The sequence below is a fragment of the Lampetra planeri genome, chromosome 58, assembly GCF_965212315.1.
Source record: "Lampetra planeri chromosome 58, kcLamPlan1.2.h2, whole genome shotgun sequence".
Classification (NCBI taxonomy): Eukaryota; Metazoa; Chordata; class Hyperoartia; order Petromyzontiformes; family Petromyzontidae; genus Lampetra; species Lampetra planeri.
In genome coordinates, this window is record NC_136164.1 from 2,910,788 (window position 1) to 2,981,409 (window position 70,622).

The 70,622-nt window shown below is 48.2% G+C and overlaps 1 protein-coding gene and 18 non-coding genes across 20 annotated transcripts; all 19 read left to right on the top strand.

The window, feature by feature from the left end:
• Positions 1-12,341: 12,341 nt before the first annotated feature.
• On the top strand, positions 12,342-33,589 carry FADS6 (fatty acid desaturase 6). Of its 2 annotated transcripts, XM_078618667.1 has the most exons (7): positions 12,342-12,583; positions 18,388-18,554; positions 22,244-22,424; positions 23,506-23,702; positions 23,929-24,108; positions 24,635-24,780; positions 26,273-33,589. In XM_078618667.1, the coding sequence occupies exons 1-7, from the start codon at positions 12,427-12,429 to the stop codon at positions 26,280-26,282; spliced, it is 1,038 nt and encodes a 345-aa protein (XP_078474793.1). In that variant the 5' UTR covers positions 12,342-12,426; the 3' UTR covers positions 26,283-33,589. The 2 variants fall into 2 exon arrangements, with proteins under 2 accessions (XP_078474793.1, XP_078474795.1); XM_078618669.1 differs by lacking the exon at positions 26,273-33,589 and having other exon boundaries at positions 24,635-24,784.
• A 2,074-nt stretch (positions 33,590-35,663) lies between these two features.
• TRNAL-UAA (transfer RNA leucine (anticodon UAA)) lies at positions 35,664-35,761 on the top strand. The gene is made up of 2 exons: positions 35,664-35,700; positions 35,726-35,761. It is a non-coding gene; the product is annotated as a tRNA-Leu (tRNA).
• A 1,080-nt stretch (positions 35,762-36,841) lies between these two features.
• Positions 36,842-36,942, top strand: TRNAK-UUU (transfer RNA lysine (anticodon UUU)). The gene is made up of 2 exons: positions 36,842-36,878; positions 36,907-36,942. It is a non-coding gene; the product is annotated as a tRNA-Lys (tRNA).
• A 1,123-nt stretch (positions 36,943-38,065) lies between these two features.
• Positions 38,066-38,167, top strand: TRNAR-UCU (transfer RNA arginine (anticodon UCU)). Its single transcript has 2 exons — positions 38,066-38,102; positions 38,132-38,167. It is a non-coding gene; the product is annotated as a tRNA-Arg (tRNA).
• Positions 38,168-38,688: 521 nt separating this feature from the next.
• TRNAK-UUU (transfer RNA lysine (anticodon UUU)) lies at positions 38,689-38,788 on the top strand. The gene is made up of 2 exons: positions 38,689-38,725; positions 38,753-38,788. It is a non-coding gene; the product is annotated as a tRNA-Lys (tRNA).
• A 408-nt stretch (positions 38,789-39,196) lies between these two features.
• On the top strand, positions 39,197-39,302 carry TRNAK-UUU (transfer RNA lysine (anticodon UUU)). The gene is made up of 2 exons: positions 39,197-39,233; positions 39,267-39,302. It is a non-coding gene; the product is annotated as a tRNA-Lys (tRNA).
• A 1,074-nt stretch (positions 39,303-40,376) lies between these two features.
• TRNAK-UUU (transfer RNA lysine (anticodon UUU)) lies at positions 40,377-40,482 on the top strand. Its single transcript has 2 exons — positions 40,377-40,413; positions 40,447-40,482. It is a non-coding gene; the product is annotated as a tRNA-Lys (tRNA).
• A 1,074-nt stretch (positions 40,483-41,556) lies between these two features.
• TRNAK-UUU (transfer RNA lysine (anticodon UUU)) lies at positions 41,557-41,662 on the top strand. The gene is made up of 2 exons: positions 41,557-41,593; positions 41,627-41,662. It is a non-coding gene; the product is annotated as a tRNA-Lys (tRNA).
• A 1,072-nt stretch (positions 41,663-42,734) lies between these two features.
• TRNAK-UUU (transfer RNA lysine (anticodon UUU)) lies at positions 42,735-42,834 on the top strand. Its single transcript has 2 exons — positions 42,735-42,771; positions 42,799-42,834. It is a non-coding gene; the product is annotated as a tRNA-Lys (tRNA).
• A 522-nt stretch (positions 42,835-43,356) lies between these two features.
• Positions 43,357-43,463, top strand: TRNAK-UUU (transfer RNA lysine (anticodon UUU)). Its single transcript has 2 exons — positions 43,357-43,393; positions 43,428-43,463. It is a non-coding gene; the product is annotated as a tRNA-Lys (tRNA).
• A 1,089-nt stretch (positions 43,464-44,552) lies between these two features.
• On the top strand, positions 44,553-44,652 carry TRNAK-UUU (transfer RNA lysine (anticodon UUU)). Its single transcript has 2 exons — positions 44,553-44,589; positions 44,617-44,652. It is a non-coding gene; the product is annotated as a tRNA-Lys (tRNA).
• A 407-nt stretch (positions 44,653-45,059) lies between these two features.
• TRNAK-UUU (transfer RNA lysine (anticodon UUU)) lies at positions 45,060-45,159 on the top strand. The gene is made up of 2 exons: positions 45,060-45,096; positions 45,124-45,159. It is a non-coding gene; the product is annotated as a tRNA-Lys (tRNA).
• A 525-nt stretch (positions 45,160-45,684) lies between these two features.
• On the top strand, positions 45,685-45,786 carry TRNAK-UUU (transfer RNA lysine (anticodon UUU)). Its single transcript has 2 exons — positions 45,685-45,721; positions 45,751-45,786. It is a non-coding gene; the product is annotated as a tRNA-Lys (tRNA).
• A 1,121-nt stretch (positions 45,787-46,907) lies between these two features.
• On the top strand, positions 46,908-47,009 carry TRNAR-UCU (transfer RNA arginine (anticodon UCU)). Its single transcript has 2 exons — positions 46,908-46,944; positions 46,974-47,009. It is a non-coding gene; the product is annotated as a tRNA-Arg (tRNA).
• Positions 47,010-47,416: 407 nt separating this feature from the next.
• Positions 47,417-47,516, top strand: TRNAK-UUU (transfer RNA lysine (anticodon UUU)). The gene is made up of 2 exons: positions 47,417-47,453; positions 47,481-47,516. It is a non-coding gene; the product is annotated as a tRNA-Lys (tRNA).
• A 522-nt stretch (positions 47,517-48,038) lies between these two features.
• Positions 48,039-48,144, top strand: TRNAK-UUU (transfer RNA lysine (anticodon UUU)). The gene is made up of 2 exons: positions 48,039-48,075; positions 48,109-48,144. It is a non-coding gene; the product is annotated as a tRNA-Lys (tRNA).
• Positions 48,145-49,267: 1,123 nt separating this feature from the next.
• On the top strand, positions 49,268-49,367 carry TRNAK-UUU (transfer RNA lysine (anticodon UUU)). The gene is made up of 2 exons: positions 49,268-49,304; positions 49,332-49,367. It is a non-coding gene; the product is annotated as a tRNA-Lys (tRNA).
• Positions 49,368-50,455: 1,088 nt separating this feature from the next.
• TRNAK-UUU (transfer RNA lysine (anticodon UUU)) lies at positions 50,456-50,562 on the top strand. Its single transcript has 2 exons — positions 50,456-50,492; positions 50,527-50,562. It is a non-coding gene; the product is annotated as a tRNA-Lys (tRNA).
• Positions 50,563-51,676: 1,114 nt separating this feature from the next.
• Positions 51,677-51,778, top strand: TRNAR-UCU (transfer RNA arginine (anticodon UCU)). The gene is made up of 2 exons: positions 51,677-51,713; positions 51,743-51,778. It is a non-coding gene; the product is annotated as a tRNA-Arg (tRNA).
• The last annotated feature ends 18,844 nt before the right edge of the window (positions 51,779-70,622 follow it).

Here is a 70,622-nt window from a genome sequence, read left to right on the forward strand (position 1 = left end):
TCGATGGTCACACTCTGTAATGTATTACATTGATTATGTTTTACTCAAGCTTATATTGATATGCAGGGTTTTTTTGGTCGATGTTCACAGTTCGCCGATAATAAAACATCATGCGCAATGCGCCCGACCTCGTCAGACCTCGGAAGCTAAGCGGGCTTGAGCGTGGCTGTTGCTTGGATGGGCGGCCACCGCGCCCGCCCACGTGGCTATCGGGATGCTTGGGGCTGAGTGGTGGACAGCAGAGGACAGTGCAGCACAATACATCGTTGTACTGGCACATTTCAGGGTCGCATCTCGTGCGATAAACGAGGATATGCTCTACACGCTAGAGCGTGTACATTGTAGCTGCCACGTGAGACGCTGAGAACCCGCGACTTGGGGTTCAAATTTCCTTGCAGACCGCATGACCACGCAGTGTGCAGGATGATGGCTCATGGTTAACATAAGGCCGCACATTTATAAAAAGATTACACACAAAAAATTCGGTGGTGCGTTGGTTAGCGCCGTGGTGTTGCCAATCCCTTGACCAAAGCTTGAATAAAAAATTGTTTAGTTTTCTTACCTCTCCCCATCACCACTCTCTGACTTCAAGCCTCCCCCCTTCGTCGCTGACCTATGGGTACCCCTCCAATGCGACGGCGAGACACGCTTTGGCTCCCGTCAGGAACGCTCTGCAGTTGATTTGTGGACAGGCTCAGCGTTTGCAGGTTCGTGAGCTTATCAAACGCGCCTGCTGGAATACTCTGCAGCTGATTGGTGTCCAGATTAGATTGCGAGGCTATCGTGTTTTTTATCGTAAATATTATTTTACTTACAATTATTTTGCAATACTCTCTATTTAATAAGTGACGTTTCCATTGATGGCAGTATCGGAACAAATTACCCGCAATGCGCACGACCTCACACAACCTCGGACCTCGGGAGCTAAGCTCGGGGTTGACAAAGCAGCTCTACGCAGTTCATTTTGTTTACGAAATTCAAGCCACCATTCCTCTCCACGTGTTTGCGTTATATGTTTTACGTGTACAGTTTCACTTTACTCCATTGTATGCATGTAGGTTGAACTTATGTCGCACTGTACATAGCCAAACGTGCTAATCGGAGGTGCGGGATGATGGACGTTCCACATTCCCATGGCGAGAACCAGTCCCTTCCATAACCCGACCACTTGACTTTTCGACTGGGTGACAGGTTGACACTGCTAACCGATACTTCACACTGGTTGGCTATCCACAGGCACATTGCGACATAAACTCTCTGAGCCTCTGATTCCCTTTCTCCATTGTGAGTCTGATCAGAAGAGTGTGGCCTGTTAACTATGTCATCAATACCCATGTGCGCTTACTTCTTAACATATACCATGAAAATAGTAATAATTCCCTGTATCAAGGAAGCCTCGCTGATCTATGGACTTATTTTGGTAGTGTCCTACATTAAAACGTTTGGTTAATTCAAATAATAAGGGGATTTATACTTGGGAGGAAAACCCAGGGTGCAGTCGGTAGAGATAGCCCACAAACGCGAAGATGCTGCTCAACATTCCACGCAGTTAGGTTAAATATATCTGTGCTGCCACCATCTGGCCACCTTGCAACACGTGTCTACACGTCCTGGAATTCCAATGCAGTGTCTCGCATCCAACTTTAAACCAGGCTCAAACTGTTTAGCTTCTGTGGAATTCGCGGTGATTTAGTAATAATATTATCTAACACACATATGTATGATTACACATTGGTAAGTTGATCAACCTCGGATAGCTGCGGTGGTTATTTCAGCTGCAGAGTATTCCTAAAGGTGTGTTTGATAAGCTCGTAAATCTGGAGACGCTTTGGCTGCGTGAGAATAAGCTACAGAGCGTTCCTCAGGACCAGCCAGCCACCGCAGCAGCAGCGCCATCAGCGTGGACTGATCGCTGGCTTTGAGCCGTGCAAACACGGGTACAACTTTATATGAATCATTGTCTTGATCTACGAACCTATGAGACGTATTCGTGGTTAGAAATGGATTCTACTTATTCACTGTTACTATTTTAATTTGACCAGGTGAGGCCCACTGAGCTATTTGGCTCTTTTTGAGAAGCGACCTGGCCTTAAATGATAGCTCAACGAAATTCCTCATCACGTACAAATGTATAACAGACAAATACTCTGAACGTATCTTTATAAATCTGGAGGGAAAAACCGGACGACCCGGAGAAAAAATTCATGCGACCACGGGGAGAACACACAAACTCCAAATATACAGGTGTCAGGGTTGAGATCGAACCCACGACCTCCTGTATACGAAGCGAGGGAGTTAACATCTCCTAGCCACTGTGGCGCCCTTATCCACGGCCAGGTCTCGTGGAGCCGATTACCAAAGATCCTGGACCTATAAGGAGGCCTCCTGGGATTGAGTCTCAAGACCCTTTAGCCAAGAGCTGGTCTCCTGCATCCACATCTCTGGACACTGATTGTGAAAAACGCTGTCTCCTGGAGCTGAGTCTCAAAACATCTTAAAATCTCGTCTTCTCGAGTCACGTCTCGCGATGATCAGGCTACAGGTCATGCACCCTGCTGCTGCCTCATGATACTGATGCTGGAATGCAGTTTATTGGGGCCAAGTATCAATATCTCATTCAGTCACGTCTCAATATCTCTGATGACAATCAATTGTGTTGTGATAGAAACGTCGTAGTTTTTATTTTGTATTTACTTTTATTTTTTCATATTTACGTGACTTTACCGAAAGATCCAAAGAATATGAATTCCTGCAGTCACGAAAGTTAGGTCAAAATTTATCTCGTGGAATTTACGTCTCAAGATGTTGATCCTGATCATTTGCCGCCTGGAGTGCATTCCAAGACACCGATCTTCAATATATCTCTTCTGCAGTCAAGTTTTAAGATTTACGATCTTCAACCCTGATCTACTGAGACTGAATCTTACTATCTGCAATCAAGGCCTCATCAAGATGACTCTAAAGAAACGTATTCTGAAAGGCATGGAAGGAATTATCTTGAAACAAGGCCTCGTTGAGCTGAGTTTTCAAATCCTGATCCTGAAACCTGGGCCTCCTAGTGCCTGCTCAGAAGATGTTGCTGCTCTCCTGAGGCCGAGTTTCATGGCTTGTATCTTCAAACCACATCCTGAAACCTCATCTGCACAAGTTTCCTGGAGACAAATCTCAAGTTCCTGGTCTAAAAATGCACGGAGCCATACCCCAAGTCGCTGATCTTCAACCCTAATATTTTGCAAGCGAGTCCAAATGAACGAAAAATACGGAACATTGTTATACAGAATGACCCCGTCCTAGCAGAGTTCTGATTCGCAAACCTCCCAATGGGAAGAGACTGCAGTGGGTTGTTCTGCAGGACGAGGATCGTGAGCTGAGTGAGACCTTGAAACGCCTTGGCTGGGACACTTGTCAGCTGGTTGTCAGTCGGGGTATAGATGTCACGTGCAAAACACTCTCACATATACCGAATATGTGGGCCTATGTGTATATATATATTAAAACTCAATAAATACATCAATAACAGTGGCTGAAAATTTAAAAGTATATAATAGGCGCTCGTTCAGGCAATGGCCCTTTTAAACAGCACATAGAGAATCCAGAGGTAGACGTGGATAAGAGTTGGAGAATGCGCTATTTATGTCATGGGGCCTAACCAGAATTCAATTATATACGTTTTAACATCACCACTAATGATTTACATAATCCACTTAGTGATGCATTCCTGGGTTCAGTTCTCATTTCAATCGGATGAGAGAAGCTCTCGAGGAATGTAAAGATGTCTGCGGTTTGCGTTTCTACGGAACGCACATCGAAGGTGTTCCTTTAAAAATGTTGGCAGTATTTGCATCACTCCTTTTCGTTTTGATTCACGAACGCAGCCATCGATGCGTCTTCCAAGGAAGTCACGTCTGGTGTCCGTGTTCCGTTGAAAGATTTGTTGATCCAAGTGTGCAACAGACAGATTGGCATAGCTATAGAGGCCACGCGTGTTCCCGTGGCCATACCACTGGTCGCGATGCAGTGGCGACTTCTGAAGGGGAGGTTATTGGGGGTTAGCACGAGTCGTTTTCTTCGTGTTTGTGCACTATCTGTCGGATATTGATGGTTGGTGTCCGAGGGGCTTGGATTGTGAGGTTGTTGGAAGTCTCAAATTGGGCACCTTGACGAAGTAATTCCAAAGTTAATTTGGCGACTCCTTGGTGGCTTACTATCCTCGATACAAACCGCAGTCTTCAATGTGTCACTCAAATGTCACGATTGTAATAAAACACCTATTGTCATCATTATTATTATTTGCTGTGAAGCATCTAACAAAGTGGTACACTGCCTACTGCAAGGGCTCCTAATGGCAGTCTTCATCTCCTGATAACATGAGGCTAATGCCACGATTGGAATACGGTTAGGATTTACGGCTTTGCACTGCAGGCAAGAGAGGTTCTGCAGCTAAATCCATTGTTGTGCCTGCACCACCCCGCACTGACCAGCGCGGTGAAGTATGGTCAAACAACCCCCGAGACCTGCACGTATGGTTGCCACCTTTTTGCGATTAGAAACCGGGACAAGACTTTGCCAGTGAACCTCGTTCTGTAGAATTGTGCAGCGAACTGCGATAACGTTCGACACGATGTCATTGCAGAACATCTCGGGACGAATCGATCCCTGCCTCCGGTGCACAGACGCCAATTCCTGGAGAGTCCGGGACACATCTGGACGGCACGGCGAGCTCCTGGCCCAGCAGTAGATTGACACAACAGGGGCTGCGCATGCCCGTTCCGGTGTAGCGAAACGCTTGGACTGGACTCCCACGGGCAGAGACTGCAGATTGTTATTTTGCAGGCTGAGGTAAGTGAGCTGAGTGAGAGCCTTGAACGCGTTGGCGGGGACGGCTGTCAGCTGGTTGTAGGTTAGCTGGGGCACGTCTCCACCTCCATACGGTACCTTTATCAAGTCATAATCATGCATTGACGGTTTACAGGGCGATCCATCTACACATACGATTATATTTATATCAAAATAAAGCGGCACCTCCGTCACATCTGTGTCCATCCATGGCCTGGTGGTGGCTCGGCTGTGGAGTGAGCGACTGACAAGTGGGAGGTTGCGAGTTCAAACACCGGTTGGAGATCGAGGCCGCCCATCATCCTTGAGCAAGATTCGGTGGGGAAGTCACGGGGTTGTCCTATGGATGGACTCGCCTCCGCCATATGAATATGGAATTGCCAACACTCTTTCAGGGCTGTAAACGGGAGAAGAGCACCCCGCGTCGGTGCTCATTTGAACACGACATTATTTTGACGAAACAAAGTGCAACTTTTTTTTACACATCCCATCAGCCACACAGCACCTCCTGACTGTGCACGATTTCAGCAGCAATGGTGCAACGCAAGCACAACGCGGGGCCGGTTTCGCCATTCGGTGACTCATCAGCAGAGTCAAGCTCGCGTGAACCAATGCTCGTGAACTGACCGGCGTTTCGAGGCCCTCTCAGTAGATAGGACTCTCGGTCCGACATTCTCGTCTTCTTTACTCGCATTCTGTGCGAAGGCGATGGAGCCGAGTGAGATGTGTCCACCTCACTTTGCTTCCCATCTTCACACGGGTCACCGCCTCAGCTCCATCTCCCACACCATCCTCCTCGCGCGTGGAGAAAAGGGTGGGTATGCCCACCCCTTCCCGGGCGTCTGGTGAGCGAGGAAGAGTAGACCAAATACACTTTCGAGCTCCCTCTAGTGGAGGCCCTTCCACCAGCAGTAACGTGGGCGAGCAATTTGCAGGGCTGCACTTTTACCTATTCACTGAAATCCGAGGGCAAATGTACGTCTAACACGCTGTGACTTGGGCTTGCCGTTCCGTTTACACGTTTTCGCGTGTGCCAATCAGCGCATCCATGCATCGCTAAGATTCTACTGGAAACGATGACCGATTCCTGACTTTAGGAACCGGGTATCGGATTCTCAAAACGGTTACCGGTTTTACGGGTGGTCGTTTAAAGAACGTGACTCTGAACCCGAAGCTCTAAGTTATTCTCTGCAGTGCAGCGAAGTATGGCCACGCAACCCCGTGACCGGCACAGCGTGGGGTAGGCTCTCATCCGAAGGGCTGCACACATTTCGTTGAAACTATAAACACTTCTTTTTATTTTACCGGGGAAGGCCCACTGAGCTTCATAGCTCTTTTTCAGAAGCGACCTGGACACAAATGATAGCTCAACGAAGTGGCTTGGCGCGTGGAAATGTATAGCAAGTCAAATACTCTAAACGCCTGTTTATAAATGTAGAGGGGCAAACCGGAGGATCCTGAGAAAAATACACACGACCACGGGGAGAGAGACACACAAACTTCAAATGTACAGCAGGCGTCGGGGTCGGGATCGAACCCACGGCCTCCTGTATACCAGGTGAGGTAGTTAACATTTCACGACCGTGGCATAATCGTGAATACAAACATCGATGTTAATTGATGAATAAATGTACCCTTCCATCCACACATTTACACACACTGTAGATCTCAATTATATTGCAATTGCATCGCATTTGTCCCTTTTGGTCGCAATTGAGACATTGCCAGTTTTGTCACCAAGAATCTAACCAATGTGTGAGCCACTCTTCAAGATGACAAATCCCTCTTTTTGTTTTGACTGCAAGAGGGAGTAGCGCTGAGCGCGTCCTGGCAGCGTTGGCTGTGTTCGCCGACTCTTGCGTGCAGTCACGGACCAAACACTCCCGTTGCTAGTGCCGACAACTGGTTCGATTCCAGGTAGAGGGAAGTCAGTTTAGTAAGCCGCTCAAACGCCTTGGGGGTAGGGGGGGGTGATAGAGATACATCTCCATGGCCTCGAGACGTACATATAGATATCCATATGATCTATCACTGTAAGTGTGGCGTGTGCAGTGGTTTAAAGACCCTAACGGTTCAGCTACAAGAGCACTGATCTGAGGGGGAAGAGTTAAAAAGCGGACCACGCCAAAGTATGTTGCAAGCAGTAGCATGTTGGTTGGTCACCATTATTCATCTTTATCATTCATCATAATTTGTCATAATTATCGTTCGTCATCATCTTTGTTGACCACCTTAACTTATGTTATATTTATAGAGTGCCTTCGCTCAAGACGCTTTGCATCATTGAAAGTCGGTAACACAGATGGAGCGACTTAGACGGCACGGGTGGATAAGGGTCGAGGAGTGGTGAGTGGCCGTGACAGAGGACGCGTGAGGGTCACGGAAGGGCAGCAGGGGATGGACGAGACGGAGTGGAGGGACAAGGGGAGGGATGGGAATGGGCATCATCATTTGTCATTATCGTTTCTCGTCATCCTGGTGGTCATCATCGTAATTGGTCGGTGTGTTCATTAATTGTGATTATCATTATATTATTAACCATTATAATTGGTCATCATTGTCAATATTTATCCACGATGATGATTATGATGACCTAATGACTTGTAGTCCTGGTCGAATTCTACATCTGCCCACACTGACCAGGGTGGAGCAGTATGGTCAAATAATCCCCTTAGCCGTGGGGAGACCTACTGTAAATCTAGCAGTGCATGGACTGGTAGATGCGTTCCACAAACAGAAATTGCGTAGCATGGAGCGCACAGTTACCCAACCCACAATGCACCGCACGAGACAGCTGCCTGCCGAGTAGCATACACAGTACACACACAATGCTGTCCCACGTCCGACCGCATAGCCGCAGATGAGTGAATTCAAACCGCACAGAACGAATTGTGATAGCAATAGATAAGGCCGCATGTACGAGATTCCGCACAAACTGAATTCCACCGAAGTAGGAATTCGCACAGAGCCCTTTGGCCCTCAACAGTCATCAGTCCAAACGTTCTCCCCGTGGTGCTGACTGCCGTTAGGAACACTCTGCAACTGATTGGCTTGCAGGTCCAGCGTTTGTAGGTTGGTGAGCTTGTCAAAGAGGCCTGCTTCGATGCTCTGCAGCTGATTGGTGTTCAGATTGGAAGCTGAATGCGGTAACTTCATCATCGTCTGTGAAGTTCAGCGTATAGATCAAGAGGTCGTAGCGACCGATCTCGTTGATGCCACGCCTCTACCTCGGCCCCCAGCGAACCGCTACATACCTGTTGATGATTATAATCGAGTATCTTCAGTTGTTTACTGTTGCCAGGTCGGGTTGTTTACTGATGCCAATGCCCAGGATGGGTGTCATTATGGTTGGAGAACTTATGTGAGTTCAACTCCTGTTTGGGGAACGGCTCAAAACAGCATTGCTCACGGAGTCGATGAGTCAATTGTTTGTTAGTGCTATACAAAAAAAATCTCCCGCTATTGTAATGTTAAAATTTCCATCTCTTTTCCTCGCCCATAATTGAACAATGAGTCTGCATCAATGAAAATATTGCGGAAGCATATTTGTGTAATTCTTTATTCCTTTTCGCTTCATAGAGGCTTAATTTAAATAATTCCACTGATTCTAAAATTCCGTATGCGTACACTTTGTATGATGAATTACACTATCCACGTTATATATATTATATTTTCATAATCATCAGCGTGCTGGGTTGTGTTTCTCATTTATATTTGTCAAATATAATTTTGTATTCAAGAGCTTAACAGAGTACTTTTGTCTCCTTGTTCATCGAAAGGCTTCAATGGCCCTTTGTTCACCGTTGTTATGAATGCGCGAGCTTTCGTCTCCTACAGCTGAACTATAACCAGCTCAAGTCTCTCCCGCCCAGGGTGTTTGACAGTCTGACGAAACTCACCGAGCTGCAGCTGCACACCATTCAGCTGCAGGACGCGCGGCGTTTCAACCTCCCCATGGGTTTTCCCCACGCCCGGAGCCGCTGCGGTTGAAGCTGTCGGGTGAAGAATCAACAACCTCCCCACGAACTCCCTTGCCCCGTTCTACACAGCTCACCACGGCCCACGCCATCCCATTTCCACATTCACCACCTTCCTTCCCGTTCACGCTGTACACGCCTGATGATTGCTAAAGGCGTCCCAAGTGACGTAGTGAGGCGCCCATTTGAATTGGAATAGTAATGTGTGTGTGTCCCACGTGAAAGTAGAGAGCGGTGATTCACATGGAGAGACCTTCTGAGTGTGCGTGTGTCTGTGTGTGTGTGTGCGGTAGTGTAGTGGTTAGCGCCCTGTGCTACGAACCCGGCGACCCGAGTTCGATTTCCGCTCACGGTCGACGCAAGTGACGATTATCTGAATCGGTCCTGGGCTTCCCCTCGTTCGACTCAGTCTCAAATGAGTACCTGGTGCGGTGTGTAAACATCACCACTGGAGAGACAAAGGCGGCCGGGCGTGGTGCTGGCCACCCACCCCCTCGTGTGCCGTGCCGGGCTTCATAGGTGCTTACTAACAGCACTTGCTCCTGCAGTCGTTTCAAGGCTATACGGGGGATCTTTGTCTTTGTAGCGGTGAGTGCGCTGCTCTAGGAGACCCGAGTTCGATTCCCGCTCACGGCTAACACCAGGGACGATTCTCTGAAGCGGCCCTGGAATTGTCTGGGATGACCTCTTGAACAATGTCCTCGGCCCTTTGTTCCTTTACCAAAAGCACGGCTGGAGAACCGCTGCCCAAGGCGCCGCCAGGGACGGCTCTTGCGAGCCCAGCCTCAATCCCAGGGGTTGTCGTGAAGCTGCATATTTTGCATGTCGAAGAGGTTGTCGAAAGCCCCTTCAGGAACGCTCTGGAGCTTATTCGTAAACAGGTACGACGAGGTCGCTGTGTTTAGCACTTCAAAACAATTATCGCTGATCATCGCCACTAGCAGTTGCATCATTTACGCGTGAATTCCGACACGCACTGACCCACTGCTTTGATCTTGGTGACCGTTGTCAATCCGCTGCTGCTGAATGAAGCACTGCCGGTAAGTGATGGGGGTTGTTTTACCATTCTTCACCACGCCGGTCAGTGCAGCCTGGTGAAGGTGGGAGGAGGAGGAGGCGGAGGGGGTATAGGACCGGTACAGATACCACTCGCGACTGAATGGGAATCGAACTCAGGGTGCCAGGTTCATGGCACGATGGTCCAACCACTGCACCACTGCTCCATCCCAAACCGAGACTTACTAAAACCATTTGTAGTAACCTCTAATATTCTCTTTGATTTGCGATCTAAATTGACGATGAATCACGAGTTGATGCAATGCATATCAGCGTAGGTGTAGATGAGTTATGGCTCGAGTGAGAATCTCCACGCCGCACACACGCGGGGTGCAGTGTGGCAGTGTCACCCCACACGCTGCGCTCTGCCTGTGGCAGCCCCTGGGAGGCCTCGTCCAGCCGTTTTCTTCAAGTGGCCAAACGCCCCAACAGGGACCCCGTGCAACTGATTGATTGACAGATCCAGCGTCCAGGAAGAATTCCCCACTGTTAATCGGCATCAACAACAACAACGGTACTAGTACGATTATTCTCATCATTAACAGCAGTAGGAGAGTCATTATTACAAATAATTATATTCATCAACAGCAGCATTGGACGCGAGAGATGAGTTTTGGTTAATACCTGATGTTGCTGGATGTAATCTCCAGCGAAACGTCGTACACAAATTGCTCGCTTCATTTGCTGACACAGCAAATCAAGTTGGCAGATTTGCCCGCATAACAACTTGAGTTGATTGGCTCTGTCGAGTGGTGGAGGGTCGTGAACAAATATCATGATGCCTCCACGATCTAATGCAGAATAAACTCATCGTGAATCAGCATTAGATTACTGCCGTTATTACGATCGATATGGGTCGCTACCATTACACTAACAATGTGTAAATTGTCACGCCACACAGTTTTTGTTCACTCTTACAAAGACTGAGAGAGAATTATTCAGAGGCACGGAAAACCGCACAGCAGCCAGGGTTGACTCTGCCCATCATCATCCCGGTCGATAAAATAGACACCACTTTGTGAGGAAGTCAACAGTGGTTAATCCTATGAATATACTTACAGCCCGCCGCCACAGGAACGTGGAACTTCCAACTGAGTCAGGGCTGTAAACAGAAGATGAGCACCCATGCCTCAATGTTCACCACCAATGGGATGATTTGGTGGTGATGCTGGAGGGGCGCGGGGTTGTGATCAGGGAGTGGGGGGGGGGGGGCTTCTTGCTCTATTTTTTAGACGGGAGGCCGATGGGTTGCTTCACTATTCTAATTGATTATGCATCAAAAGTACAGAAAGTGGCTATTATTCCCCACAAACTTTGATTTTGTGACCAGAACACAAAAGCAAAATAAATAATCCACTCCATTAATAACAGTGTAGCAATTTTTCGTATTTTATTTTTCATGGGTATAGTAAGTTTATTTCCCAATTGCTCATGCTTCAAAAGTACACACATGGATATTATTCCCCACAAACTTTTGCTTTTGTGACCAGGCCAGTGATATTTTGAATTGTACCTATTTACAATTAGAAAACGTGCGCATTTGTGTCATTCCTTCACACAAAGTCCTGGTTACAAAAGCAAAGTTTGTGGGGAATAATAGGCATTTTATATACTTTTGAGGCATAAGCAATTCTAAAATAACACTTATTACCCAGGAACATAAATCGTGTAACAGTGTTACCAGCGAAACCTCACGGCACTCAAATTGTAAATGTCGTGGACTTAGTCTCCAACACAAGGGTGGGCTTGAAGTCGTCACTCATTGGCGCGTTGTTTACGTGACACATCCCCCTTACGGATTGGCTGTGTCGGGTGGTGGAGGGTTACGACGCAACATTTATACCTACGCGGTCTCACCAAAACCCTTTATTATGAATAATATTGGTCGCGAAAGCCTACGTGCTAAAATTATCGGAGGGGTTAAAATACGGAGAGGAGTAGAGATTAGGATTGGGGGCGCTGCCCGCATGTGGAGGGGTTTGGATTTGGAGGGAAGAGGGCGAGCAGCGGTTTGGTGTAGCAAGCAGTTTAATTGTAGATTTTTTAAAAGGACAACTGCCGAGATTAATCGTTGTTTTTAAAAGGACATCTTGGGTTAAGCGTTCACACACACACCTACTCTCACTTAAGGTAGTCAGCCGGTTCTTTTATTGCTTTGTGAGCGGTGGCTAACACTCGTAAAGAAGTCTCACGAATTAGGAAGTAATGTTTCCGTGGTCATTACCCTTACGAAACATTCATAATTTAAAAAGTCTGCGGAAGTCTTCCCTACACAAGATGGCCCAGCCCCCCCTGCCAGTCCTCCCTCCCCACCCAACATGGCCGCGCACGCTTCCCACCGTCTCGTCACGCCGCGAAACCTCGCGCGACCGACATCGCCGCCGGGGGGGTGATGCTGATCTCGCGAGATCTCGCGAGATCTCGCCTGGCGCGCCAGCCGCGAGGGCGATGGTCATTGGCGAGAGGCGGGCGAAGGAGCCGGGAGCCGCGCAGCTGCACGCACCGAGCCGGGACTCCTGACCCAGACTCCACCACCACCCCCCCCCCCCGGGACACAATGCGGGCAGGAGAGGCGGGCAGCGAGGGCAGCGGCCAGGGCAGCCTGAGGGAGCTGGAGACGCTGGTGAGCGCGCGGATTAAGGGCAGCCCGTGGCTGGAGCGGCACGGCTGGGACTGGCTGCATCTGTCGCTGGGGTTCGCCTGTCTCCCCGCAGGTGAGGGGGGCGGGGGGAGGCTGCGAGCACCCAGTCCCGCGGGTTCGATTCCCAGCTCCGACGAAAATAAATTAATATTTTTATACAAATTATTGTTCTTTTGATTCATGCTAGTACGATTGTAACAGTTGACTAGAACACTCAGTTCTACAGTAATGTGCTGTATTGATGTGTGTCCAGTCGTCGAACACGAGACGAGGCTGCCGCAGTGCGCGTAACGGTCCCGTAGCAGCGCAGCCCGACACACAAAGCCGCGCAAGTCGGCAGGGGAAGACGACGTCTCGCGGGACGTTTCGTGCCGTGCGCCCTGTTCGTCCACTGCTGGACGAGGGGTCGTGGGGAAGGGTTGCCGTCGTTTGACCATACTTCACCACGCTGGTCAGCGCAGGTTGATGGACGCGGCAGCGTTGTTTGGATTCGCGGCCTTGAGTGGCCCGCGATGGGCGGTGTGGTGAAGTATGGCGCAGTGAAACAACCCTGCTGACTTACACGGCGAGGGAGGCGTTGGGGCTTCACCCAGCAGTGGATTGATAGAAGGCTGTCAGTGGCAGCAGTCGCTGCATCCTGTTGACAAAGCACTGCTCTTCGTGTTCGCGTCGCGACGAAGAAGTCCCAGGCGCGTGGGTGTCTGTTGGGCAGACGCCGCGCAGAGACGTCCGGCCAAAGCCCCGATCCCGTGCCGGGATTTCCTTCCAGCCCCTTCCAGCCCCTCCCCTCTTCACCTGCCCCCCCTCCCCTCTTCACCTGCCCCCCTTCCCCTCTTGACCTGCCCCCCCTCCCCTCTTCACCTGCCCCCCCTCCCCTCTTCACCTGCCCCCCCTCCCCTCTTGACCTGCCCCCCCTCCCCCCTCCCCTCTTGACCTGCCCCCCCTCCCCTCTTCACCTGCCGCCCCTCCCTCCTCCCCTCTTGACCTGCCCCCCCTCCCCTCTTGACCTGCCCCCCCTCCCCTCTTCACCTGCCCCCTCCCCTCTTCACCTGCCCCCCCTCCCCTCTTCACCTGCCCCCTCCCCTCTTCACCTGCCCCCCCTCCCCTCTTGACCTGCCCCCCCTCCCCTCTTGACCTGTCCCCCCTCCCCTCTTCACCTGCCCCCCCTCCCCTCTTGACCTGCCCCCCCTCCCCCCTCCCCTCTTCACCTGCCCCCCCTCCCCTCTTCACCTGCCCCCCCTCCCCTCTTGACCTGCCCCCCCTCCCCCCTCCCCTCTTGACCTGCCCCCCCTCCCCTCTTCACCTGCCGCCCCTCCCCCCTCCCCTCTTGACCTGCCCCCCCTCCCCTCTTGACCTGCCCCCCCTCCCCTCTTCACCTGCCCCCTCCCCTCTTCACCTGCCCCCCCTCCCCTCTTCACCTGCCCCCTCCCCTCTTCACCTGCCCCCCCTCCCCTCTTGACCTGCCCCCCCTCCCCTCTTGACCTGTCCCCCCTCCCCTCTTCACCTGCCCCCCCTCCCCTCTTGACCTGCCCCCCCTCCCCTCTTGACCTGCCCCCCCTCCCCTCTTCACCTGCCCCCTCCCCTCTTCACCTGCCCCCCCTCCCCTCTTCACCTGCCCCCTCCCCTCTTCACCTGCCCCCCCTCCCCTCTTGACCTGCCCCCCCTCCCCTCTTCACCTGCCCCCCCTCCCCTCTTGACCTGCCCCCCCTCCCCTCTTCACCTGCCCCCTCCCCTCTTCACCTGCCCCCCCTCCCCTCTTCACCTGCTCCCCCCTCCCCTCTTCACCTGCCCCCCTCCCCTCTTGACCTGCCCCCGCTCCCCCCAATCCTGCCACCGTTCCCCCCACTCCCCCCACTCGGGCCCATTGGCCCCCCACCCACGTGGTCTTCTTCCGTGGTGCCGACGGCCAGAGCGGTGTCCCAGCAGCGAGCCTCCGTGAGTGACGGGCGGGGTGAATGGAGCGGTCAGCCACTATCCCGTCTCTTCGTATGCTTGCGTGGCGAGATGAGCGGTGCGTGATATCATTTAATTCCGGGGGAGCGTTTTAAACCAAACTTAAACTAAGCTTTTTATTTTACCAGGTAAGGTCCACTGAGCTGTATATTTCGTTTTCAGAAGCGACCTGGCCATAAATGATAGCTCAACGAAGTGGCTTATCACGTGTAAATGTATAGCAGCCAGATACTCTAAAACGCACGTTGATTTTAAATGTGGAGTGAAAAACTGGAGGGCCCGGAGAAAAATCCACGTGACCACGGGGAGAGAGACACACAATCTACAAATATACAGCAGGCATCAGGGTCTGGATATAACCCACGACCTCCTGTATACCAGGCGAGGTAGTTAACATCTAGCCACTGCAATACATCAGCTGCCGTAGCAATAGGTCATTCCGTAGTCATCCAAGTATACAACACTTGGTAAAGTAAGCCACGTGGTCGGAGAACGAAGAAATGACGACGGGCAGCGACGCAGCCAGGACCCAGGACTCCTAACAGCACCGAACCTCTGGTTCGGTCCTCCTTATATCTGCCCCGGCGCGGCCAAGCTCCACCTCTGGTCATGGTCATGCCCCCTTCCAGAACCCTCGAGCCGGTTCCTGGAGTTTCTCGACTGACTCCGCCTTTCACCTTTACCCCAGATACGCCCCCCTTATAATAAGGCGTTACGTAGTGCACCCATAACTGCAATTACCACTCCAGGCAGACAGGTGTCACCCTGTCATTACACACGTACGGTGAACCCTATGAATATAATAATAAACAACACCCCCCGAGCCTCATGTCCTGGTCGGGTTAAAGTAAGGCGCTGACTTCCCATTGTCAAGCTGTCACATGGAGCGGTGGACGTGTCTAGCACGCAATATGATTGGGGGGAGGGTTGTAAACCACTCGAATTGTATTGGTGCAAATATTTATTTAGAAAAGCCCTCGAAACAGTGAGACGTAATTGAGAGGATCTGATGGGGGAGAGCCTTTATGGGAAACGAAAGCAATTGGTGTAGGAGAGGAGAAGGGTTGAGAGAGAAGGCCCAGAAAGAGGATAGGAAGGGCTCGCGAGGAGAGCGAGGAGCCCTTGGTTGGAGTAGCTCCCTGAACACTGCGTGTGCTCCTCACTGCACGAGTTTACGGCAAATAAAACAGCCCTTACGAGACTTAGCTCGCCTGCGTCTTCTTTCAGGGATACATATGGGGTGGATATATACGTGTCTCTTATTATCCGCAGAATGCAGGAAATAGAAAAGAGTCAGAATGGTGATGCTTGCAGGCGTTACGGTGAGCTTTGCTGTGTAATCTGCCGTTGGCTAATCCCATGCATCTTCACGTATTTTAATTTCTTGAAAGTCGAAGGTTGACCATGCAATGTGGTTGGTTAAACCTGTTGCTCTCAACACCTGACCTTATTGCTGCATCGGTCTGTGTCTTAGTGTCGGTTTACATATTTGGGAGCGGTAGTGTAATGGTTAGCGCGCTACGCTACGAACCCGGCGACCAACATCCCCGAGGTCGATTCAGCCTCAAATGAGTACCTGGTACAGTGTGTGAACATCGCCACTGGGGTGACAAAGGCGGCCTATGCCTGATGCCAGCCAACTACCCCCATGTGTGTCGTTCCGTCCTTCATAGGTGCTACTCGCTAACAACACTTGCTCCTTACAATCTGTTTAGGCTTTACGGGGGTCTTTGTGTTTGTATGTACGTATATACAGCACCTGTCCGGACATTCATAACTTCATTATTGGGGGTAATTGTGTCTCGTGTCAGATTACCCACTGCATGAGTCACCTTTCATCCGTGCCGTTCGTATTTCGTAACGGATGCGAGAGTGGCACCACTTTGGCCTCGCTGGCTTGGCTCGTCAGCATCGTCTCCCTCTTCTTCTACCACCACGTCAGAGCCACAGTTAAAGTCCCCGCATAACCAGCGACACCGTCAACGATTGAGAACTGACTCGGCGATTTCAGCGATGCCACAGCGAATTGTCAGGATCCTGGCTGTGGCTATCATCTCACCATGGTGGCAAGATGTTAACTACCTCGCCTCGTATACAGGAGGTCATGAGTTCGATCCCGATCCCGACCCTGACGCGTGCTCTATATTTGGAGTCTGCAGTGTCTCCCCCTGGTCGCATGGATTTTTCTCCAGACCCTTCGGTTTTTACCTCCACATTTAGAATCAACATCATGCGTTTAGAGTATTTGGCTGCTATAAATTTACCAAAGATAAGCCACTTTTTGGAGCTATCGTTTGTGATAGCCAGGTCACTTATGAATAAATAGCTACATTGCTCAGTGGGCCTTACCTGGTCAAATAAAAAGTTTATAGTTTAGTTTTAGTGCCGGCTCAGCGGTCTGCACCTGGCATCAGCCCAAACCACCTGGTCTAATTATTTTCTTTGTTCAGATGGATAATTCATTTACTCCACACAATTTGCAGGTGTGGTCCCAATTCATTTAGATTCATGGAACATGTTCTCTACATTTTGAGTTTTCTTCATCGTCCACTCATTACACGCACAGCTTCAGTATCGGCACATTGCTTTTATAACCGCTCGCCCATTTGTCACCATATCCGACATTTCGCCTCACATTCTGGGAGCTTCCCCGGGAACTCAGACTTATATACTTATTTATTTTGTTCATATTTTTTGTGACTTGCTTAGCTCTTTCTCTATTTTGCACTCCTGTCGTGTGTTTTGTATTGTTTGTAACTTGCTGACCCGTGCCCCCAACTGGACATCTGTGAAAAGGAGCTTTATGGCTCATTGGACTCTTCCAGTACAAATCATGATGATGATTCAGAGCTCAGTTCGTGATGAATCTCCCAGTGATGTGACCCCCAAGGCTCTGCCTAACCTCGTTCCCCTCCTCTACGCCAGCCATGTTCTCAAGCTATGTTATACAGCAGCAGCAGGCGTCAGGGTCGGCATCGAACCCACGACCTCCTGCATACCAGGCGAGGTAGTTAACTTTTCGCCACCGTGGCGCCCACTGGCTGGTATATGGGCCCTCACCATTCAAGACTACCTCCCCACTCGGTTACTAAAGCCACAGTGCAAAGAGGGAGAGAGATCACATGTCCACGCGGTAGTCAGGCATCTGTCAAACGTTGTGTGCCAATGTGTTTTGTATTAGTGAGGCATCTGTTACATGGTGATAATAATACTTTTTATATAGCGTCATTCATGCCAATAGCATCCCACAATGCTGTACATGAATTATATATGTCAGGGCCAAATCGCATATAGAGCCACTACTACCAAGCAAATGCAAACCCTACTACTACTGCCAAGCAAAATAAAAAACGAATAAACAAATTAAGAAATGGCACCAAAGCAAAAAGCACATACAACAACAAAGTTGTCACAACACGTTGGGTATTCGTACGCTTTGTGCTCGTAAGGCATCTGTTTGTGCGATGCAGAAATGCCAACTAGACCATCGACCACACAGTAGTGAACCACTGTCCAGCTCTCTGTGAGTCAACGTTTTCTCTAAGTTTTTGAATCTCCCTGCGAGTCTACGTGACTCTATTTGAGACTACACAGCAGTGAACCATTGTGAATTTTTCAAATTTCAACAGATGTATTGAAGCAATCCACCGCACAATTAACTGAAGACATTAATTGGCTAACTCACCTGGACACGGACATATTAGTTGCTATTCATCGAGCCATACATAAGGGCACGGCTAATACCTGTGTTCATTTTCTTTCTGAATATTGTTTGGGTCGCTGCTTGACTGGAGTAGATATCACATGCCTAGTAGCCACAGTTATAGTGAGAAGAGGGATACCGATAGGAGCAGTGAGACAGATATACTCATGGCCACAGTGAGAGAGTGCTGTGTGCGAGTGACGGGGCGGCCTCTCCCGCAGGCCTCGTGCTGGTGTCGCTGGACAGCTCGGCGGCGCTGTTGCTGGGCTGCGGGTGCCTGGCGGTGACGCACGCGCTCTTCACGGTGAAGGCCACGCACCTCGCCAGCCACAACTCCCTCGCCGACTCGCGCCTCTGGAGCCGAGTGTGGTGCCTCTTCTTCATCGAGGTGAGCGCACGCAACGTGTGTGTGTGTGGTGGCAGCAGCCGAGCAGCTTCTGTTTGGCTGGATAGAGGGGGCTAAACGGACGTGGCACAGGCTGAAAAAGAGACGATTTTGATGCGGTACAGGAGGATGTGGAGCGAAGTGGACTTGCCGATGACTGGTACCAGTAGTGTAAAACTCGGCCTCTGTGGAGGAAGCTCGTGAAGGACGCTACTGGGCAGTTGGAGGCAGCGGCCCTCCAGCAACAACGGAGGGTGGAGGAGCGACACTCACAACAACGAGCGGAGCGCCGGGCTGTTAAAATGCAGCGAGTTGGCACAGTGGGCTGCACAGGTGGTGCATCGGGCAGTCATCTCGATCAATAAACCCATAAGACCTGAGCCGGTCCCCGTGTCCTCTTTCCAGCGAGCCTTCCACACTTGACTTGACAGCCTCAAAGTGAATCTGGCCTGGCACAGGTGCTGTGGTGAGGTGACTGCCACTAAGTGGTGAATGGCGGGGGCTGTTGTTGTTGGAAGTGGGCAGGCGTGTCATGTGGTCCAGATGAGCAATCGATATTTACCTTGCAGCAGCAGGAGCTGTTCACTGCTGATGTGGTAGCTGATTGCGCTTCAGTCGATCGTTTGTATGATTGACTACAGATGACGATCAACCACACACAGGGACAAGCACATAGACAACCACATGGCCGATCAACCACTGACTCTGCCTTGCAATCGACCACACACAATCACCCACGTGTGACGAACTTAACTTTGCACACAACTCCACGCACATGCAATCAATTCAGCCACACACCCGGTAAATCAACTGGACACTATCAACCATGCACTCGACCACACTATTATCCTCACACACGGTCTGTCAGGCGTGTCACCAACTCAAACCTCAACTGCTCATGTTATCAACTGCAATCACACCCGTGGTCAACCGCACACACACAATCAATTAATTCGCACACGCAATCGCACACGTCATCTACCGCATACACAATCATCGCATACACGATCTACCGCACGCACAATCAACCACACAACGATTGGCCACATGGCAGCAGCAGAGTGGGTTAAACCCCAACTCAACACGCGTTTCTCTCGTTTTCGGTTTTAACAATTAGCTCCGATGCTTGATCGTGAATCCTCCCCTTGGCCAACCATTTAGCTATTTACGTGATGCACGGCACGTTTAAATGTGCTTCTCAATGTAAATGTGTTGTTATTATTATGAGATACAAATACTAACACGCCAAGGTGATTTATGGACGGCAAAAGGTTTGTCTGTGATCAAAAGATCAGTGCACCCATAATGTCTTGCATGTCGCGTCACGCACGTTGCACACAGCCTTGCTTCAGGACACCGACTCAAAGAATTCACACTTTGGCCGTAATTATTTTAGACGACAGCAGCAGTAGCAGGATAACCAAGACAGCTGTATAATACCGGGTTCACCAGTGTTAGAAATCATCAGTACAGTATAGGCATCGCTGCCTCCTGCTGCTGCCTTGCACCTCAAGGGCTCCGTGAGTTGTTTTACGTTGTTGCTGTCGTCCTTACGACACTCAATCGTGTGAACGCCACTCACCCCGGTCTCTCCCTGGTCAAAACTATATCCGCGTACAGTCCGTTCCCCGATAACGCTGCTTGGTGTTTTCATAACGCGAATTGTATATAACGCGATAAATGTATGAGGGAATACATTTTTTACATAACGCGGATACCAATTGGAGATAACACGATTGAGTGGACGGAACCACGTCGCGTGGGTATGAATAAGCGGTTGTATGGCTGCGATGCATCGCATCACGATTCAGCCAAACCCGGTGAACTCTACTGCATACGATCAACCACGCACTCGGACTCAACCGCACAATCAGCCTCATACACACGCCTTAGTCATTGTTCAGCCTGCGTACGCCTCTCACGTGTTATCACGGACTGTGCTTTACCCCCTATATTTATTATAACGCGATTTTTCCGCAATGCGGTGTTCTTCAAGAACGCAACTACCGCATTATAGCAGAACAGACTGTAATTTCTGGCCCGCACGCACGTTTCCGTCCAACGGGCTGTTACCCGACCTCTTACGCAAACCGTCGGGATCGGAGCCCCACAATCTGGTGGAGGTGTGGCAAGGGTGGCGCGTGGCACCACCCCACCGGCACACGGGAATCTGGCAGCGAGTCCGCTTGCGCGCAAGCGCTCTGCAGCGTCATCGTGAATGAACACCGCTCCTTTATGGCTTTGGCAGGAGTCCGAGCGCTATCACTTTGTGGCCGCGCGTGGGTGTACCGTTGTGGCTAACTGAGGCCCCGTGTTGTTTGCAAATTGCACCCACGTGGCGGCTGGCACCGCTTCTTGTACGCGGTGCAGCGCTGTCCAGGCTCAACTTCACTTAGCTTAAAGACCTGCTACGATTGGGCACATTCCGCGTGACTTGGTCTGGAGTGTGATACCTCAGATTTATTTTTTTACCAATAACACTCATATATTTTATAGATTCTCTAAACTATTTGCAGGAGTGTCCTACATCAGCATGTGTGGCCAATTATTTTTTTGAAGGTGGGATAGGTGGTAAGACAGAGCACCTGAAGAAACTCCGCCATGCACCAGAGGAGACAGCAATCAAGATTTGTCCCGACAGGTTCACTCACCCACTTGCTGTACCGCCATGCCCTGGCCATCTCACAGCCCCAGTGGGATTGTGAGTTTACTAGAAGTTCTTTGTGATCCACCAAATCTCAGATCCCGAAGCACCGTGTTACCTTGGCCACCACGGTTAGCCAACCATCCCAATGCAGCACCCTCCTGAGACAGTCTTGAGGCCGGGTGAATGAACGATGTGAATGGTATTATTTTTGGAAGCCATGGAATGCCACCAGCTGCCTCGGCTGTACTGGGATATATTTAGGATTGTTAGCATACACTTGGAGAAACCCAGGCGGAAAGGACGACTGATGAGATGGAGTGACCGGTAGACTTTCGAGCACACAGACAGATGGATGGACAGGTGGACAGTCAGGCACACACACAGATATATATGGACAGATAGGCACACTGGCAAACAGATGGACATATGGTGGCACAGAGACGTACAGATTAAAAGACAACCAGACACGCAGATAGATGAATGGCAGACACATTCATCAGATAGACAGACAGACAGATGGACAGCCAGATAGGTACCCAGATAGATAGATGGACAATCAAATAAGAGAACAAATAGACATAAGGACAATCAGGCATATACTTGTTGACGCACATGCAATGTAATACCAATACGTACGGCAGAGACAAAGATCCCCCTTATAGCCTTAATGGACTTTTGGGGCAAGTGCTGTTAGCGAACACAACGCGTGGGGTTGTATGGCCAGCACCACACCCGGCTGTCTTAGTCTCCCTAGTGGGAATATTTACACACTGCACCAGGTACATTTAGGGCTGAGTCGACATAGGGGAGCCTCAGGACCGGTTCAGATTATCGCCACTGGTGTTGGCCTTGAGCAGGAATCGAACTGGGGTCGCTGCATTAGTAGCGCAATACGGCTACCCACTGCGCCACCACTCCCCTTATATACACACACACACCCGTCACAATGCCACAATGACACAGACGTCCCGGGGTCTCCAACAAGGTCACTTACAGATGTGAGTGAGTACCCTGTGGTGTGCGTGCGTGTGTGCGTGCGTGCGAGGTGTGCGGCTGCTTCCCGGCGGACGTGGCGGTGGAGGAGCACGTGAAGGTGCACCACGCCTACACCAACGTGCTGGGCCTGGGCGACTCCTCCACGTGGCGTGCCCCCTTCCTGCCGCGCTTTGTCTACCTGTTCCTCGCGCCGCTCGCTCTGCCTTTCATCACCCCGGCCGTGACGCTGGGTACGGCACGGCACGCTGGAGGGGTGGCGTGAACTGTTATCGTTATTACCGTTGGCCTGATTTGGCTGGGCCAGTCCTGGTTTGGCTGGAACAGTCCTGGTTTCACAAAGGCTTTATCTTGGCTGGGTTTTCCCCTTGTTGTCAGAGGCCCCAATAAACCTTTCAGATGTTTCGGGTAAGCGTTCTTTGCACCTGCCGTGCATTTGCCTTTGGGGTTATGTACACTTCAGTTATTTCAACAACAAGTCGTAAATTTAAACAAAGTCCTGCCCAACCACACACGTATATCTCGTATTCAATATAAAAATGTTATCTCAAATAATTTGACGGAGTAAATTCTAGGCACGTTTTATCACATCGGTGTTTGTGTCCCATTTGAAAAATATTTGAATTCATGGGGAAGTTGTTAACCACCTCAGATTTGCTGATGATTTACCATATTTTAAAAACCCTGAAACACAAATTGTTGGAAATGTTTGTGAGTTTTTGAGTCGGGCCTGGCAAGGATTTGGCAAGGACAAAGCTCCACTACTTCTCACCCAGGAAACAGGAGAGCACGCATTGTTATACACGTCTTGACTCGTCACTCTTAACAACAAACAGTTTTATATATATTTCAGAATGCACAACTTTAAATTTTTTATAAATATGTACATGTTTTAAAAAGAATAGAAATAACAATTTTACTCGGCCGACTAGTACTTGGCTTTAGTCTGCCAGGAGGGGGCGATGATCGCTGAGTTTTTTGCGGTGTACATTGTAGAATTTTTCACCAACACGCAGTGGCCTACCACTCGTTCCAAATGACATCCCTAGATCTTCACGTCCGCTGTGAAGCACAGTTCCACTGGTGATGGTGTTGATGCACCGGCAGTAATAACCGGGGCCTCCTTACGGATGCCGACCGTCGTGAACCTCTGCAACGAGTGGCAAACGACTTGCAGCTGGGCCACGCCACCGCGTCTCCCCCTCCATCCCTGTCACCCCCCCCTTCTGTCCCCCTCCCCCCCCCCACCTCCGTCTACCCCCCCCTACTCCGTCTCCCCCCACTCCGTCCCCCTCTGGCTCCCCCCCCCCCCAGGGCTGCTGCTGAAGCGGCCGGCGTCGTCGTGGTGCTCGTCGGTGCAAACGCTGGCGCTGTGCGCGCTGGGGCTGGGCGCTCACTTCTGCTGGCTGCGCTTTGCGTGCGGCTTCAGCTCGGCGGCTACGGCGGCAGCGTGCATGTACACGAGCCGGGCGGCCTTCGCCATCCCCTACATCCACGTCAACGTCTTCCAGGTGAGACTCACGCGGCCACCTCCTGCTCCTCCCGCTCTGCGTAATGTCCATAAATCCCCATAAATCCCCATGATCTTCCCGTAACTCCCCGTGACCTTCCCGTAACTCTCCGTGATGTCCCTGCAGTTCCCTGCAACTCCCCGTATTTTCCCCATAACTGTCATTTCTGTCCCCGTGACGTCCCCGTGACGTCCCCGTGACGTCCCCCCTGCGTGCCGTCACGCAGCACCTGGGGCTGGCGATGTTCGCTCGCGACAGCTGCCCGCGCCGGCTGGTGCAGATGGCGCACGGCGTTCTGAACCTGCACCGTGTGCCCGTGCTGGACGTGTGCTTCGGGCACTCGCTCATCAGCTGCCACGTGGAGCATCACCTCTTCCCCGCGCTCTCCGACCACATGTGCCTACAGGTGCCGCCCATGAAGGCCGCGAGCCCTCGGCAGTCCTCATTGAGCCCTGGTCGCACTGACGAGGGCTGGCCGGGGGTGCCTTTGGATACCTGAACCTAACAATGAACCGTAACGTAGCAATGTGCCCCAAACAAAATAGTGTACGTGTCTCCTTCACGTATCTGTCTCTCCATATAAAAAAGTATATTTTACATAACCCATCGTTAACCCTGCAGACTTCTGGAAGTGTATAATTTCAGCAGCGTTCATTCATTCTCAGCAAACTCGAGACCAGTTTCGACGCACTTCAGACTTGCTTGAATCAATAGTGGTGAACTGCCAGATGTTATCAGCAAGGACGCAAATGTGGGTCCCACAAAGACGCTAATGATTATTGGTTATTTTGAGTTGTGTATTGTATTGCATAATACGTAACCCGTTGTGGTGTCTTTCCGACTTTAATAGGCGCTCGCTAACAGCGCTTGTGCGGCTTACAACACGGGTGGTGGGCGGGGGGGGTGTCTCTGCCTTGGTTCCGTGCATGCAGATTAAACCGCTCGTGTCCTCGTACCTCAAGAGCTGTGGGCAGCCTTACCAGGAGGCCTCCTACTCCAACCGCCTGCGCCTCTTTGTGGAGAAGTACGACGAGTTCCTGGTTCACCTGCCGCCCGTCACCCACCTGGCCGGCCTGCAGTGAGTGCCGGCGGGGGGATCGGGGGTGGGGAGGGCGGAGGCAGGGGGACCCGGCCCGCCGCCTCCGCTCTGTGCGGCCTCGAGCCGTGGTGCTGACCCCACACGAGAGATGCAGGCGGCCCAGCCGGGTGGGGCAGCTGGTACCGGCTCGGAGACACGTCGCGTCCGCACCGCCAACATCCTGGATTTGGAGTCTGGGTTTCAGCCACCCGCGATTTAATCTGGGTTCTTTAAAACAAAAACTAAACAAAAAATATTTTTTTTTAATTCCCAAACGTATTCTCTTGCAGTGTCATGTCATGTGACAAATAATCCATTTGGCATCGCTCGCAGGGCACGGCGGCCCTTTGTGTTAGAGAACAGCCCGCAGAAGTGCAGCTACCTCTGAGGTCCCTGCTTCAAGTGACCTCTGATCCCCACAGTAAAGGGCATCGCTTTCCCAGCCGCCCCTGCCACACAAAGCAATTTTTGTAGTGTCACAAACCGACATTTTCCATTCTCCAAGTTGGACTTTAGTCAAATTGAGTGCACGGCCGAATTTAATGTGATGGGGTTTTTGTTTTCTGCTGTAACTTGTGACCATCAGCTCACTCCCCTTGAGAACCCAGTGTCATGAAGCCTGGATTCGAATCCAAGATTCTCAGTGGTGCCAACTCAGCTCTCTGACCTCTGAGCCAGATACATGGAATCTGAAGTGGCGTGAGGATATGGTCTAGGTCCAATCCCCAATTATAGCACAAAAACCTATAACATTAGATTTTGTTTGCCATGTAATGTGGCTTACTCTAGCTCTGAGAATCACAAACCGTGGTTTTAGTAAGACGCAACAAATGCTTTTTTGCACAGGTTGTAAGACATGTGGCCCTATTGTCGATAAGAGGATACTGCAGTCGGCTCAGAAGTTGTTCTTTGACATCATCTTCTGTGGCCATTCTTTGACGTGAGGTGTAGTTGCACTCTACGGATGTAAAGATTCACCCGCAGGGTATAGTGAGTTGATGAGTTCCCACTATTCAGAAGAATTAAAAGCCTCTAATATCTGTCCCTCTACATAAATATATATATCCCCCAACAGGCACACAGCATTCTGGAACTAATATTTTTCACCAGCATTGCTTTCATGCAAGCAAACTCTGCGTTCAACAGTCAATGTCTGGAATTAGCAGTCAGGCTTGCTCTGAGATCAACGCTGGTGAATTATCAGATCTTTATAGGCAAGAGCCCTCTCTCTCTCAGCATTGCCAGTGGTCGTTGCCCTTGGAGGGTTCATGTGGAAACCATCACGTGCCACGTGCAGGGATCAAAACGCCTTGATTATTACGTGGATAGACGCATCCATCGTCAATTTGAGGATCGGTATTAATAATCGAGTCGTCATGCTCCTTTTATATCGCCCTCCGTTCGAGTTACTACACCTCATGACATGGCCTGTAAAGGATATCCAAATTAAGTGACAAACCAATTGTCAAGTTTCCGATTTTTTTGCGTGCAGTCATTGGTGACCAGGCCAAGACCACCAACGCGCTGGCGCTTGATGTGACGCTTTAATCGCGGGCCGCTTAAACCCAAGATCGAACCCAGGTTCCCAGCGGTGAGATCGATGTCTCCATGTTTTGACGGAGCCATTGAGACCCCCCCCCCCCCCTGACTCACCCAGACACCTCCCTAACACGCACATCTAATGCACACGCTCTGTGACCTTCGTCGGGATAATTTATCTTGTAAGCGGAAACTAAGTCTAATGATGGACTGGCTTTAAGCATTGTCTACGGTATTTTGCAGTAGGTACGGACCGAACTGTCAATCCACTGCTGGATGAAGGCAGGCCCACACTGTGCGAATCGTGGGGGATATGTGACCACAACCTCACCATGCTGGTCAGGTCGGGTCGATGAGTTTGGGGAGAATAGACATGGAAGGATAGAAGTACAGCACAACAATTATTATTTTCCCTGCACTCCCTTCTGCTGCCCAAGTGCGTGGCCCCGCAGGCGATATCGGCCGTTGTTGCTGCATGGCGGTCGCCCATCCAAGCGCCGACACGATCTGGCGCGTTCTGGGCGGCTTTGTCACATGCATTGCGTGTTGAGATGTACGTCCGCATCTTTCCCCAAAATAATTTCTCAAAATAACTCCCACGACAGACACGGGCGTGGAGAGGCCAACATCCAGCAGTGGATTGACTGGGCTGTGAATCGCTCTCCGACCAATCTCCAGTATTTCTCTCATCTCTTGCGAGATGCACCCCATGTGTGTGCCCCCAATGCGACCTCGCAAAGCAGAGCAATCATTTGCGGAGCCTAGATGTGCAATGAGGATGAGGGATTTGCATGCACAGGGCACTTGCTTCAATGCCTTAACATCTCAAAGCGCCTTACATAACATCTCAGTGTCGGCCATCCCTGCCCTCGAGGCCCTCGACGTTGGTGGGGTCTGCCACTTAGAGGGCAGTGGTACCATGTTGCTTTTCCCAATGAAGTAATTTGCAGGTAATTTTTTTATTTTATTTTAACACTCCAAATTCTGACTGACGACAGCCCACACATGGCCTTCTCATTTTCGAAGAATTATTGCGGGAACCTTGAACATCCACTGTGAAGCCAATGGAACCGCAGTCCTTTTGGTTAATGAGCCCGCAGTGTTAACCAGGGTGACCGCTGGGTTCAAGCCATGAACCTTGGCCATGTCACAGCAGACACAACCCACAACACCCCCCTCAATCTGCTGGTTGGCTGCCCACCTAGTCCCTGTGGCCTAGTCCGACACCAGGTAGAAGCTTCGTTAATTGGAGGAAATATTTCAAATTGACTTTCTCTGTGCTATAGTTTTCCATCTGCTGCTGCGTAGTATGAACAAGTACGAGAGTGGCACCACGGTGACATCACCGTAGGCCTTGGTAGTCACTCGACAGCACATTTATCTCAAAAGCGAAGCTTCAAACCGACGTGGGACAGCCACTCAGTGTGTCGCTGCACGATAGCGGTTGTACGTTCTGTTGGGGTTTGTTAAACAATTGGCTTTCCTCGTGCTGCTGTCATCTACCATCGTTGCAACTCGTGGCCTTGTTCTGCTGGTACATCTGAGCCAAGCCAGCGCGGGGTACCGGTGGTTTATCCACTGGGGCTATTGGCCATGCCAGGCCAGAACCAAACCGTACTGCACTTGCTGTCCTCGCAAGAAGACGTCTGAATCTGGCTCAAGGCCAAGCAGCGCCCAGGGGTGATGCTGACGTTGCATTCGTTTTGCGTGACGTGGGCGAGTACTCCATGAGGAAGCGGCATCACCACGTCACCTAGGAGCGCCTCGACTCTCCGCACGTGATGTCAGTGGCACCGCTCGGCTTCTCCCGAGCTCCCACGCCGCTCTGGCTCGGCACGGCTTAAATGTGCAGTGGAAAAGAGTGATCGGCTCGTAGAGCAAGTGCTCTCCAGCCGCACTCTTCGCTTGGGCTCAGAATGTATTTGTTGTTATTGTCACAGCTTGTGTTGAAATGAAAGTCCCGCCTGCATTTGCTTTGCTCTGAAGTACATCTTGCATTGCACACTGGGTGTACGTTAGATTGCATGTGGACACGGGACGCAGTGTGCCACATGGGGGCGTTTGGATGAGTGTAAGCTAGCTAGGGCACTTTACTGTGATTGTAACGGTGTTTTTTATTTTAAATGTGAAATTGTTCCCCTAACCCTGATGCCACTCCGCAGCCCTTAAACCTGGAGGTGCAACGAGTCGCGATTCAAGGTCATGATTCAATTCAATAATTAATTATTCATATTTGATTAGATTTGGTCAGATCAAATTAGCAAAATGTGTGTTGTTACACCCTCCTCCACCCGACACAGACAATTCATAGAGTTGTGACGTGATAAACAGACGTGCCAATTGATGATTACTTAGCCGAGGTGTATCCGGAAATTAATTCTGCACCCTGGCACACCACATCCATTACAGCTATGGATGTGGCTGTGGTTGCTACCACGCGAGCACCGTATTCCAGCAGAACGGTGTGCCCCTGCTGCTGGAGAGTAATACACACACGTTCATCACGTAGGTACGTGGGTTTACAACGTGCGTTTCACTCACGCGATCTGACACAAAATTATATTGTGAATCTTAGTATCAGTAGCAAAAGCTCAAATGTTATATTAAATTGTCCATTTTTATTTTTGTAGTGGTGAATTTAGCGGCCCCCAGTGGCTGCCAGGATCACGTGAATCCCATCACATTATTTGGACCGAAAAAAACAACAAAGTTTACGAGCGCGATCCGATGGATCTGAATCGATGGCTGGATGCCTCCGTTACACCTCCACTAAGGAAGGGCCCTAACCCCTAAGCCCAACCCTGACACTAACACTGATACAAACCTTGACACTTTAGATATCCCTAACACTACCGGAAGAAGCGCCCATTACCAATCTATAGGCACTACCGCAGGGATGGGCTCGCTAAGCACGGCCAGTTTGAGCTGCTAACGGAAGCACTCCGCACTAAACAATGCTGACCACCAACCTAACACTAACCATAAACTCAAATCATAACTAACCGTTAAGGATGATGTAACCATCCCTCACAAGTTGTAACTTTTGCATTCCTGTAATACTTGGAATGTATAGCCCATAAAACACTGCTGGCTAAGATGAGTTTCGAGAAATCAACCCTCAATGACCAGCGTGGTAAAGTCAGTGGTCGAACAACCACCATGACCGGCATGGTGTGCGTAGGTCTTCATCCAGCAGTGCATTAAAGCATTGTTATAACAAGTAAAACAATAATCAAGACGTGAAACCAATTGCCTAACGCGAACGTGGACGTTGGGAGATAACGATATTGCCACTCGCAATGTCAGCAACTTTCTACGGTTCATTGCATTGCTGCCATGCAGGGCCACGCATGCAATTCAAGAATCGATGCTTTATTTTTACACTGTGGTGAACATAGCGCTCTCTGGTGGCCGGAAAGGGTCACGTAAACCGATCACATACACCACATACGAATAGAATAACATTGCTTTTTATACATGTGTAGTGTCAATGATTCAGAGACAGAGTTTATAGGAGGCACTTTATTAACAACTTTCACGGTCTCATCCGCACTCTCTCCACAGTAGCTCAGCCTAGCCTGTACATTACACTAACCGTCTAACACTGACGGCGCTGACAGAGCTAGCCAACTACTATCCTTCGTAGCGTAATATCTAGCGGAGGCGTTTAGCGACGACGTCGACGAGACGACAGCAACGACTAGACGAGCCCATTCCCAGAACCGGCAGCCTCAAGCTCCCGCTCTCGGCTCCTTTTATGCTCCCAGCGCAGCCTGGCTCCGCCCTGACCGCACCTCCTTTCTCGAACCCGCTAGCAGGTTCCAGGGGCCTCCAGACCCTTTCCCTAGTTCCAACCCTGTCCACACACCGTGCACACCCTCACCGGCGTATGCGCTGTTTGTCCACCACAGTTGCCGCTGCTGTCCACCAGCCGGTGCTATTACACTACACATGTGATTCAATGCATGTATCGTCGTAAGATTTAGAATGTTTTACTAACTGATGTGTTGATGCATCGTTACGGCACTGGTTAACATGTGAATGCTAATCCCAACCTCGCACACGATTCTTTATGATGATGTGTAACTCTGACTTTAATCTATAACACTAATACAAATATAAGAAGATATTAACTAAATCACTCGTGGGAGTTGGTAATTGGCCTTTATAAACAAAGATTAACTTGTCAAACTTGTCAATCTGCATTTCAATACCTCCTAGCCAACATGGAAAAAAGGCAATTACAGAAAAATCCTTCCCATCATGCAATGTGCCAGTAACATCTTATAATTTTACTTGAATATACATTTGTTTATTTCGTTATAAGTTTTGATTATTGAAGGGTGTGGCTGATACTCAACAGCTACTAGTAGTCACCTATCCCAATGAAAAACTGTTCATCTGGAAACATTTTAAAATATATAGTCCTTATCAAGCCCCACGGTGTAAAGTGCAGACTCCACTTTGTCTCCCAGGCCTCTATATAAGTGCTATGAAGCCTCTATATAAGTGCTATGAAGCCTCTATATAAGTGCTATGAAGAAGGGTCATTGCCCAAAACGTCTAAATATTGTATTTTAAGGCCAGTGTTATTGATGTTACTTGAGTTTTTTTTTTTAAAGGCACCCACGTTGGTGGACGTTGCCATGACGATTATGTGAGCCAATCCAGCCAATCGCAGCGAGTGCACGACAAAAGTGATGATTTCAATGTTGCAGACTCCGTCCAACTTCATTTCCACAATGTTGCTGGAAATTGTCTTGCAGGAAAATGGCCCTGTATGTATTTGGCTTCACACTTACCCATAATACTAACAAAACACATCTAACACCAACTAAAACCCTGAATCAAGGTCCTAACTACGAATTAACAAGTTTATCAAAATTAACGAAATGGTATTATCTGGATGTGCTGTTTTTGCACATTTTCAAGAAAAAAACATCCATCTGGGGTGAGTTCAATGGCGCTACTGCTCGGGAGGCGGTCGTGAACTCCTATTGGACGGTGCCTGAGGACGCCTCGAGCCTCGCGACGGCTTGTGACGTCATGCGCCCGCTCAGCCAATGAGCGCGCCCGTTGCACGTGCGAACCAAGAGCTGACAGAAAGGGACGCCGCCTCTGATTGGCTGTCTTTGTGCGCCCACCGAACACTTAGCCAGGCAGATCATCACCAGACTGTTGTTGTTCAGTCTAACATGTATGCTTTCGCGACCATTATCCGCCTGAAGATGCTCATAATTACTGGCGGCACGTCGTTCTCAGATTGTAAATGTTGTGAATTCGCTCTCCAGCAGACCCGGTGTGCTGTACTAAACGAATTGGCATGTTCTGTTTATGTGACAAACCTTATGGATTGGCTATGTCAGGTGGTGGAGGGTTACGACACATTTATACTTATGCGATCTAACCCAAAGACCTTTATTATGAATAATATTTGTCACGAATAGCTATGTTTAACACGTAGGCTTTTGCGACCAATATCCATAATAGAGGTATTTTTGGTTAGATCACGTAAATATTTAAATGTTTCGTTAAACCCGACAGCCAGTCAGGTTTGTCACGTAAACAAAACAGCAATTAGTTACGAGTTCAGCACTAACCGGTATTTTGGAGAGTAAACCCACAACAGTTACAATTCGAGTATGACGTTTCACCAGTAATTACAAATAGCATCATCAGGCGGACAACCAGAGTTGTGAAGAAATCCTCTTGTGTTGTTATTACAATGTGCTCTGACCTTAACGGGTTGTTTAAATGTAAAATCGCTCTGCAGCGCTCTGCCCATTGGACACACCCTAGATATTAGTTTGAGTGTTTGATTAATGTCAATTTTGTTTTGTTTTTACGAGTGAATGCAATAATATGAATAACGTGTTTTATACTTTTTTGTGATACTAATAAGTTTTAATATTTTATAATTTATAAAAGGGGAAATCACTAGTGATAACGAATCATTGTACTGTCACATCGCATTGTCACTGAGATATCCGTCCTTTATCCTTAGTTTGCCTGAATAATAGCTCAGGGTCAGCTCAGTGTTAGATCAGAATAGTGACCACCTTTGTATACAAATTGAGCCCAGTGTTGTTACCAGATATTTATGAAATAGAACCTCTACATGTGTGTAAGAAAACTTACATTTGTGATCATATATCTAGATGAAAAACAACATTAAATTATGGAGGCTTCAAATAAATGTCCAAAACACCATCATGGTATGGTTGTGGAAGCATCAGAAACTTTTTTTTTAATCAAAAATGAAGTGGAATTGTATATTTAATAGAATGTGAAATGAACCCTACATGTTTAAATATTGTGGTCTTCTATCAATGCATTAAAGTAATAAATGGCCTAAATCTAGATTTTAAGTTTTCGTGACTGCAGGGATCCATACTCTTTGATTCTTTCGGTAAAGTCACGTAGGTATAAAATTAAAATACATTAAATCACGACGTTTCGGGCGCAACCACAAGCAATCATCATCAGGTGGGACAGCCACAGCCCACTTCAGGAATTGTTTCTTGCTGTGGTTGTCCCACCTGATGACGGACACTTGTGTTGCGCCCGAAACGTCGTGATTTAATTTATTTGATTTTATACCTACGTGACTTTACCGAAAGAACCAACGAGTAATAAATGGCCTATCAACAGAGAGCCATTATTTTTACATTTTTGGTGTTAAACCTTATAACTGCATTTTTAAAAATTCTGTAAAACTGAGTTCGCCACTAAATTTTATCCTGAATTATGAGGTAAACCATCCTGTTTGGCAACGCTTGGTACACCACCATTTATAAACCGGCCTTTGTCACTGGAAAGTTGGGTGTGAGGGTGATGATAATAAATTAAAATCAAGTCGCGCTTTCGATACACATCAAATCGTGTGTGTAATAATTAATTATTTATGTTATAAGCAATGGTAAAGTAAAATGTAGGAGATTGAAAGACAATACTTTACAAAAAAGAAAGAAAAAAAACAATAGGAACGAGACGATAATAAATCGAGTTACGAACCTGAATCCCGACAATTGGCCAAACTTGACCTCTCCCCCCTTAGCCTCAACCAATCCCGTCTCACTGCATTCATCTGACTGTCCCAAAATGGCGTGCGGCACGTGGCTCAGGTTCCATATGTTTGACTTCACGCCAAAAATACCACTGCTTCAACACCCACCAGTGCCGAAATTGGGTTTAAGAAATTGCCTGACACATTCGTGTTCACTCTTGCTTGTATGACTAATATATTCGTAGCAATAAAGTCTATGCTGCATCTAGTTGTCGGTTGTGTTTTCCACGTATATATTAATGTAAACAAAAGCAAATGGAGCAAAAGTTATAAAGTTCTTCAAAAAAAGCATGGAGAGATACATGCTTGGATACATGCAGAGGAAATGTAGACAAGTTAAAGGCATTGTTGACAAAAGTAGGATTAGGCAGGACACGGTGCGAGAAGGGAAGATGTCATGTGATCAAGACGATATTTAAACATGCGGTAGAGTAATGATACAAATGTAATCACATTTATACAAATGTAACTACGTTAATCAATGTTACAAATATATCACCAATACCCTGTTTTATCTTGCTTCATATTTAAATTATTTATTCGTCTTCATTTCACGAAGTTGGTTTTTGGTTATTTAATTCAATTTCAACATTCTTAGACAACTGCATTTAACACTTCTCCCGATATTTGTACTGAATCTTTCGCCACGCTTTGAGTCGAGCTCATGACGAAGATTGCGTTTGTGAGCAACGCACAATGAGCACATCACCACCCGTCCAGTCAGAGTCATGAAGGGTGACAGAACGAGGCGCTACCAGAGCCCGGTCAGCTCAGTCCGTAGAGCATCAGACGTCTACAACGGTCACGGGGTCACACGAGAGATATCTGAGTCCTTGACTGGGCGTGATGTTTTATTTTGATCGTAAATATGAACATGACTCTATGTATGATCTATATATGAATCACATTCATACACAACACACACACTACTCAGTTAAAGTACTGTGAGCATTATAATCAATATTAATCGATTAATCAATAATCAGTCGCTAAGTCTCTACTGTCCAGCGCCGTGGTAAGCGGTGAACAAGTCGGAGACACGTGGCCATCCGACACAACCAGCTGACAGGCATCCCCGTCAAGGCGTTTCATGGTCTCACTCGGCTCACTTACCTCGAGCTGAGCAATAACAAGTTGCCGTCTCTTCCCGTGCGGGAGTCCTTGTTTGAGCAGCAATGCGCACCAAGGGGAGCTGTGGTGGGGCAAAGCCATCAGAAATGAGCTGCCATCCTGGGTTTCATCCTTGCGGCTGCATCGCCAATTTAGAGGCTCATGATGACCATGTTGCAGTGATTATACAAACAAACCACGTGATGTGCAAGGTGCACAATATTTCACGGATATCATCAATGACCGTGACTCTGAGATGCGGAGCCAAGATGAGTGACGCACTTCCCTTGAGGTCCCACCACCCACAAAGCAGGACCCCAGCCAGGTGTTCAACTCATCTCACTGAGCCACCTTCTGCTGTGGTGCAACGTTGCTAACAAGGCAAGGGACCAAATTCTCGCCCCTTGTATAATAATCCTTCTCGGCATGGCCTAGCTCCTGAGTCCCTCACACCCATAGGCCTCGGTGCAGTTGCACCGCCTGCCCACTCGACAGCTCGGCCACTGCAGCACCTCTCCTGTTCAGCTTCTCAACACTCCCATGGGAAGGGAAGTCAACTTGTTGTCGTATAAACTCAGGTAAGTGAGCCGAGTGAGGCTGTGAAACGCCTTGCCGGGGATGCTTGTCAGCTGGTTTAACCACATGCCCTCTCTGTCTTGTCTGTGACTGATGCACTCACCGGCAGACGTAAAGTAGCTCATTGATTCATAAATACAAAATATATTCTAATTCTCACTGTGTTTGCATTTAGTGCTGCATGATTTTATCTGGCTATTATATATGTTATATATTCAAAAGAATGCAGATTCGTTAGATGCACAAGCGATAGGATATACACATTCATACCACTACAGAGTATGTATAATTCCAATAAACATACATTGTGCAGATCCTAAAGAAGCTGTCAAAGATCCTACAGTCACTATCAGGTCTTTGTCAAAAAATTAGTTGAGGGACCAATGTTAAAATGAGGCATATTGTAGCCTTAGCAATTTTGTTATACTTATAGTCTACAAAATTATGCTTGTCTACAAGTTTTTATTTATATGACTCATTAATAGATATCGTCGCCAAATATGAATCGGATTTATAGCTGAATACGTTTCACTAAAAGCACGTGCTGGGAGCAGTGTAGTCATGAAGACTAATTGAATGGTACTCACACAGAGCCTGGTTAGCTCAGTTGGTAGAGCATCAGACTTAAGAGGGATTTGGAATCATGTCACAGACATCTGAGGGTCCAGGGTTCAAGTCCCTGACTGGGCGCGATGTTTTGTCACTTGTTGGAATGACATGATTCTCTTAAATGTGTCGTCACTTGATTCGATCGACTCTAACTACAGGTTATAAGAAAATAGTGAAAGGCATATTTTTCGAGAATATATATCACGACATTACTAAACTTACAATATTCCTAATTTCCGTATTTATCCCTTCACGTAATATATATTTACACAGACCTGATCTAATACAGACTAAATAGGATCTATATAATGTATGTTTACAAGTATAATGGGTTCAACTGAGTTGCAGACGAAGACGTGGAGGCAACACATTTATTCAGTTCCAACACACGAGGTAACTTTCCCCTTAACAGAATAACAACCTAAGGTGGTGACCACCAGGCTAACTACACTAGTCACTACGTAACTGCTACTACGGACCGGACCAACGACTTCGACCCGGGTTCACGTGTTCGAGACTCATTGAACGGAGATCGTAGATGATGGGGTTCTTCCAGGATGAACAACAATCCCGGCACCTCTCGGGACCCGGCTTATATTCTCTGTGACGTGGCCGGCTCCGCCTTTGGCCACGCCCACCTTCCAGAATCCTGGTGAAGAATCTGGGTTCAAATCACGTGACCAGCCCCCTCCTGGGGCCCCTTTGCAGACTTAACTGGTCACGTGTCCATGGCCTCGAGTAACCTCATACTTCGGCCGGCACCCACACACCCTGTCTTGTAGGGTCGGCACTGCACACAAGGCGTAGTGCTATCTGGCGCTATCATTCAGCGTTCACCGGGCCCCTCTAGGGCCGGTACTACACCCACACCACGGTGGTATGTCACTACACGTGCATCATATATCATCTGCAGTGCTGTGAAGGTGTATAGTCTGAACATCCAAAGAATGTGCACTTGTGTAAATCTATTAAATATATCGTGGCTATGTATGAATCTAATTCATGAACATGTACATGCAAGCACTGTAAACAATATGGAAACATGTATATGGACATATGAATATGGTAGGTGATATCTCTCACTTTCAACTGTTATTTGATTTCCCATTTTTGGAATGACATTCACTTTCATGAAGGATAATTTAATGATAGTCACTCAGAGCCTGGTTAGCTCAGTTGGTAGAGCATCAGACTTTTAAGAGGAAAGTGACTTCATGTCAATAGACATCTGAGGGTCCAGGGTTCAAGTCCCTGACTGGGCGCGATTTTTTATCAGTTGTTGGAATGATAATATCCTTTTAAATGTGTCGTCACTTGATTCGATCGACTCTAAATACAAGATATAAGAAAATAGTGAAAGCCATGTTTTTCGAGAATATAAATCACGACATTACTAAACTTACAATATTCCTCATTTCCGTATATGTCCCTTCACGTAATATATATTTACACAGACCTGATCTAATACAGACTGAATAGGATCTATATAATGTATGTTTACAAGTATAATGGGTTCAACTGAGTCGCAGACGTAGAGGCAACACATTTAATCAATTCCAACACACGAGGTAGCTTTCCCCTTAACATAATAACAACCTAAGGTGGTGACCACCAGGCTAACTCCACTACTAGTCACTACGTAACTGCTACTACGGACCGGACCAACGGCTTCGACCTGGGTTCACGTGTTGGAGACTCATTGAACGGAGATCGTAGATGACGGGGTTCTTCCAGGATGAACAACAATCCCGGCCCTTCTCGGGACCCAGCTTATATTCTCTGTGACGTGGCCGGCTCCGCCCTTGGCCACGCCCACCTTCCAGAATCCTGGGGAAGGATCTGGGTCCCAATCGCGTGACCACCCCCAGCCCCCTCCTGGGGCCCCTTTGCAGACTTAACTGGTCACGTGTCCACCCGGGTCAAGTGGAGTGCCATGGCCTCGAGTAACCTCATCCTTCGTCCGGCACCCACACACCCTGTCTTGTAGGGTCGGCACTGCACGCAAGTCGTGGTGCCATCTGGCGCTATCATTCAGCGCTCACCGGGCCCCTCTAGGGCCGGTACTACACCCACACCACTGTGGTATCCGCGATGTCACTACACGTGCATCATATATCATCTGCAGTGCTGTGAAGGTGTCTAGTCTGAACATCTATAGAATCTGCACTTGTGTAAATGTATAAAAAATATCGTGGCCATGTAAAAATCTAATTCATAAACATGTATATGCACCATTGAATGCAAGCACTGTGAACAATATGGAAACATTTTTATGGACATACGAATATGGTCGGTGATATCTCTCACTTTCATTTGTTATTTTATCCCCTATTTTTGGAATGGCATTCGCTTTCATGAAGGATAATTTAATGATATTGACTCAGAGCCCGGTTAGCTCAGTCGGTAGAGCATCAGATGTCTAAGACATGAATGTGGATTCATGTCTAAGACATCTGAAGGCCCAGGGTTCAAGTCCCTGACTGGGCGTGATGTTTTATCACTTGTTGGAATGATATTATTCTCTTAAATGTGTCGTCACTTGATTCGATCGACTCAAAATACAGGATATAAGAAAATAGTGAAAGGTATGTTTTTGGAGAATATAAATCACAAAATTACTAAACTTACAATATTTCTCGTTTCCGTATTTGTCTCTCCGTGTTATATATATTTACAGAGATCTGATCTACTACAGACTCATTAGGATCTATAGAAAGTATGTTTACATGCATCATATATCATCTACAGTGCTGTGAAGGAGTAGAGCCTGTACATCCATAGAATGTGCACTTGTGTAAATCCATAAAATATATCGTGGCCATATATAAATCAAATTCATAAACATATACATGCACAATTAAATGCAAGCACTGTGAACATTATGGAAAAACATTTTTGGAGAAACGAATGTGGTAGGTGCTATCTCTCACGTTAATTCGTAATTTGATCCCCCATTTTTGGAATGACATTCACTTTCATGAAGGATAATGTAATGATCGGCACTCAGAGCCCAGTTAGCTCAGTTGGTAGAGCATCAGACTTTTAAGAGGACTGTGAATTCATGTCCAAGACATCTGAGGGTCCAGGGTTCAAGTCCCTGACTGGGCGTGCCGTTTTATTATTGGTTGGTAAGATATTATTCTCGTCAATGAATCTGGACGATAATCCATAGACTCTAATCACTGGAGAATATAAAATAACCATGGGCATATTTTGGACGATTTAAGTCGCTCAGAAATGTAGAATACTCAATGCATTCTTTACCTAGAAATTATCGTGACTCTATCGGATCTATCACAGACTATATATCATATAGATGTAAATAATACATAATCCAAAGTGTGGTGAAGGTGTCAAACCAATCCTATTTGCATTTATAAATCTGTATGTCGATGAACCTATAATATACATGGTCGCTGGATATGAAACAGATTCAAACATGAATACATGTTTATCTCAGAGCAACTCCTGTGAGCATTTTAGTCATGAAGACTAATTGAATGATCTGCACACAGAGCCCGGTTAGCTCAGTCGGTAGAGCATCAGACTTTTAAGAGGAAATTGAATGTGGATTCATGTCATTGATATCTGAGGGGCCAGGGTTCAAGTCCCTGACTGGGCGCGATGTTTTATCAGTTGTTGGAATGATAATATCCTTTTAAATTTGTCGTCACGTGATTCGATAAACTCTAAATACAGGATATAAGAAATTAGTGAAAGCCATGTTTTTCAAGAATATAAATCACGACATTACTAAACTTACAATATTCCTAATTTCCGTATTTGTCCCTTCACGTAATATATATTTACACAGACCTGATCTAATACAGACTAAATTGGATCTATATAATGTATGTTTACAAGTATAATGGGTTCATCTGAGTCGCAGACGTAGAGGCAACACATTTATTCAGTTCCAACACACGACGTAGCTTTCCCCTTAACAGAATAACAACCTAAGGTGGTTACCACCAGGCTAACTACACTAGTCACTACGTAACTGCTACTACGGACCGAACCAACGGCTTCGACCCGGGTTCACGTGTTGGAGACTCATTGAACGGATGTCGTAGATGACGGGGTTCTTCCAGGATGAACAACAATCGCGGCCCCTCTCGGGACCCGGCTTATATTCTCTGTGACGTGGCCGGCTCCGCCTTTGCCCACGCCCACCTTCCAGAATCCTGGGGAAGCATCTGGGTCCAAATCACGTGACCAGCCCCCTCCTGGGGACTCTTTGCAGACTTAACTGGTCACGTGTCCATGGCCTCGAGTAACCTCATCCTTCGGCCGGCACCCACACACCCTGTCTTGTAGGGTCGGCACTGCACGCAAGGCGTAGTGCCATCTGGCGCTATCATTCAGCATTCACCGGGCCCCTCTAGGGCCGGTACTACACCCACACCACGGTGGTATGTCACTACACGTGCATCAAATATCATCTGCAGTGCTGTGAAGGTGTATAGTCTGAACATCCAAAGAATGTGCACTTGTGTAAATCTATTAAATATATCGTGGCCATGTATAAATCGAATTCATGAACATGTACATGCAAGCACTGTGAACAATATGGAAACATGTATATGGACATATGAATATGGTAGGTGATATCTCTCACTTTCAACTGTTATTTGATTTCCCATTTTTGGAATGACATTCACTTTCATGAAGGATAATTTAATGATCTTGACACAGAGCCTGGTTCGCTCAGTCGGTAGAGCATCAGACTTTTAAGAGGAAATTGAATGTGGATTCATGTCATTGATAGCTGAGGGGCCAGGGTTCAAGTCCCTGACTGGGCGCGATGTTTTATCAGTTGTTGGAATGATAATATCCTTTTAAATTTGTCGTCACGTGATTCGATAAACTCTAAATACAGGATATAAGAAATTAGTGAAAGCCATGTTTTTCAAGAATATAAATCACGACATTACTAAACTTACAATATTCCTAATTTCCGTATTTGTCCCTTCACGTAATATATATTTACACAGACCTGATCTAATACAGACTAAATTGGATCTATATAATGTATGTTTACAAGTATAATGGGTTCATCTGAGTCGCAGACGTAGAGGCAACACATTTATTCAGTTCCAACACACGACGTAGCTTTCCCCTTAACAGAATAACAACCTAAGGTGGTTACCACCAGGCTAACTACACTAGTCACTACGTAACTGCTACTACGGACCGAACCAACGGCTTCGACCCGGGTTCACGTGTTGGAGACTCATTGAACGGATGTCGTAGATGACGGGGTTCTTCCAGGATGAACAACAATCGCGGCCCCTCTCGGGACCCGGCTTATATTCTCTGTGACGTGGCCGGCTCCGCCTTTGGCCACGCCCACCTTCCAGAATCCTGGGGAAGCATCTGGGTCCAAATCACGTGACCAGCCCCCTCCTGGGGACCCTTTGCAGACTTAACTGGTCACGTGTCCATGGCCTCGAGTAACCTCATCCTTCGGCCGGCACCCACACACCCTGTCTTGTAGGGTCGGCACTGCACGCAAGGCGTAGTGCCATCTGGCGCTATCATTCAGCATTCACCGGGCCCCTCTAGGGCCGGTACTACACCCACACCACGGTGGTATGTCACTACACGTGCATAATATATCATCTGCAGTGCTGTGAAGGTGTATAGTCTGAACATCCAAAGAATGTGCACTTGTGTAAATCTATTAAATATATCGTGGCCATGTATAAATCTAATTCATGAACATGTACATGCAAGCACTGTGAACAATATGGAAACATGTATATGGACATATGAATATGGTAGGTGATATCTCTCACTTTCAACTGTTATTTGATTTCCCATTTTTGGAATGACATTCACTTTCATGAAGGATAATTTAATGATCTTGACACAGAGCCTGGTTAGCTCAGTCGGTAGAGCATCAGACTTTTAAGAGGAAATTGAATGTGGATTCATGTCATTGATATCTGAGGGTCCAGGGTTCAAGTCCCTGACTGGGCGTGATGTTTTATCAGTTGTTGGAATGATAATATCCTTTTAAATTTGTCGTCACATGATTCGATAAACTCTAAATACAGGATATAAGAAATTAGTGAAAGCCATGTTTTTCGAGAATATGAATCACGACATTACTAAACTTACAATATTCCTAATTTCCGTATTTGTCCCTTCACGTAATATATATTTACACAGACCTGATCTAATACAGACTAAATTGTATCTATAATGTATGTTTACAAGTATAATGGGTTCATCTGAGTCGCAGACGTAGAGGCAACACATTTATTCAGTTCCAACACACGACGTAGCTTTCCCCTTAACAGAATAACAACCTAAGGTGGTGACCACCAGGCTAACTACACTAGTCACTACGTAACTGCTACTACGGACCGGACCAACGGCTTCGACCCGGGTTCACGTGTTGGAGACTCATTGAACGGAGATCGTAGATGAGGGAGTTCTTCCAGGATGAACAACAATCCCGGCCCATCTCGGGACCTGGCTTATATTCTCTGTGACGTGGCCGGCTCCGCCTTTGGCCACGCCCACCTTCCAGAATCCTGGGGAAGGATCTGGGTCCAAATCACGTGACCAGCCCCCTCCTGGGGCCCCTTTGCAGACTTAACTGGTCACGTGTCCATGGCCTCGAGTAACCTCATCCTTCGGCCGGCACCCACACACCCTGTCTTGTAGGGTCGGCACTGCACACAAGGCGTAGTGCCATCTGGCGCTATCATTCAGCGTTCACCGGGCCACTCTAGGGCCGGTAGTACACCCACACCACGGTGGTATGTCACTACACGTGCATCATATATCATCTGCAGTGCTGTGAAGGTGTATAGTCTGAACATCCAAAGAATGTGCACTTGTGTAAATCTATTAAATATATCGTGGCCATGTATAAATCTAATTCATGAACATGTACATGCAAGCACTGTGAACAATATGGAAACATGTATATGGACATATGAATATGGTAGGTGATATCTCTCACTTTCAACTGTTATTTGATTTCCCATTTTTGGAATGACATTCACTTTCATGAAGGATAATTTAATGATGTTGACACAGAGCCCGGTTAGCTCAGTTGGTAGAGCATCAGACTTTTAAGAGGCATTTGGATTCATGTCACTGATATCTGAGGGTCCAGGGTTCAAGTCCCTGACTGGGCGTGATGTTTTATCACTAGTTGGAATGATATTATTCTCTTAAATGTGCCGTCACTTGATTCGATCAACTCTAAAAACAGGATATAAGAAAATAGTGAAAGGTATGTTTTTGGAGAATATAAATCACAAAATTACTAAACTTACAATATTTCTCGTTTCCGTATTTGTCTCTCCGTGTTATATATATTTACAGAGATCTGATCTACTACAGACTCAAGAGGATCTATATAAAGTATGTTTACATGCATCATATTTCATCTGCAGTGATGTGAAGGTGCAAAGTCTGTACATCCATAGAATGTGCACTTGTGTAAATCTATAAACTATATCGTGGCCATATATAAAATCAAATTCATACACATATACATGCACAATTGAATGCAAGCACTGTGAACATTATGGAAAAACATTTTTGGAGAATCGAATGTGGTCGGTGCTATCTCTCACGTTCATTTGTAATTTGATCCCCCATTTTTGGAATGACATTCACTTTCATGAAGGATAACTTAATGATAGTCACTCAGAGCCTAGTTAGCTCAGTTGCTAGAGCATCAGACTTTTAAGAGGAAATTGAATGTGGTATTCATGTCATTCATATCTGAGGGTCCAGGGTTCAAGTCCCTGACTGGGCGTGATGTTTTATCAGTTGTTGGAATGATAATATCCTTTTAAATTTGTCGTCACATGATTCGATAAACTCTAAATACAGGATATAAGAAAATAGTGAAAGCAATGTTTTTCGAGAATATAAATCACGACATTACTAAACTTACAATATTCCTAATTTCCGTATTTGTCCCTTCACGTAATATATATTTACACAGACCTGATCTAATACAGAATAAATTGGATCTATATAATGTATGTTTACAAGTATAATGGGTTCATCTTAGTCGCAGATGTAAAGGCAAAACATGTATTCAGTTCCAACACACGAGGTAGCTTTCCCCTTAACAGAATAACAACCTAAGGTGGTGACCACCAGGCTAACTACACTAGTCACTACGTAACTGCTACTAAGGACCGGACCAACGGCTTCGACCCGGGTTCACGTGTTGGAGACTCATTGAACGGAGATCGTAGATGACGGGGTTATTCCAGGATGAACAACAATCCCGGCCCCTCTCGGGACCCGGCTTATATTCTCCGTGACGTGGCCGGCTCCGCTTTGGCCGGCTCCGCCTTTGGCCACGCCGACCTTCCAGAATCCTGGGGAAGGATTTGGGTCCAAATCACGTGACCAGCCCCCTCCTGGGGCCCCTTTGCAGACTTAACTGGTCACGTGTCCATGGCCTCGAGTAACCTCATCCTTCGGCCGGCACCCACACACCCTGTCTTGTAGGGTCGGCACTGCACACAAGGCGTAGTGCCATCTGGCGCTATCATTCAGCGTTCACCGGGCCCCTCTAGGGCCGGTAGTACACCCACACCACGGTGGTATGTCACTACACGTGCATCATATATCAACTGCAGTGCTGTGAAGGTGTATAGTCTGAACATCCAAAGAATGTGCACTTGTGTAAATCTATTAAATATATCGTGGCCATGTATAAATCTAATTCATGAACATGTACATGCAAGCACTGTGAACAATATGGAAACATGTATATGGACATATGAATATGGTAGGTGATATCTCTCACTTTCAACTGTTATTTGATTTCCCATTTTTGGAATGACATTCACTTTCATGAAGGATAATTTAATGATATTGACACAGAGCCTGGTTAGCTCAGTCGGTAGAGCATCAGCCTTTTAAGAGGAATGTGAATTCCTGTCCAAATTATATGAGGGTCCAGGGTTCGAGTCCCTGACTGGGCGTGACGTTTTATTATTGGTTGGTAAGATATTATTTTCGTCAATGAATCGGGACGATAATCCATAGACTCTAATCACTGGAGAATATAAAATAACCATGGGCATATTTGGACAATATAAGTCGCTCAGAAATGTAGAATACTCAATGCATTCTTTACCTAGAAATTAACGTGATTCTATCGGATCTATCACAGACTATATATCATATATTTGTAAATAATACATAATCCAAAGTGTGGTGACGGTGTCAAACCAATCCAATTTGCATTTATAAATCTGTATGTAGATGAACCTATAATATACATGGTCGCTGGATATGAAACAGATTCAAACATGAATACATGTTTATCTCAGAGCAACTCCTGTGAGCATTATAGTCATGAAGACTAATTGAATGATCCGCACTCAGAGCCCGGTTAGCTCAGTCGGTAAAGCATCCGACTTTTAAGAGGCATTTGGATTCATGTCACTGATATCTGAGGGTCCAGGGTTCAAGTCCCTGATTGGGCGTGATGTTTTATCACTTGTTGAAATGATATTATTCTCTTAAATGTGTCGTCACTTGATTCGATCGACTCTAAAAACAGGATATCAGAAATTAGTAAAAGGTATGTTTTTCGAGAATATAAATTACAAAATTACTAAACTTACAATATTTCTCGTTTCCGTATTTGTCTCTCCGTGTTATATATATATTTACAGAGATTTGATCTACTACAGACTCAATCGGATCTATAGAAAGTATGTTTACATGCATCATATATCATCTACAGTGATGTGAAGGTGCAGAGTCTGTACATCCATAGAATCTGCACTTGTGTAAATCTATAAAATATTTTTCTTGGCCATATGTAAATCAAATTCGTAAACATGTACATACACCAATGAATGCGCGCACTATGAACATTATGGAAACATTTATATGGAGAATCGAATGTGGTAGGTGCTATCTCTCACGTTCATTTGTAATTTGATCCCCCATTTTTGAAATGAGATTCACTTTCACGAAGGATAATTTAATGATAGTCACTCAGAGCCTGGTTAGCTCAGTCGGTAGAGCATCAGACTTTTAAGAGTGAAAGTGACTTCATGTCAATAGACATCTGAGGGTCCAGGGTTCAAGTCCCTGACTGGGCGCCATGTTTTATCAGTTGTTGGAATGATAATATCCTTTTAAATGTGTCGACACATGATTCGATCGACTCTAAATACAAGATATAAGAAAATAGTGAAAGCCATGTTTTTCGAGAATATAAATCACGACATTACTAAACTTACAATATTCCTAATTTCCGTATTTGTCCCTTCACGTAATATATATTTACACAGACCTGATCTAATACAGACTAAATTGGATCTATATAATGTATGTTTACAAGTATAATGGGTTCAACTGAGTCGCAGACGTAGAGGCAACACATTTAATCAGTTCCAACACACGAGGTAGCTTTCCCCTTAACATAATAACAACCTAAGGTGGTGACCACCAGGCTAACTACACTACTAGTCACTACGTAACTGCTACTACGGACCGGACCAACGGCTTCGACCTGGGTTCACGTGTTGGAGACTCATTGAACGGAGATCGTAGATGACGGGGTTCTTCCAGGATGAACAACAATCCCGGCCCTTCTCGGGACCCAGCTTATATTCTCTGTGACGTGGCCGGCTCCGCCCTTGGCCAAGCCCACCTTCCAGAATCCTGGGGAAGGATCTGGGTCCCAATCGCGTGACCACCCCCAGCCCCCTCCTGGGGCCCCTTTGCAGACTTAACTGGTCACGTGTCCACCCGGGTCAAGTGGAGTGCCATGGCCTCGAGTAACCTCATCCTTCGTCCGGCACCCACACACTCTGTCTTGTAGGGTCGGCACTGCACGCAAGTCGTGGTGCCATCTGGCGCTATCATTCAGCGCTCACCGGGCCCCTCTAGGGCCGGTACTACACCCACACCACTGTGGTATCCGCGATGTCACGACACGTGCATCATATATCATATGCAGTGCTGTGAAGGTGTCTAGTCTGAACATCTATAGAATCTGCATTTGTGTAAATCTATTAAATATCGTAGCCATGTATAAATCTAATTCATGAAAATGTACATGCACCATTGAATGCAAGCATTGTGAACAATATGAAAACATGTATATGGATATACGAATATGGTAGGTGATATCTCTCACTTTCATTTGTTATTTGATTTCCCATTTTTGGAATGATATTCACTTTCATGAAGGATAATTTAATGATAGTCACTCAGAGCCCGGTTAGCTCAGTCGGTAGAGCATCAGATGTCTTAGACATGAATGTGGATTCATGTCTAAGACATCTGAGGGTCCAGGGTTCAAGTCCCTGACTGGGCGTGACGTTTTATTATTGGTTGGTAAGATATTATTCTCGTCAATGAATCGGGACGATGATCCATAGACTCTAATCACTGGAGAATATAACATAACCATGGGCATATTTTGACAATATAAGTCGCTCAGAAATGTAGAATATTCAATGCATTCTTTACCTAGAAATTATCGTGACTCTATCGGATCTATCACAGACTATATATCATATAGATGTAAATAATACATAATCCAAAGTGTGGTGAAGGTGTCAAACCAATCCTATTTGCATTTATAAATCTGTATGTCGATGAACCTATAATATACATGGTCGCTGGATATGAAATAGATTCAAACATGAATACATGTTTCACTCAGAGCAACTCCTGTGAGCATTATAGTCATGAAGACTAATTGAATGAGCCTCACGCAGAGCCCGTTTAGCTCAGTTGGTAGAGCATCAGACTTTTAAGAGGCATTTGGATTCATGTCACTGATATCTGAGGGTCCAGGGTTCAAGTCCCTGACTGGGCGTGATGTTTTATCACTTGTTGGAATGATATTATTCTCTTAAATGTGTCGTCACTTGATTCGATCAACTCTAAAAACAGGATATAAGAAAATAGTGAAAGGTATGTTTTTGGAGAATATAAATCACAAAATTACGAAACTTACAATGTTTCTCGTTTCCGTATTTGTCTCTCCGTGTTATATATATTTACAGAGATCTGATTTACTACAGACTCAATAGGATCTATAGAAAGTATGTTTACATGCATCATATATCATCTGCAGTGATGTGAAGGTGCAGAGTCTGTACATCCATAGAATGTGCACTTGTGTAAATCTATAAACTATATCGTGGCCATATATAAAATCAAATTCATACACATGTACATACACAATTGAATGCAAGCACTGTGAACATTATGGAAACATTTATTTGGAGAAACGAATGTGGTAGGTGCTATCTCTCAAGTTCATTTGTAATTTGATCCCCCATTTTTGGAATGACATTCCCTTTCATGAAGGATAATTTAATGATAGTCACTCAGAGCCCGGTTAGCTCAGTCGGTAGAGGATCAGTCTTTTAAAAGGAAATTGAATGTGGATTCATGTCATTGATATCTGAGGGTCCAGGGTTCAAGTCCCTGACTGGGCGTGATGTTTTATCAGTTGTTGGAATGATAATATCCTTTTAAATTTGTCGTCACATTATTCGATAAACTCTAAATACAGGATATAAGAAATTAGTGAAAGCCATGTTTTTCGAGAATATAAATCACGACATTACCAAACTTACAATATTCCTAATTTCCGTATTTGTCCCTTCACGTAATATATATTTACACAGACCTGATCTAATACAGACTAAATTGGATCTATATAATGTATGTTTACAAGTTTAATGGGTTCAACTGAGTCGCAGACGTAGAGGCAACACATTTAATCAGTTCCAACACACGAGGTAGCTGTCCCCTTAACAGAATAACAACCTAAGGTGGTGACCACCAGGCTAACGACACTACTAGTCACTACGTAACTGCTACTACGGACCGGACCAACGGCTTCGACCCGGGTTCACGTGTTCGAGACTCATTGAACGGAGATCGTAGATGACGGGGTTCTTCCAGGATGAACAACAATCCCGGTCCCTCTCGGGACCCGGCTTATATTCTCCGTGACGTGGCCGGCTCCACCTTTGGTCACGCCCACCTTCCAGAATCCTGGGGAGGGATCTGGGTCCCAATCACGTGACCACCCCCAGCCCCCTCCTGGGGCCCCTTTGCAGACTTAACTGTTCACGTGTCCTCCCGGGTCAAGTAGAGTGCCATGGCCTCGAGAAACCTCATCCTTCGGCCAGCACCCACACACCCTGTCTTGTAGGGTCGGCACTGCACGCAAGGCGTGGTGTCATCTGGCTCTATCATTCAGCGCTCACCCGGGCCCTTCTAGGGCCGGTACTACACCCACACCACTGTGGTGTCCGCGATGTCACTACACGTGCATCATATATCATCTGCAGTGCTGTGATGGTGTCTAGTCTGAACATCTATAGAATCTGCACTTGTGTAAATCTATTAAATATATCATGGCCATGAATAAATCTAATTCATGAACATGTACATGCACCATTGAATGCAAGCATTGTGAACAATATGGAAACATATATATGGATATATGAATATGGCAGGTGATATCTCTCACGTTCATTTGTTATTTGATCCCCATTTTTTGAATGGCATTCACTTTCATGAAGACTAATTGAATGGTGCTCACACAGAGCCCGGTTAGCTCAGTCGGTAGAGCATCAGACTTTTAAGAGGAATGTGAATTCATGTCGAAGACATCTGAGGGTCCAGGGTTCAAATCCCTGACTGGGCGTGATGTTTTATCTGTTGTTGCAATCAGGGGCGGTTTCTTCATTAGGGCGATTGGGCGACGCACCACCAATGTCATTCAACCACAGAGTCACGCTAGCCGTCACTGTCAGCCTCTGGATATAGTCCAATCAGCGTCATGTCACGTTCTGTGGAGTACCGCCTCTTTTTGGGCGATTTCACTCCAGCTGAGAATCACCACGAGTGTTCCCATAGACTTACATTCAAAGATGTTTTTTTTCGAACGGGGCGCTGCAATGCATTCTCTATGGCTTCCGGGAGGGCATGCACTAACGTGCTTACGTCATCATACGTGCTAACGTCATGATACGTAAGCACGTTTCATCCAACAATATAATTTATCGCCACCTAGTGGAATCTTTAATAAAATAAACTTGAGTGGTTTGTTTTAATAGTGAGTATATAAACAAACAAGATGTATTGTAAGAGTCACTTTATTTTTCATTAATATTAAAGAAGTGAAGTTGCCTTTACATGCTTAAGCTGTTAAATTATTCATTGCATGGGTGGACCTTATCAATCATCCAGACATTTGCCCCCCCTGAGAGATTTTGCAGGAGCCGCCACTGGTTGCAATGATATTATTATCTTAAATGTTTCGTTACTTGATTCGATCGACTCAAAATACAGGATATAAGAAAATTGTAAAAGGTATGTTTTTGGAGAATATAAATCACATAATTACTAAACTTTCAATATTTCTCGTTTACGTATTTGTCTCTCCATGTTATATATATTTACAGAGATCTAATCTACTACAAACTCAGGATCTATAGAATGTATGTTTACATGCATCATATATCATCTACAGTGCTGTGAAGGTGTAGAGTCTGTACATCCATAGAATGTGCACTTGTGTAAATCTGTAAAATATTTCGTGGCCATATGTAAATCAAATTCATAAACATGTACATTCACCATTGAATGCAAGCACTGTGAACATTATGGAAACATTTATATGGAGAACCGAATGTGGTAGGTGCTATGTCTCGCCTTCATTTGTAATTTGATCCCCCATTTTTGGAATGACATTCACTTTCATGAAGGATAATTTAATGATAGTCACTCAGAGCCTGGTTAGCTCAGTCGGTAGAGCATCAAACTTTTATAGAGGAAAGTGATTGTGGATTCATGTCTAAGACATCTGAGGGTCCAGGGTTCAAGTCCCTGACTGGGCGTGATGTTTTATCAGTTGTTGGAATGATAATATCCTTTTCAATGTGTTGACACATGATTCGATCGATTCAAAATACAGGATATAAGAAAATAGTGAAGGCCATGTTTTTCGAGAATGTAAATCACGACATTACCAAACTTACAATATTCCTAATTTCCGTATTTGTCCCTTCACGTAATATATATTTACACAGACCTGATCTAATACAGACTAAATTGGATCTATATAATGTATGTTTACAAGTATAATGGGTTCAACTGAGTCGCAGACGTAGAGGCAACACATTTAATCAGTTCCAACACACGAGGTAGCTGTCCCCTTAACAGAATAACAACCTAAGGTAGTGACCACCAGGCTAACTACACTACTAGTCACTACGTAACTGCTACTACGGACCGGACCAACGGCTTCGACCCGGGTTCACGTGTTGGAGACTCGTTGAACGGAGATCGTAGATGAAGGGTTTCTTCCAGGATGAACAACAATCCCGGTCCCTCTCGGGACCCGGCTTATATTCTCTGTGACGTGGCCGGCTCCGCCTTTGGCCACGCCCACCTTCCAGAATCCTGGGGAAGGATCTGGGTCCCAATCACGTGACCACCACCAGCCCCCTCCTGGGGCCCCTTTTCAGACTTAACTGGTCACGTGTCCTCCCGGGTCAAGTAGAGTGCCATGGCCTCGAGAAACCTCATCCTTCGGCCAGCACCCACACACCCTGTCTTGTAGGGTCGGCACTGCACGCAAGGCGTGGTGCTATCATTCAGCGCTCACCCGGGCCCCTCTAGGGCCGGTACTACACCCACACCACTGTGGTATCCGCGATGTCACTACACGTGCATCATATATCATCTGCAGTGCTGTGAAGGTGTGTAGTCTGAACATCTAAAGAATCTGCACTTGTGTAAATGTATAAAATATATCATGACCATGTAAAAATCTAATTCATGAACATGTACATGCACCATTGAATGCAAGCACTGTGAACAATATGGAAACATGTATATGGACATCCAAATATGGTAGGTGATATCTCTCACGTTCATTTGTTATTTGATCCCCTATTTTTGGAATGACATTCGCTTTCATGAAGGATAATTTAATGATATTGACTCAGAGCCCGGTTAGCTCAGTTGGTAGAGCATCAGATGTCTTAGACATGAATGTGGATTCATGTCTAAGACATCTGAGGGTCCAGGGTTCAAGTCCCTGACTGGGCGTGCCTTTTTATTATTGGTTGGTAAGATATTATTCTCATCAATGAATCGGGACGATAATCCGTAGACTCTATTCACTGTAGAATATAAAATAACCATGGCCATATTTTGAACAATGTAAGTAAAACAGCAATGTAGCATACTCAATGCATTCTTTACCTGGACATTATTGTGACTCTATCGGATCTATGACAGACTATATATCATATTGATGTAAATAATACATCATCCAACGTGTGGTGAAGGTGTAAAATCAATCTAATGTGCATCTTATACATCTGTGTTTACGTGAACCTATAATATATATGGTCGCTGGATATTGATCAGATTCATACATGAATACATGCTTCACTCAGAGCAACTCTTGTGAACATTATAATTGTGAAGACTAATTGAAAGATACCCACTCAGAGCCTGGTTAGCTCAATCGGTAAATAATCAGATTTTGAAGAGGGATTTTGATTCATGTCAATAGGCATCTGATGATCCAGAATTCAAGTCCCTGACTCGACGTGATGTTTCATCAGTTGTTGGAATGATATTATTCTCTTAAATGTGTCGTCACTTGATTGAACAAATACGTGCACCATTAATTTCATGCACTATGAACATTCAAATCTATTTTAATCGATCAACGCATGTGTTACTTCGTCTCTACTGGTCAGTGCGTGGTCAAAAGCGAGGAAGACGCAAATCAGTGTCCACTCTTCACAACCAGCTGACGAGCATTCCCGGCAAGGCGTTTCACGGTCTCACTCGGCTCACTTTCCTCGGCCTCAGCAATAACAAGTTGCCTTCTCTTCCCGTGTGAGTGTTGAGACGCTGAAGTGAAACACACAGGAGAGGTGCTGCTGTGGCCTAGCTATCGTGCTCAGGAGCTAGGCGATGCAGATGTAATGTAGTAACTCGGCGGGAGACGACTTCACGGGTAACACACTCTTTATTTTATCAAACTCGTTCACAGGTGACTAACACCTACTTTGTATCTCGGGTGACAAACACCCACTTAGTATCTCGGGTGACAACCACCCACTTAGTATCTCGGGTGACAAACACCCACTTAGCTACTTGGCGACTAACGCCCACTGAGCTACTCGGATGACCAACATCCACTTAGTATCTCGGGTGACAAACACCCACTTAGCTACTCGGCGACTAACGCCACTGAGCTACTCGGGACACTCCCTGCCCGGGGTATCCGTCTCGACTGTGGGTCCCCAGCCCGACCCACGGGGGCGTCGGACCCCGGGTCCCACAGCCTCGCCTCCGAGCCACACAGGGCCCCGGTCCCCACAAGGACGGCGGGACTAGGGGTCTCGGGGCACTAGGTCTTCAGCTCCGTCTTCGGGTCTTCAACTGGGTAACTCTCCCCGAGTGCTCTCGCGCGTCCCCCTTTATACCCCACCTGCGGACGTCGCTGCGAGCACCCACTTATTCGACCAATCGCTGGGCGCTGGCTACGATCCTATTTTCCCACATCTCATCGTGCCTCACCACCCACGCCGCGCCGCCCCGTCATCTGTCACTCCCGGCGCGCGCGTCCACACCACGCCCACAACGCGTGCCCAACCCCGCACCCCGCGCCGCCCCGTGATCCATCACTGTCACAGTCGGCGCACGTCAACACCACCACTACATCACCCCCTACCACATAGCTCGCAGCCGACCCGGCTGCTATAAAAATATACAAAACCGCCCTGTGTGCCCCGTAACACAACACAACAACAAGAACAACAACTAACGTAACAACACAACACGACGCGAACACTACCATCCGCAACCATCAATCACTGCCACCGCGACAATAGAACAATATATACAAACCGGCGAGTGACAATAGCAATGTGTATGCAGAAAGGAAAATAAATGGAAAATTTTTTTTTTTTCTTTCGACTCGTGCAGTGTCCCCTTTTTTCCGAGCGTCCCTACAATGGGACATTACCCCGGCAGAGGGGAACACCGGGCGAGCTCGGTGTAGAGAAAAAACGTCTTCATGAAAATTGTTGAGCCCTAGCCCGAGTCCGCCTTGCCGGTCCGTCGTACGGCACCAGACGCGGTTGAACGTCCGGTGGTGCCGGCGGTTCAGGAAGACATCGGCCAGGCATCGAGGACCCGTGCGTGCCCCGGGGTTCAGGCTCCCGACGGTCAGCAGCCGTCAAGCCCAAGGCACCTGGGGGTGGGTCAGGTGGAGACACGTGAGGATCAGCCTGCGACACCTCCCTCCCCGAGTCGACGGTCACATCACACGCCCGGTCGTCACGGCACAGAACGGGGTCACACGGTGCCGCATAGGGCTTCAGTCGGGAGGGGTGCACGTACCAACGGCGTTTCCCCCATTTAATCTGTATACTCTGGGGTCGTGCAACCCGCACAATTTCCACCGGTCCCCTCCAAGGTCTCAACAACTTGGGGGACGTAGCCAACGGTGCATGTGGACAATGCAGCCAGGCCTTATCGCCTGGTTTCCAATCATGCGTATGCACCCTCCGCTCATGCAATTTCTCGTTCGCAATTTGCCGCGACCGCGAATTCAACCTCGCCGCCTCCCGCGCTTCAGTCAATTTGGCGATATTAAATTTGATGTGGTCTGCCAATTTAGATTTTGCACGTGGCTGGGAAATCCCCAGTTGGACGTCCATGGCCGGATCGGCCTCCCGCCCATACATAAGAAAAAATGGGGAAAACCCCGTCGCCGCATGAGGGGCCATTCGATAGGCCGCGAGTACCCCCGGCACCTGTAAGTCCCAATCAACCTGATCGTCGCAGACCTGTTGGCACAACATAGACGTAATCGTCCTGTTCAGACGCTCAACCATCCCGTCAGTCTGCGGGTGGTAGGGGGAAGTACGCACTTTCTTTGTACCCAACAGGTCGCACACCTCGCGCAACAAAACGCTCGAAAAATTCTTTCCTTGATCCGTCAGCAAGCGTTCGGGGGCGCCCTTGTCCAAAACATAACCCTGGACAAAGGCGTCCGCCACCGCCGCAGCCGACTGGTTGGCGAGCGGCCATGCCATAGGCCATCGGGTGAAGTATTCCACGCCAACCAGCAGGAACCTATTTCCCCTTGGTGTAGCCGGAAAGGGCCCCAAGATGTCCAACGCTACCAATTCGTTTATACGCGAAACCTGAATGGATTGAAGCGGTGGATTAGCTGCCAATGGTGGCGGTTTCCTTTTGGCGCACCCTACGCATCCCTTAAGAATATTCGCCACGTCGTTACCCATCCCCGGCCAATAATAGTCTCGCTGGATTAGGGCGAGCGTTTTGTGAAAACCCAGATGCATGAGCCGTTCATGAGCTGCCAGAACAACCCTACCCCGCATAGCAACAGGCACAACGAGCACGTGACGCCGGGACATGTTGTCCCACTTCATCAAAAGGCCCTGTCTGCACACCCAGGAACCGACCCGCGCCTCCCCTACCTCGGGAGCGCCAACTTTCCGACGTAGCGTAAGTAGGGAGCTGTCGGACATCTGGAGACGGCCCCACTCAATGAGGGGCAGCGACAACAGCGAATCCCTCCCCGTGGGGGCGTCCTCTCCCGGGGTGTCAGTGGCGGCGAGTGCAACTCCCGGGGTGCCGGCGACCGGGGGTTTGCACCGCGCCGATCCCAACAAACATGTGCAGTCCGTGCACGGAGGCAACCGCGACAATGCGTCCGCATTTGAGTGTCGCAATCCCTTGCGGTAAATCGTCGTGAATTGGTAGTCTTGAAGGACCTCCAACCATCGGGACAATTGGCCCGATGGCTGTGCCACGCGCATAGCGTATTGTAGAGCCGCATGGTCCGTACGGACCGTAAAATGACGGCCGTAAAGATACGGCCTGAATTGCTGTGTAAAAAACACAATCGCTAACAATTCACGACGAGTTACGCAATAGCGTTGTTCGGCGGGGGAAAGAACTCTACTACCGTAGGCGACCACCCGTTCAACCCCCCCGACCACCTGTGAGAGCACCCCCCCGATACCCGTGTTGCTGGCGTCTGTGTCAAGCAAAAACGGTTGTGTGAAATCGGGGTAACACAAGGGGGGAGCCTGCACCAAGGCGTCACGAAGGGAGCAGAACGCAGCCTCCTCTTCCGCCCCCCAGTGAAACCTCACACCCTTAGCCGTCAAAGCGTGCAGGGGCCTGGCTATGGTGGCAAATTGCTTGACAAAACGACGGTAATAGGAGGCGAAACCAATGAAACTGCGAACCTCCGTGACCGAGGTTGGCGTTGGCCATGAGCTGACGCAATGCGTCTTAGCAGGGTCCGTCGAGATCCCTGAACGACTCACGATATGGCCCAAATACCTGACCGATTCCCGAAGCAGAAAAAATTTAGCCGGTTTAAATTTAAGCTTAGCGGAACGCATCCTGAGGAACACCGCTCTCAGTCGCTGGAGGTGCTCATCGAAAGTCCGACTAAAGACGATGATATCGTCGAGATAAATCAAACAGGTATCCCATTGGAGGCCCGACAAAACCAATTCCATGAGTCTCTGGAACGTGGCGGGAGCGGAATGTAAGCCCATGGGCAAACGGTTGAATTCAAATAGGCCACCAGGTGTGCGGAAAGCAGTTTTAGGTTTAGACTCGTTATCGAGTGGCAATTGCCAAAATCCAGAAAGCAGATCGAGTGTGGAAAAAAACTGTGCTCCCGCCAAGGCATCCAGCGACTCATCCATCCTGGGGAGCGGATATGCATCCGCCATCGAGATTTTGTTTAAGCGGCGGAAATCGACACAAAACCGCAAGGACCCGTCCTGTTTCTTTACTAGGACAATAGGAGCACCCCACGGACTAGAAGAGGGCGAAATGATATCGGCCGCCAACATATCATTAACCGCCGATTGCACATGTTCCTTCTCGGCTGGGCTGAGCCGGAAGGGATTCTGACGAATAGGGGCCGCGTCCCCTGTAGCTATGTGGTGGCGCAACAGGTCAGTGCAGCCGATATCGTACTTATGTTTGCTGAACACGTCAGCAAACTCGAGTAGCAAACCCCTCAATGCTCCCAATTGCACCTCGGACAAGTTAGCAGAACCGGCACACAACGAGTCCAACCACTCAGTCCCCTCATCACTTGGAGGATGCGACTTGACAGTGAAATCTGCTTGAGCCACGAGCCGTTCCTCAACGGGTAGCGGCGCGGCGTGAGCCAGCACCGTTCCCTGCGCAATTACGGCTGGCCGCGACCCCGTATTCAGGACCATCACGAACGGCTCACTGTCCCCCCTCACCATGGTTTGAGCAACCGCTAAGTCGAGGCCCCTTCTGGCTCTGTTAGACGGCCCCAACAGCACCCCCTGTGCCTCCGCACCCACCTCGAGTGGCTTCCTGAACCGAAGGGGTACTAACATTTGCGATCCCGGGGGCACCCGTACAGTGTGAGTTGCCAGCGCCTGCACCGTCGCACAAACCGTGCGCATTTTGGTAGGGCTCGTCAAGAACGCAACCCGCCGACCTGACGGAAGCTCTATGCAGGCCTGATCTATAAGAATTTTGATGGGCATTTTGGACAAAAAGTCCGTACCTAGCAAACAGGGAACGGCCAGCGATGATGATACAAAAATAGGGCCCGCCAATTTGATGTCACCAATGCAAATAGTCGCCCGAATCTGGCCGATGATCCCCAGGGATCCCCCATTCGCCGCATAAAATGGCACGTCTACTGGCAGAAGGGGTCTACTTTGGACGGGAAGAATGTTATAAATAAGGTCCGAGATGATGGTGGCCGACGCACCCGTGTCAACAAGCACCCGGACCTCAACCCCGTCAATGAACCCCGTTACCACGGACGACCCGGCCGACGCAGCCACGATCCTGTGGGCCAATTCGGACCACTCGACTGCTTGCGGGCCGCGTACGGACCCCCCTCGCCGAAATGAACCCCCGGCACCCAGCCGCGAACCCCCCACCGCCAAGCGGCGACCCGAATGTGCCGTGTTTGTGGACCGAACGTGTGAGGTGCCGCGACTTGCCGGGTTTTGTTGGGATGACTTGTGGCCCTGGTCGTCGTCCCGACGTGGTCCTGTGGCGCGCTGACGCGGGGCCTGGCACCCGGCTGCGACGTGACCCCGAAGGCCGCAGTTGTAGCAGACGACGGACGTCGTAGGTTTCGGTTGCTCCAGCTTGCGGGGAGAACGTGTGGGCGAACGACCTCCCATTCTCCACTCCCCCGGACGCGATGCAGCGAAGGCCTGCTCCCGATCCGCAGCTGGCTGAGGTTCGGCGATCGTGGCGGCCAGTGCCGCGTTCCCCGCCCATTTGCAGACGACCCCCGGCTTGCGTTTGAGGACCTCGTACGCGTGAATGCTCGTGGCGATCGCCAGGGAGCAGATATCCATCTCGTCCGCCACATTGATGGGGACCCCCAACTCGTGGGCCAACGCCAGCAGCTGCTCCGTCACCATGGCGTCCTTCCCCTCCTTATCCATGCGGGGAAAAGCTGCGTCCGCCAAGGCGAGTAGTGCCGTGCGATAGGCGAGCGTCGTTTCTCCAGCCACCTTCCGCCGATCGTAGAACTGGTGGCGACACGTGGAGGGCGGCCCGAACACCTTCGCCATCAGGTGTAGTGCGGCCTGGAGCGTAGAGCGGGACGACCTTGCAGCAGATGTGAAGGCTGCAAGCGCCTCGTCGTCAAGCATCGCTGGCAACGCCCGCAGGGCAGTGGTGTCGGACCACCCCGACATCTCCTGATGAGCGAGGAACCTTCGCTGGAAGGCTCCCCAGTCGCCCCCATCCGCCTTGAACGCCGACAGCGCGGGCAATCTTTGCTGGAGGACCCGATCGTCGTCGACGTCGGAGAGATTTTCCCGCGCTCCGCTGTAGTCGTGTAAAATGTCGGCTCGGTTGTCAGGCGCAAAATGGAGAGCTCCGGCGCGCGCTGATGACGTGGGCTGCGCTGAGCGGAGGTGTCCGGCCACGTGGCGTCCGTCTTTCCCGCCAATCGGTGGCGGCCCCCCAAAAACGGCGGCAACTTCCAGACTTTTGGCGCGAAGCGCCTTTTGGCGGGATTCCTCCAACGTCGCTTCCTCCACCAACCCCGCAGCCGTTTTTCCGCTCGCCGGAACGGAGATGTCGGCCAAGACAGCGGCGGCGGCGAGTAGCAACTCCGCCAACCGGGAGTGCGCATCCTGGAGGCTGGTGTCGGAGGCAAGCGGAGCGTCGGCCATCACCGCGAAGTGCTGCATCGGCGGCAACTCCTCGTCCTCTCCTCCCGAGGTTGGTGTCCCCGGTACGCCGTCGTCGTCCCGACCTCGCTCGTGGGTACGGGTAGTCTTCCTCGTGTCCATACTTCTTGAAGACAGGTTTACTTCTGACGCCAGTTGTAATGTAGTAACTCGGCGGGAGACGACTTCACGGGTAACACACTCTTTATTTTATCAAACTCGTTCACAGGTGACTAACACCTACTTTGTATCTCGGGTGACAAACACCCACTTAGTATCTCGGGTGACAACCACCCACTTAGTATCTCGGGTGACAAACACCCACTTAGCTACTTGGCGACTAACGCCCACTGAGCTACTCGGATGACCAACATCCACTTAGTATCTCGGGTGACAAACACCCACTTAGCTACTCGGCGACTAACGCCACTGAGCTACTCGGATGACCAACATCCACTTAGCTACTCGGCGACTAACGCCACTGAGCTACTCGGGACACTCCCTGCCCGGGGTATCCGTCTCGACTGTGGGTCCCCAGCCCGACCCACGGGGGCGTCGGACCCCGGGTCCCACAGCCTCGCCTCCGAGCCACACAGGGCCCCGGTCCCCACAAGGACGGCGGGACTAGGGGTCTCGGGGCACTAGGTCTTCAGCTCCGTCTTCGGGTCTTCAACTGGGTAACTCTCCCCGAGTGCTCTCGCGCGTCCCCCTTTATACCCCACCTGCGGACGTCGCTGCGAGCACCCACTTATTCGACCAATCGCTGGGCGCTGGCTACGATCCTATTTTCCCACATCTCATCGTGCCTCACCACCCACGCCGCGCCGCCCCGTCATCTGTCACTCCCGGCGCGCGCGTCCACACCACGCCCACAACGCGTGCCCAACCCCGCACCCCGCGCCGCCCCGTGATCCATCACTGTCACAGTCGGCGCACGTCAACACCACCACTACACAGAGAAGGAATATTATACAAGGGGCGAGCATTTCGTTCCTTGCTCCGGGGTCTCTGTTAACTACCCTGCACCACAACAGAGATGTCTCATCTTCTTGGTTCTTTCGGTAAAGTCACGTAGAATGGAAATAATAAAATATCATTTAACATAATTATTTTATTATGTAAAATTTTATTATTTTATTATTATAATTATTTTATTATGTTAAATGTTATTATTTTATTACTTCCCTTCTACGTGACTTTACCGAAAGAACCAAGAAGAGGAATCCCTGCAGTCACGAAAGAAGCTTTAACTCGAGAGATGTCTCAGTGAGATGAGTGGAGGTCTGGCTGGGGTCTTCAGATTCCGCTGGTGAGACCTGAGGGACTGGTCACCGTGCGATGAGGCTCACGCGGTGACAATGCGGGGATTCGGATTTTGAATGCAGGTTTCAGCCACTCTCGTTCAAACCCTGGTCTCAAGTGGGTTGCAACTTTCCCAAATTCATATATGATCCACGAACCCCTTATCAAAATCGAGGATCGGCCTGAATGCCCGGTTTATCAAACATGAAAATTAAAAGTGAACGTTGGAATATCAAATTAAGACTCATTATCATCCGTATTTAGGCGTTTCAGAGTCTCACTCGGCTCACTGTGCTCAGCCTCAGCGATAACAAGTTGCCTTCTCTTCCCGTGTGAGTGTTGAGAATCTGACGTGAAACAAACAGGGGAGGTGCGGTGGTGTAGCTACCGGGTGTGCAGGCGGTGCAACTGCACTGAGGCCAATGTACGGTGAACTTCTTTGCACTCCTATTGTGTTGTGTATTGTTTGTTGTAAAGTTCTGACCCGTCCTGACTGAACATCTGTGCTTCATACATAAGAGGTTTTTGGGTGAGCTCATCGGATTCCTCCAGCATCAACACATTCTGATTCTCATCAAGCGTAGCAATACAAAACAGACCGCTTTGTTTCCTCTTAAACATATTGTGTTAAACTGCCACACAGCACGTCCAAACAGCACACTCACCCACTCACCCACCCACTCACCACGCACCAGGTAACCTCCCTTCTCTCTCTCTCTCTGCGTCTTCCCTCTCGCACCACTCCATTGTTCTTTCACTTTGCTGAAATCAGAATCAGAATATTTCGACTGGAGCAATCCGATGAGCTGTGGTCGATGAACGTTCCGAGCTCGTGCCGATTGTCTCGTTAACGGCGCTGTTTGTTGTTGCTGGCCGCTTCGCGTTTTTTGACTAGTCGGGCCTGTTCTGCAATGATGATACAACAATGATGGTGATACAACAATGGTGACTATACAACAATGGTGGCGATACAAAAATGGTGATGATACAACAGTGGTGGTGATACAACAATGGTGGTGATGCACCAATGGTGATGATACAACAATGGTTGTGTTACAACAGTGGCGATACAACAATGGTAACAATACAACAGTGGCGACGATACAACAATGGTGGCGATACAACAGAAACTGGACCACTGCTCCGCATTCCGGACCAACCGCGGTCGTCGCGTGCTCGCGAGCCCCTCCGCGTTCTGAGAAGTCATTGCAGCTGATTGGCATTCAGCCACAGCACGGTGAGGTTGGTCAGTCTGTCAAACACGCGTGGTGGGAGAGACTTGAGCTGGTTATCCTGCAGGTAAGAGCAGAATAAACATCCTACATCCGTATATTCTTCTTTAGTGAAACGCATTCCATATATGTGTAATGCGGGCGTAAGCGACCTTCCGGATGTGACGTCACGGGGGGTGGAGCCATGTGACGTGGGTGGAAGGTTCGGGTTCTTAAGCGGGTAAACCGGAAGGGGAAGTCAGTCGGGGTGTGAGCGGAAAAGAGTGAGGCCACGCGGGCGAGTGAGAAGAGGGGGGGCACCGACGGCCATCGGGAGCCAACCCCGAAGACAAGAGGAAGCTGCGGGGTGGTGTGCAGCTGCAGAGGAGACAGCCAGAAGGGCTGCGTGTTAGAGGCAGCGGTGTGGCTGCCAGGTGGAGCTGCGGAGAGAGAGAGACAGCACGAGGCTGTCAGAGCTGCGGAGAGAGAGAGAGACAGCACGAGGCTGTCAGAGCTGCAGAGGGAGAGAGGGAGACAGCACGAGGCTGTCAGAGCTGCGGAGAGAGAGAGGAGTTGCAGCGAGTACAGCCAAGGGGGGCTGTGTGAGAGAAACAGCAGCGGGGCTGCTGTTGTGGATCGGGCCGACATTGGAGTCAGCACCGTGGAGAAGCTACAGAGTAAAGACAGCCGTGTGGGTGTACAGCACGAACCGAATAAAGGACACTGAGCCAGACATCGTGGTCCAGTCGTTTATTACATATGTAATGTGGTCGTTGTGGTTGTGGTGAGAATGCAGTTATGGTGTGGTTATTATTAAGGTTGTGGTTATAATGCGATTATGGTTGTGGTTATAATGCGGTTATGGTTGTGGTTATACTGGTAGGAACGAAGTGGACCAGACCACCAATAGATTAATGTGTCCGTCCGTCCGTCCGTCCGCGTTTGTCCGTCCGTCCGTCCGCGTTTGTCCGTCCGTCCGTCCGCGTTTGTCCGTCCGTCCGTCCGCGTTTGTCCGTCCGTCCGTCCGTGTATCAACATCGCCCCCTACTGCAAACACTTGGCATGACCCTGTCTGACAAGATGGCCGCCCGCTCCCCCTGCGATATGTGAATTAAACAAGATGGCCGTCGCTTCCGGCGCATCACGGCAAAACTTTAAACTTCGCTTCAAAATTACTTTACTGAAACGCAGCACGTTTATTAAAAAAATTACGTTACTGAAACGCTGCACGCTTTTTAACACAGAGACAAGAAACATTTATTAACACAGAAACGAGATACATTTAATCGCCTTATTTGTGCACGAAAAGCACGGCACGAGGCCTAGTGCGGCAGGCTTCGTGAGGCCTAGTGCGGCAGGCTTATTAACACAGATGAAACGCAGCACGTTTATTTAAAAACAATTACTTTACTGAAACGCAGCACGTTTTTTTAACACAGAGACAAGAAACATTTATTAACACAGAGACGAGATACATTTAATCGCCTTATTTGTGCACGAAAAGCACGGCACGAGGCCTAGTGCGGTAGGCTTCGTGAGGCCTAGTGCGGCAGGCTTATTAACACAGAGATGAAACGCAGCACGTTTATTTAAAAACAATTATTTTACTGAAACGCAGCACGTTTTTATAACACAGAGACAAGAAACATTTATTAACACAGAGACGAGATACATTTAATCGCCTTATTTGTGCACGAAAAGCGCGGCACGAGGCCTAGTGCGGCAGGCTTCGTGAGGCCTAGTGCGGCAGGCTTATTAACACAGAGATGAAACGCAGCACGTTTATTTAAAAACAATTATTTTACTGAAACGCAGCACGTTTTTATAACACAGAGACAAGAAACATTTATTAACACAGAGACGAGATACATTTAATCGCCTTATTTGTGCACGAAAAGCGCGGCACGAGGCCTAGTGCGGCAGGCTTCGTGAGGCCTAGTGCGGCAGGCTTATTAACACAGAGATGAAACGCAGCACGTTTATTGTTGTTGTTGTGCATATTGGCAGTGGTACCTGACTCGGCTGAATCTGCAGCCCGGCAGCGGCAGAGCAGAGGCAGCGAGAGGCCTCGTCGCTGCTGCTATTCACTCGCTTATAGTTCTACCGTGTTCACTACATCTCTGTCGTGTTCACTACATCTGCTGTGTTCACTACATCTCTGCCGTGTTCACTATCATCTCTACATCTCTGTCGTGTTCACTATCATCTCTACATCTCTGCCGTGTTCACCACATCTCTGCCGTGTTCACCACATCTCTGCCGTGTTCACTACATCTGCTGTGTTCACTACATCTCTGCCGTGTTCACTATCATCTCTACATCTCTGTCGTGTTCACTATATCTCTGTCGTGTTAACTATCATCTCTACATCTCTGTCGTGTTCACTACATCTCTGCCGTGTTCACCACATCTCTGTCGTGTTCACTACATCGTATTCACACGTGTATCAACATCGCCCCCTACTGCAAACACTTGGCATGACCCTGTCCGACAAGATTACCGCCCGCTCCCCCTGCCATCACGGCAAAACTTTAAACTTCGCTTCAAAATTACTTTACAACAACAAACTTGCACCATCGCTACAGCTGCCGCGACGAGAGATGTGGGAGAAGCGGCGACCGCTGCCTTGCAGGTGAGAGGTGTGTATATGTGTGTGTGCGTGTGTGTATGCGCGTGTGTATGGGCGTGCGTGTGCGTGCGTATGCGCGTGTGTGTGCGTGTGTATGCGCGTGTGTATGCGCGTGTGTGTGCGTGTGTGTATGCGCGTGTGTGCGTGCGTGTGTGTGCGTGTGTATACGCGTGTGTGTGCATGTGTGCGTGTGTGTATATGTGTGATTGTGTGCGTGTGTGTGCGTGCGTGTGTGCGTGTCCGGCCCACTCGAGCGGCGTGATGAATGGGCGCTATTGGGCTTCGGATCGTTATTCACGGCGAACTGGAAGCGTAGCAACACAACTTCATTACGTGTGTGTGTGCGTGCATGTGTGTGTACGTGCATGTGTGTGTACGTGTGTGTGTGTGCCGTGCCGGCCTTCATAGGTGCTGCTCGCTAACAGCACTTGCCCCGACAGTCTGTTCAGGCTACACGGGGGATCTTTGTCTTTGTGTGCGTGCGGTGTGTGCGTGTGTGCGTTTATGCGCGTGTGTGCGCGTGTGTGTGTGCGTGTGTGTGCGGTCGATATCCCTGTACCGGTATTAGTATTATTCCTACCAGCCCACCCCGCAGGGTCCTGTTAATGCGATTATGGTTGTGGTTATATTGCGGTTATGATTGTGGTTATGATGCGGTTATGGTTGTGGTTACAATTGCGGTTGTGGTTATAATGTGGTTATGGTTGTGGTTATAATGCAGGTTGTGGTTCAATTGAGGCCACTGTGGTTATAACGTGGTTTTAGTTGTGGTCTGTTGTGGTTGCGGTTACAACGTGGTGGTTGCAATTGTTATAATGGTCGTGTATATGTTGTAGCTTCAGTTGTGGTTGTATAAGAGTTGTACAACTGAAATGCGTAAACTAAGCAAAAGTGTGCACATTTCGCACCTCCGATTTGCACGGTTGGCTACGTACGGTGCGAAAGAACTTCAACATATTTCGAAAATATATACGTCTATACAAGAGAAAGACGTTCAACATACATATATACAAAATCATGGGGGCCAAGTAGCTGAAGAGGGGCCTCGGGTTCTACTAATATATTTGCACATCAAATTCAACTCTCAGAAAACGTACGATCATCATCAATGCCACCACCACGACCACCACTGTATGGATGCAACTCGAGGTGCAGTCTTTACAAAGATGCAACCTCGCGGGAATTCACCATTCGCGAAGCGATGAGTGCCACGCTGTAGAACGTAAGACCCGCGCCTACTGGATATCTTTCGATTTAAAGCTTTCGTGACTGCAGTGATTCATCTTCTTGGTTCTTTCGGTAAAGTCACGTAGAATGGAAATAATAAAATAATAGAAATAAAACATAATTCCATTTTTTTTATTTTATTATTTCCATTCTACGTGACTTTACTGGATATCTGTGATAAAGAGCTTTATAGCTCATCGGATTCATCATCCTGCAGTCTAAACACAGATCCTGATTGTGGATCATGCCAGGTTGGTGAATGTGGGCAGAATATAAGTCGGGGTAGCCTACGAAGATGTACGCGACGACGGAGACGAGTCACTGGTGGGACCTTCCCGTGTTTGTCATTTGTTGTCTTTCCCACGCACCTTCAATTATCACGGTTGAGAGTGTACGGTGTGAAAGAAGTTCAATACTCATACACACATACACTCCTAGGCCTACGACGTCAGGTGCCATGCACATCACCACCCGGCCATTTGCATCCGGACAGCGTCGTGTATTGCAGCGTCAGGCAGTGCAGGTGATGTTGATGTCTTACTGTCCAGAGTCCTACATTGGGCATGTTGCGGTTTATATTTTTAGAATCTAAATAATAGTTTTGGGGGTGTTTTTATTCTCCGTTTCTGGTGCAATGCTACAATTGCGCCTGCTGGGTCATCTGGCTCTTTAAAGCGTTATATGGAAAGAAAAACTGCGGTCTACCTAACTGGCATCAATTTGTTTACATGCCCAATGAAGGTCAAATGTATTACCCCCCCCCCCCCCCCCAATTCATACTCCAAATGGAGTATTAAGTATTACATTGTCAAAGCCCGCTTTGCTCGGTCGGTGGTTCATCGCACAGGACTTTTAGTGATTGACGTGAAAGACATCTGAAGGGCCCAGGACGTGATTCCCCGATTGGGCGCGATATGTAATCGCTGTTGTTGAACATCACGGAGAATGTATCGTGGCGTGAATCTGCAGGACACGCAGTGGTACGACGCGAGTCCTGTGGGGATGTCGTGGATCCGGCCACGTGGCTGATGGGTTGGGTGTTCGCCTGCAGACCTCTGTCAATCCGCTGCTGGATGAGAGCCTCCGCTGACCGAAGTTGATTTGTATGACCATACTTCACCGCCGATCATTCTGGATTTGTGATCGTCCTTCCAAGCACTGTCCAGGCTCAAGTCTGCTTAGCTTCAGTCATATGACGGCATCGGAGGCATTCGAGGTGTGCAGAACGTCACGGCAACGCTCCACGTGTCGTGACATGGCCGTTAATTGTATTTGTAAAATGTCCATTAAGTCGGCTGCAATCGATTCGAGTACTTTTGCCATGCAAGTAAACAATGCTGGAATGACACCGTCGTGCTGCGAGGTCGCGCTTTGGTGTACATCAGCGAAGAGGCAGGAACCACTGCGGCTCCCTGACCCTGAATAACAATGAGTTGCAGAGCGTTCCTGACGGGGCCTTTGACAGCCTGGGCGAGCTGTCGTCTCTGTGTGGTTCACAGCGGCCCACGAGAGCCGGCCTCTAACGCCGCACGCTGCCAGCTCCAGTGGCTGCAGGCAGCTGTAGAGAGAGCGGTGTCCATCATCATAATAAAACATGTTGGGTGAGATCGTATAAATATTAATGTGTCGTACACCCACCTCCACCCGACACAGCCAATCAGCGAGCGTTTGTCACGGGAACAAAACGTGCCGATTCGTTACGAGTTCAGCACTCACCGGTTGTGTGTTGGAGAGTAAACCCACAACAACATTTACTATTATAGTGTAGTGTCAAGTGTAGTGTATAGTGTAGTATACTAGTACAGCACTAGTGTATAGTGTAGTGTATAGTGTAGTATACTAGTATAGCACTAGTGTATAGTGTAGTGTATAGTGTAGTATACTAGTACAGCACTAGTGTGTAGTGCAGTGTATAGTAGTGTAGTGTATAGTGTAGTATACTAGTACAGCACTAGTGTATAGTGTAGTGTATGGTGTAGTATACGTAGACATGCACAATCGCACTGCTGTGGCTCGTGTCTGCAATTGTCCAGCTACGAATGCGATGCGTACCTCGGCCTGCTGTTGATGTTGCGATGCCGTCGATGGCGACACCCCCAGTGTCGTCGAGGAGGGATGTCAGAGCCAGGCGGTGTGCGGGATCACATTCCACGGGCACCGTCAGCATCATGTTGGGATGGGACGAGGACTTTTCTTTTCATAAACGTCCCCGGCCATCAGTGCACCACGTTGTGCAATAATTGCTTCTGAGGTTGAGTGAACGGTGCCTTGTCAACTATGCTCCACAAAGAGTGTTTGGCACACGTCAACAGTTGAGTAGAAGCAGACCGATAATGCCAGGATTGTAACGCACCCTGCCTCAGTGCTCCGAGCCACCTGCACAGTTGCACCGCCTGCACACTCGATGGCCACGCCACAGCAGCAGCAGCTCTCCTGTTTGCTTCGCTTTAGCTCCTCAACACTCCCACGGGAAGAAAAGGCAACTTGTTATCGTTCAGGCCGAGGTAAGTGAGCCGAGTGAGACCGTGAAACGCCTTGTCGGGGATGCTCGTCAGCTGGTTGATGTATTTGTTTATGATGGACGGCTTGCCAGAAATATGTGGCACGACTTGAGCATATGGGAAACGAGACAGATGGAAGTGGAAACAAAATAACGAATCGTGCAGTGGACCCCTACAACGAAATACCTGCCCGTGGATCGTGAAGATGATGAAGATGATGATGGACGTGTCTCTGTCTTGTCTGCTACTGACCACGCACTTGGGGATGTATAACCACAGGCACTTATCTATTGAAATCTTTGTTCAAACTCACCATGAACGCATACAATGGTGAGCGTTAAATATGATTGTTTACGACGTAGCAATGTCAACTTGTAATGGGCCACTCACTCTGGAAGAGAGAACGACTCAGTGGCGCGAAGACGAACCACAGACACAGAGGGGAAACATCCACGCGGTAAGCCGGTGCCAACAACTGTGCAAGCTCTGCGGTCCTCTATATATATAATAAAGTGTTATCGGCCAATTCATGAGTTTTTACAACAGCATGGACGAGTGAGTGCCTGGACGGGTGGGAGTTGGGACAGATGAGAGATTGAACCAGGTGAGAGGAGTCTGAACGGGTGAGAGCCTGAACCGGTTGAGAACTTGAAGGGGTGAGAGCCTGACCAGATGAGAGTGAGCCTTGAGCTGCTGTTTGAAGGTGGATCATGGTGCTTGGTGGATGCTGTGTGCAGTGAGAGAGAGTTCCAGACGGCCGCTGCTGCCACTGCAGCTACGGAGAGAGGCCGCTCGGCCAGGATGGTCCTGGTTCTGTGTGCGACGAGCAGAGTTTGATGCCGCTTCACAGCAAGAGGCAGTTTGCTGTGGTGAGTGGAGTGAGAAGGGTGGAGAGGTAGGGCGGGAGACCTTGAGAGACATCGAATTGACGCAGGATAGTGAATGTTGTAGCCTGTGCTCCATTTGATGGGGAGCCAGTGCAAGGTTTTGAGTGAAGCGTTGCAAATGATCACGGCGAGTGCCAACCGTGCTACATTCTGTGTGGGGCTTTTGTTGTGTGCAGTCGTTGGTGAGACCATGAACTCGCTCCGCTTGAAGACCTTCTCTAACCACGGTCTGAATTCGAGCCCAGGATCTTGGCTGTACTAGCTCAGTGCTTTGACCACGGAGCCAGTCGATATTCTTTGTAAGAATCTCGAAAAAAAAATTCTCACACAGCATCGTATGATTTAGCATAAAACAAACCTTGAAATCGATACATCGTGCAATCGTTACATCATCATCAAGTGTGCCCTGGGTAATGGACAAACAAGACACGGACACACATCCACCCGCAGCTGACGAGCATCCCCGACAAGGCGTTTCACGGTCTCGCTCGGCTCACTTACCTTGGCCTGAGCAACAACAAGTTGCCTTCTCTTCCCGTGGGAGTGTTGGCAAGCTGAGGTGAGGCAAACAGGAGAGCTGCTGCTGCTGAGTGTGCAGGCGGTGCAACTGTGGCGGTGGCTCGGAGAGTCGGGGTACATCGGTGTGCGTTACAATCCTGGCGTTGATCGGTCTACTTCGACTCAGCTGTTGACATCGTGTCGCTGTCGATCGTGCCCGGACGTGCAACTGCACCGGGGTCTATCAGAATCAGAATCTGTGTTTAGACTGCAGGAGGAGGAATCCGATGAGCTATAAAGCTCCTGATCGTATGTCTAGTAGGGGCACGGGATAAGAAAGTTACAACAACAAACAATACACCAACACGGTAGAAGTGCAAAGTAGAGGAAAGGTAAACTAATCACTATTTTACCAGGCGAAGCCCAGCTGAGCTAGTAGTTTATTTTGCAGAAGCGACCTGGCCACGAATGACAGCTCAACGAAGTGGCTCCAATCATCTCAACGATTCTAAACGCACGTTGGTGAATGTGACATTCGTGGCCAGGGCGATTCTGAAAAAAGAGCTATTACAGCTCAGTTTCTAGCTGGACATCTGTGAAAGAGCGCTTCATAGCTCATCGGATTTCTCCAGTACAAATATTCTGATCCTGAAATATTCTGAGATTCAGGCGCCCAGGCGACAGGATACAAAGAGGGACATTGGACAGATGCCTCGTGTGTATGTATCGTGTAGTGTATAGTGTAGTGTATAGTCAAGTGTATCGTGTAGTGTATAGTGTAGTGTATAGTGTAGTGTATCGTGTGTATGTATCGTGTAATGTATAGTCTAGTGCAGGGGTCTGCAACCTTTAAGACATAAAGAGCCACTTGGACCCGTTTCCGAAGGAAAAAATAAACTGGGAGCCGCAAAACCATTGCAACTATTAAAACAAATATAACACTGCTTATATTGTTTCTTACCTTATTGCTATATACAGGATCGTGCAGTCAGCTGTCAATCTGAATAAAAAAAGGACTTTTTCACTTAACAATGTAAAATATATTTTTGCAAATTAATAGCTAAATTACCTGGTTAATGGGATTTTTGCTCCTGAACCTCAGTGCACAGTGTCTGCACATCAGGGCTGTAAGACGTCACCTTCATTTTCACACAGGCTTGCAAGCTGTCATCTGTGAGGCGTGATCGATGTTTGTTTTTAATATAGTTCATGTTGGAGAAGACCTGCTCACATACATATGTGGAGCCGAAGATCGACAGGACTCCAAATGCATACTTTTTCATGTTTATATAAGTGTTGGGGATGGCATTCCATGTTTCGAATACAAGTTTGTCCTGTTTGGGAAGGTTTTCAATATCACTCCATTTATGATTCTGAGCCAGAATGGCCTTCTGACGGGCAACATCCTCAAGAGTAGCGGTCAAGCATTTGA

Coding starts and splice junctions, on each gene's coding strand:
- FADS6 (XM_078618667.1), top strand. CDS start 12,427: ATGCGGGCAGGAGAGGCGGGCAGCGAGGGCAGCGGCCAGGGCAGCCTG. Junction 18,555..22,243: donor GGTGCCTCTTCTTCATCGAG/GTGAGCGCACGC, acceptor CGTGCGTGCGAG/GTGTGCGGCTGCTTCCCGGC. Junction 23,703..23,928: donor TCCACGTCAACGTCTTCCAG/GTGAGACTCACG, acceptor GCCGTCACGCAG/CACCTGGGGCTGGCGATGTT.